General features: G+C 42.9%; 1 non-coding gene across 1 annotated transcript; it reads right to left on the bottom strand.

Moving 5' to 3' along the window:
- Positions 1–46,474: 46,474 nt before the first annotated feature.
- Positions 46,475–46,549, bottom strand: Trnas-cga (transfer RNA serine (anticodon CGA)). The gene has a single exon. It is a non-coding gene; the product is annotated as a tRNA-Ser (tRNA).
- Positions 46,550–72,089: the final 25,540 nt, after the last annotated feature.

The raw sequence follows: 72,089 nt of genomic DNA, 5'->3' as shown, positions 1-72,089 counted from the left end.
TCGATGTTGTCGCCAGTGGTCGGCGGAAGGTGCACGTGCCCGTCGACCTGGGACCGGACCGCAACGACGCACGGATGCACGCCAAGACCGTAGGATCCTAGTCAGTGCCGTAGGGGACCGCACCGCCACTTCCCAGCAAATTAGGGGCACTGTTGCTCCTGGGGTATCGGCGAGGACCATTCGCAACCGTCTCCATGAAGCTGGGCTACGGTCCCGCACACCGTTAGGCCGTCTTCCGCGCACGCCACAACATCGTGCAGGCCGCCTCCAGTGGTTTCGCGACAGGCGTGAATGGAGGGACGAATGGAGACGTGTCGTCTTCAGCGATGAGAGTCGCTTCTGCCTTGGTGCCAATGATGATCGTATGCGTGTTTGGCGCCGTGCAGGTGAGCGCCACAATCAGGACTGCATACGACCGAGGCACACAGGGCCAACACCTGGCATCATGGTGTGGGGAGCGATCTTCTACACTGGCCGTACACCTCTGGTGATCGTCGAGGGGACACTGAATAGTGCACGATACATACAAACCGTCATCGAACCCATCGTTCTACCATTCCTAGACCGGCAAGGGAACTTGCTGTTCCAACAGGACAATGCACGTCCGCAAGTATCCCGTGCCACCCAACGTGCTCTAGAAGGTGTAAGTCAACTACCCTGGCCAGCTAGATCTCCGGATCTGTCCCCAATTGAGCATGTTTGGAACTGGATGAAGCGTCGTCTTACGCGGTCTGCACCTCCAGCACGAACGCTGGTCGAACTGAGGTGCCAGGTGGAAATGGCATGGCAAGCCGTTCCACAGGACTACATCCAGCATCTCTACGATCGTCTCCATGGGAGAATAGCAGCCTGCATTGCTGCGAAAGGTAGATACACACTGTACTAGTTCCGACATTGTGCATGCTCTTTTGCCTGTGTCTATGTGCCTGTGGTTCTGTCAGTGTGATCATGTGATGTATCTGACCCCAGGAATGTGTCAATAAAGTTTCCCCTTCCTGGGACAATGAATTCACGGTGTTCTTATTTCAATTTCCAGGAGTGTATTTGAAGCTGTAATTTCTCGCGAACATCCTTTTGTGTCTCATTGGCTTTCTGATTTGTCGACATCTTTTTATATTCTAATCAGAGGTTTGTCCTAGGTACAGTGTCTATACATCTTGTCCAGCTTCTTATCAATTACATCAGTCTTTACACTGCAGTCATTTACTTTCTTTTCAATTCCGTTAACCGTGTCTTTTAATGTGTTGATCACACTCAGAAGAGCCCAATTATACGTCTCTAGTTTCTTGTGTACAACTTTTTATTACTTTTCATTGGACAATCTAAATCTTCGCATCCATGTACATGCCAATGTTCAGTCTTTGTACACCCATCTCATCATGCCAAGTACATGCGAATTTGTTCATGGTGTGTTGTATTCTGATGTACTCACTCCTTTTCGTAATATATATATATATATATATATATATATATATATATATATATATATATATATATATATATATATATATAGAGAGAGAGAGAGAGAGAGAGAGAGAGAGAGAGAGAGATTCTTATAAGCTCAGTCTATATCAACCATCATTCTGTTTCCTTATTTCATCAATAACGAGAAACCCATACTGCCATACTGTGTGTGATTCCAGCAATCTTCACATATCTTTTCAAATTCATTGAAAGATATATCAGTTCATACATGTACGGTACAGTCCCGCTAATCCGAATCCCGATAATCCGAACGTTCGGTTAATCCGAACATGAAAAATGTTAGTCTAAGTATAAAAAACTGTGCGGTAAACTGCTGTACATACACATTATTTTAATTTACACAGTGTAGTAAACATGTATTGAAAAACTGGCAAGAAAATATTAGGTTTAAACAATGCATAACAATGAACGAAAAGCTGTCAAACATACTAAAATAGAGCAAACATTTTATCCCTAATTTTTAGATAACAAAAACTTAGTCATTGTTTTTCGGCGTAATGAAGACAGTCTGTTACAGTTGCGCCATCGTCTTATAAACATCAAATCAGCAGGTGTAGCAGTGGACTGTTGCTCCAGATAACGTAACGCGAGGTCAAGGGCTTCTGCTGCGTCATTGTGTGGCACCAGCTCTCCTTGGTCGCTTTCAGGCTCATTGTCACTTCCGTCACAGCAGTCCACTTGTTCCCGGTCTTGAGCTATAGCAGCAACTAAATCAGCATCAGTAAGTTCTACACACGTGCCCCATCCGCTGCCATCAACTCATCTACCCCTCCTTCACTAGCTTCTTCACATCCAGGGATTGTCTGTATCATTTTTAGTAGATTTTCCTCTTCATTTTCAACTAGTGTGTCCTGAAATTCAAGATATGTCCACAGTTTTCTCTACGATTTTCTCAGAGTATTTTCTGAAATATTCTGTCATACCTAAACGGCCCAATAAACAACATCCTTCATATTGGTCTTTTTTATTTTGTCCACTAAAGGAATGCCATAATCTTGGATCAGCACTGTTTTCTGTAAGTCGGTTTCAATCTTTTCAGTACGCCCTGGCTCCATCGGCTGTAGAAGTGGTGTGACATTCTTCGGTAGAAACTTCGCCACAATTTCTCCATCACATAATTCCTCAGTGTTGGGTTGAGATGGCGCCATTTGAGTCAAAAGGATTGCACGAGGAGATAAATTATTTTCCTTAGAAAACCTTTGAACAGACGGAACAAACTGGCCATGAAACCATTCCTTAAACAGCTTACCATCCATCCATGCTTCTTTCTGGTTGCGATAATATACGGGCAGGGTCTTCATGTTGCAGTTTTTAAAAGCTCTGGACCTAGCAGATTTGCCGATCAGCATTAATGGCTGCTTGTGATCACCAGCAGCGTTGCTGCACGCTAATAAAGTCAAACGATCTTTGCACATTTTTAAACCAGGAGCATGATCTTCTGATTTTGATGCCAGGCTTTTTGTTGTCAATGCCCTAAAATTAAGGCCAATCTTGTCATCGTTATAAATCTGTTGGGGAGAATACTTTCCCTCTCTTATCATTTTTTCAATCCGACCCAAGTATTCCTTCGCTTCATCACGGTCAGAAGAAAGCTCCTCTCCATTAACTGTTAGCTGACGGATTCCATGAGGTTTTTTGAATCTGTCCAACAAACCTGTACTCGTACTAAAAGACTCATCATCATTCATTAACTGGTTCAAGTAAACAGCCTTCTCCTGAACCAGCGTTCCACTCAAAGGACTTCCCCTTTCTCTTTCCTGCATAAATCAAAGGAAAAGCGCTTCATCCACTTTATCTTACAGGGACTGTTTCAAAGTCTGCCGAATTTCGAGTGTTTTTCCAGAAGAAGTTGCACAGGACTGTTCAATCTTCACTCGGTTCTTCTTCAAGTCACAAATGGTTGCTTTACAAACAACCAGTTCAGTTGCCAGTTTAGATACACTCTCACCATTGTCTATCAGCTTCAAAGCATTCAGTTTTTCTTTGAGAGTTAACGTTGTATGTTTTCCTTTACTCATGAAGAAAATACGTACACCACTACACCTGAATTAATACAATAAAACTACCAGCGATCGATAACTAACATAACCAAGCGCTTTGCGAGCCAACTGCTCTGACTTTAGGTCTCAACAATGCACAACAACAAGAGCAGGACGTTAGTGCAAGCCATTTTACCGACACTTGTTCCTATTTGTTACCATGGTGTACCTACATATCTGCTTGGTATACTTTCTTCTAGAAACTAGTCACCGCAATTCCGGCTTATCCGAACAAATAGGTAATCGGAACAAGGTTTGGTCCCGATTAGTTCGGATTAACGGGACTGTAAATGTGCTTTAAAATCAAGTTATTTTGTTGATGCTATAATGAGATTTTGATTACCCCTGACTAACTGTTTTGTTATTCTGAAATCTGACTCAAATCAAATATCTCAACGCCTAAACGGTGACCAAAACAGAAATGTCCTTGAATTCGATAGTGGTTTTCCACAGCAACATTGTTACATATGAACACACTTTTTCCTGTCGAACGATGTCACTTCTTTCTCTGAATGCCATGTATATCGTAGTACTGACACTACGCAATTTCTTCTTTAAAAGTTTGTATTTAGGCAGAAACCACATTTTTGAAAATACACATACATGCTCAGATTTGACTTCATAGAGGTGTGTTACAAGCGGCATACCTTTGTCAGCAGGCAGCTGAATGAACCCACAATTATCGCGCATGTATTATCAGTAAGGAGTATCGCAGTCCACTTGTTGTGGTCTTCTATTCCGTCACAGGACTAGTCCTTGTGATGAGGATGCATTACCTACCCTGCCATAATGGCAACTACATTAGGTATTGAAGTGCATTTATAGAAAAAACTTTTAATAATATGATAATATGTGTAGCCACTATAGCACAATCAGTAACTAGCAGCATACCGACTCAGCAACAATGGTTACACATCTTTGCATTGTAATGAGAGGGTTATGAAGTAAAAGAAAGAAAACTTATGATAATATGTTATTTCTTTATTCACACATGAGCAACGGTGGAAAGGCTGCAGTACATCATCAAAATCCACTGGTTCATTTTTCGCAGCAGCACAATACTTCTCAAACAACTGTTTCTTGCTCACACTAAATTCTGTTCATATTTTATCAGACTGAGAGGAGCATCACAAAACTTGTTTACACTGTCCGAAGATCTAGTGCGGACGGCCTCCATGCCTACTGGAGCAATACTAACTGATATTGGCACTACAATAGTACATAAAGTGAAGCACTGCTCTAAATTATACACACAAAAAGGTAAATAACAATGGCTATTTATACATCTTGAATGCAAAGTAGGCAGCTTTCCAGTCTCTGTGATCTAAGGGATAGTTCAAACAAGTTTGTAACAGTAGAATGCTGTAAATAAACGGATAGGACCCAGACTTCATCCAGACCGCTCCTTCATCGTACATTGATGTGCTAGATATCATCAGACCAGAACAGTAAATGTCCAGTAGAGAAAGAGATAGGTAGTTACTTTAGAATTGATGTAAGTCATTGCGTGACATATCCCATTCTGACTGTGTAAAGAACAGTCTTTATTATACTCTCAATCTCCATCACCACATGGCAATCACTTTCCGCTTCTGTTCCTATATTGACATTCTTTGATCCACTAGCATCTAAATTATTTGCAGCTACATTATACATAGAAGTGAATAGCAATAGTGCACTGGGAGCAATTGTTATCTTGTCATCCACTACATCCACACTCTGTCCTTGCAGTATCACTAGAACATTCCATGATCCAATGGAGAGTGCATTTTTTGGAATCCAGTACTGCTCTGTGAAATGCTGTTTGAGACCCCTGTTGCGCTTTTGCCAGTCATGGACAATTATATGTATGCTCTTCTATTGTGTGTAACAGATGCTTGTCCTACACCAACATGTTGACCCATTCTGCTATAAGATCCCATGAGCTGGAGGCCTCATTCGATGCTGCAGTCCCAACATGCTGAGCTGTTGTGCTGCTGCATGTCCTGACAAACCAAAAGTCACCTCTGCAGGACTCAGCAAGTTAGAGAGCCCCACAACAGGTCTCACTAAGTAGGAGATGGCCGCTATCGCTGAACGAAGAAGAACCATTACGTGTGATTATAACAGTAACAACTACACACAGACATGTAACATTATGAAGCAAAGGGTACTCATTCTTCCACGTTTTGCTAAACTGTTGTGTAGTACTGAATGATCTCTGCTGCTGTTGTTGAAACTTCATGGACATTGCTCTGACTGACAGCAGCTGAGACCAGTTAGCTATCATGTTCGCCTTACATCCGTGATGTCAGAATCATGTGACCAGATGTGGTGCTGCCAGATAACATTTCTGATGCTATGGTGTTAATATTGTGAACTAGACCAGTCAGTCCCACACACCAACTTGAAGCAGCAAGAAAATTTTAAGAATTATTTTCCAGCAAGATAACACCACCATGTCCCAAAAAGGTTGAAATCCCACGCAGATCTTCCAGGAATCCCTTCACTCTTCCTTGGTGTCTTTTAAATGGGCACGTGTTTCTGAAATCCCTTCACTCTTTGTCAGTATTTCAGAAAGCACTGATGAGGGAGGGCATTATAAGCAGCCAATCAACACTGTAAGCAGCTGACAAAGCCAGTCCTGGGTAAAATTTAATTATGGAGGCTCACATGCATGTGGAATTAGCAGGTTTGCAGGCAGACATTTTGCTACTGTTCACATCAGACAGGAACCACTTTGGCGTTTCCCATAAGTTCTGGAGCCCACTGATGGAGCAAGTTGCCACCGGCACACATTTCCTTGTGACTACATGACACGCAGCAGGTGTTTGAGGAGGTTCGCATGAAAAATGGGCGACTAGACTCGGCAGGTAGCCAATGCAAGTCCTTACAGATTTTTATGGCACTCATCAGGCTGGAAGGTTAGCCTGTGGTACGATAGGATACACACCACTACACAGGCCTTCCAAGGTCGCAACTGCTGGTACAGAGGCCTCAGTTGACAAGGCAGCTGCTAGATGTCTCTGGAAGGCAGTCTCAGTCTGCCCATTACCGGCGAGAGATGGTCACATGGTGCACTAGATGTCCACACACGCCCTGCATAGTGCTGTAGCCCCATTCAGTTGCTGGCTGTAGGAATGAGTTGATGGGAGGGCTGCATGCTCTGCTGTGTCCCACAGAAAGTGCAATTATTAGGCATGATCTTTAAACTTTATTTGCAGTATGTAGGAGTGTCTATGTAATGTTTCTTACGATCGATAACTGTGTTGGTGCTCATTTTTTTTCCATTTTGTTTTACACTGTGTGTTGAATCTGTAGCTGTGTACTTAGATGTTAAACGATTTTTTAAAAGGCGTTAGTATTGACGATTTGTGCAGTGTAATTACATAATCACGATATGTAGTTGTCGATATCCCATGAGGGTAATATTTGAATCTTCTAAGAACGATGAAGCAAAGAGATCATTCCACACAAACATATTTGTAAACTGAATTTTTGTAAATGTAGAATATTTAATTGTTGTTGGGGTGTCCTCTGTAATGTAACTGACATTTCTGTTTTGAGTAAAAATTTGAATTTAGCGCTAAAAGTTTAATTTCCTGACCAAATTTGAAATTTTCTTCATTTGTGTGGGGAAGGTGGAGGGAGATTTCCCAGTGGAAGGGGGGAGTTTACCAAGGGATGGAGAAGGAGATTAATTAATCAATCTAATTATGTAAGTATCAATTTTATGTCAAAATTACACTGGTATTTGCTTTGCTCCACTACTTTCATATTTATGCCTGGGGGTGCTAAAGAAATCCTTGATTGCAATTCTTACTTGAAGCTGGTTTTAACTCAATAATTGCCTTAAGTAATGTGGTGTTATCTTCCTATAATATGTTTTGCTGCTTCTGTTAAATAAAATCTTCAGCCTCTGCGTAATTCTATATTACAATGTACTAGTGTTTCGGTGGGGTCATTTGCAAAACGTTTTATTGGCTATTACTCAAATGGTTTTGAGAATTTGCTTAACCCATAAATCGCTAATTGTAATATTCGTGTGAATTGGGTCTGCAGTAGCGATACCTCATCTCTATTGGTATAGGCATGTCAGTCTTTTCTGCACTTCAGTCTGTTGAACGTGTGTATTTGTGTACTTTTTATGTGGTACAGTCTACGTTTTTACATAAAATGACGAAAGTTTTTTGGCTTACCGCTTTCTGATTGTCCCATAATTACACTGGCTCAGTCTCATAGAAAAAATGTTTGTCCTGATGTATGTGAATGTGTCATTTTTTCGTAACTGATTCGTGGTTGAATTATTTCTTAAGTTTGATGCACTTCATATGGCAAGATGCCTGTGTCTTATCTTTCTGTAGGTTTTGAAGCTCGCTGTTGTAACTTGTAATTAATGACCTTGTGTGAAATATCCGTAACTGAAGTAAATTTAAAAATATCTTTGGTTGGAACTGATCTTTGGAATCAGTTAAATACTAGAAAATGGGCCTATAATGCAAAACGTGGGCTGTACAGCAATAATAAAAAATTTTAAACAAGTTTAAAAAATGTGTTTGTTTAGTTAAGGCACTATACAACGTTTCACCAAGAACCCACAGTTGAATCAAGTAAAATTAATAAAAGTAATTATTTAAGTAAATATAAAAAGTGTCAAAGGGTATCTTCCAGCCCTGTACAGATTCCTAACTCCATATAGATATACTTGATAATTGTGCTTGTGAATTTTTGTAGCTATGACAATACTTAGAAAATTTAACAGCCAGGAACATGCAATAGATAACTAATGCATGAATAGTTCACCTGAGTTAGTAATTGGTTAATTGCACTGCAAATGATATGAAATGTTATTTCATATTTATCAGTGACAGCTACTTTCTACACTCTTTTATCCAGTGCATTAACCCCTTAATTTTCGTCTTATTCTCATAGCCATTAAGTATTCAGAAGCGCAATTTTTCAATACTATCTGTACAAGCTTAATAGTCTCTATGAGGCTAGGAGATATTTTAAACTTTTAACTATGTTTTAAAAATTGTATTATACTAAAAAGTTTCTTTTAATTTAGAAAACTGTTTTCTGCGTTTTACTGTAGCACGTGCGAAGTTAGTTAACCTATTTTAAATATTAAAGATTACAGCAGACATGCGGTAAATTATATGTTTATTTCAGTCCCTCTTCACCTGAATCACCAACATATTGCTTGAGCCATTGTATGTCTCGTTCAAAATTTGTGAAGGAAAAATTTAGAAATAATCAAATGGCTCTGAGCACTATGAGACTTCACATCTAAGGTCATCAGTCCCCTAGAACTTAGAACTACTTAAACCTAACTAACCTAACGACATCACACACATCCAAGGCCGAGGCAGGATTCGAACCTGCAACCATAGCGGTCGCGTGGTTAAAGACTGAAGCGCCTGGAACCGCTCGGCCACACCGGCCGGCTAGAAAGAATCGAGCTAGCACGGATACATAAACTGTGTTGGCTTTGGCTGAGCCTGGCGGAATCAGTAACCAAACTACTAGATTTTGAGGGGAATATTGTGCGAACTGTTAAACAAAATACTCTGAATGGTGCTTATAGGTCACAGTAAGATATGTTACAAAAATTGGCACAAATTGGTTCCAGCTGCTGGGGATACGAAAGCGTGATACCGCTGCCTGTACTACTTAGCATCATTAGCCTAACTATAACTCAAGAAGCGTGTGAGTGGTCGGTTTATAAGTCCGATAACTGCAATTAGTCTAATGTGTAGATTCGAATTCACCAACGATTGCATATGTAGTGGAATTATCATTTACGATTTCCTGTTAATGTCATTAGATTCAGTGATATCAGCTTCAAAAACATCAAGCTGAGACCATACCGTACAAAACGATGGAGTTGTGACAATTATAAAGTTAACACTAGAATACAGAGGTTAATTATACTACCAACAACTATTAGCATTGTACCACCAGCAAACTTAAGTATCTAGATATCTCATTCCGATTAACGTATGCAACTCGAAACATCCCCACCAGCGATCTGGCTTAGTTGTTACATGTGGTACCAACTTCCACAACTCTGGTTAAATGAATAGATATGGAAGTCAAGATCTAACAGAAATAATTATGTAAGATTTGTAGCTGGTATGTCCCGCATACCTTCTTGCGATTGTAATTGAGTTATACCTCCCGACAGAGGCAAAGCGAGAGCCATTCTTTAATCGTTGTGAACGTAAATGAGCTTCCAACTGGTAGCCTATATGGCCAGCCTGATTCAGGCATTTGGAAGGGCGCCGAATGGCGTAAGAAAACTCATCTCTGCGGGCTACATAACCGGGTGGCGAATCACGTGGCTGGTCTCTTTCTTTTATATCGCTTCACAAAGGGGGGCTCGCTTAGTTTACATTTACAATGTATGGGGGGAATGGAAACTTCAAAGAACAGATGTTACTTACGCTCCGAGGGATTTGCAGGGAACGGACACTGTGTCACGTACCAATGCAAGACACGTATACCTCTCGTGTGCTTGGAAAGTTGTCGGTTACAAATCTGTGAATTGTTTGTATTTGGATTCATCGCGATGGAACGGCGCTGAGTCACAAGCTTCTCCTATTCTTTATAGAAACACTGTCTTGGTTATGTCTTCAGCAGTTTGAAGTGGGTAATGCGATCCTCACCCTGACAAAGCCAATTCTCAAAACTAGAAGGTGGCGTCCGCGAAGCGTCATGAAGCAGGTTTCTGAATCACTTTGACTCTGATATCAGACTCCAAGGAGCTCAGACAGTTCATCTCTGGTATCAGGTCTAATGGAGGCTAATATTTCTGCTCTGGAGGCGACGGGCGCTGATGTTCTGATTCTGAGTTGAGATGCCAACCAGGTCAGAAGCTGCCTGGACAATGGTAACAGACTGCGAGAGATGCGGGTAATGTCTTCAGGGTTCGAATTTGGATATGGTAAGCGCTGCTCCACTAGATAGGGTGTAATTTTGAGTAGGCGTTCGTAATACTAGATAGATTTAATGGAGACGCGTGATTTATTCAGTTCCGTGACAATGATTCCATTAGTCCCCTTGCTAGATTCGTGTCTGGATGTCACGTTAGTGAAACGTGTCTACACGTTTCCGCAAGATTTCTCACGTGGTGTGAAGAGAATGCCGTAAATTTCTTGCATATCTGATTAACGTCCGATTCAGATAAAGTGATCCACGACATTATTTCTGCATCATAGGTGAATGCGAACGTGACCGATATACCCAGAGCTAACTTTCATTCTTGTCTTAAGCGTTTCCGTGTGATCTGCCCATAACAATTTAATGTATAATCCAACTAGTCACTTCCCATGTTCATAAATGGTTTTGTTTCTCTGACATATGTGAATACTCCGTAGGTTTCTTTTCCATTCATGTGTTCAGATTCTCTATAGTCCAAACGGGATCAGGCATTCAACCGACCAGTTAAGTCTAAGCCCACATCGGCCTCTTGCATAATATTGCAGCCCCAGTCAGGATCCACGTACTTGGGGCCTTCTGGTGTCCAGAAAGAATTTGCATGATACGTCGAAATATTCTGAAAACAAGGAGCAGTTTGTATTGGGGCAAATAGCACCAAAATTATCAACCTTTTTTTCTCCTTGCACTGCATATATCCATGTGTTTCATTTGCTCAGATTCCTTATGTTCTGCTGTTTCCTGTTTAGTTTGTTGTTTTAGGGCGTTGCTAAATCAGTCTTGAAACTTTTATTACGGTATCTGTATAAACGTGTGGTGAATTTATATGGGTACGAACTGTTGGGCAAATACAGCATTTTATCAGCTGTAGTATTTCGTACTGTGGCAGTTTTATTCATTCTTCTGGCACTACGAGTTGTCCTTGTAAATCTAAAATGGGGGGCTACTCAGCGGGTGCGTGGTTCTCAAAATTATTGCCTTAGGACATAATTGCAGAAGAATCGTAGGCAGTTAAGAGCAAGAGTGAATGTTGAAGAGCTGTTGGAAATGCATAAATTCGGCTTCGCGACTAGAATAGCGCCAGAAAAGCTTTCCGAACTGCGAAGAGCTGTTGGTAACGAATGGAAGAAGTTTCGTGAAAAGTGTAAGGAAAATACCGGTTTAACTTTACCGGAGAATGAAACTGATGTTGAAGTAGAAACGTACATGGGGTGGTAACTATGCCCAAAGAACTTTCCGGTCAAGCAATCATGAAAAACGTCAGAAAAGGCTTGACGCCAGAGAAACAGTACAAACTGACAAATTTTGAAAATAGTGGGCATCTTTGTAATTAACTGGTAAAAATAAATTGAAAATCTATATAGCAGGAAAGTAGGGTGTTGGAAATATGGCAGAAAGTAAGGGTGGTGCTAATTTCTCAGGTAAGAAAAGTGTTCAGAATAAAATTGACCGAGAGGTACGCCGCTCTGAGAGTGTCATAATATCCGAGCACACGAATTCCACTGTTGCTCATTCTAGGTCAAAGTAACTTAGCAGGTTATCTGTGGTTCGGAGACGCGATATCAATACTCAGCGCAGCTGATCGCCTAGTGCTTCGACGACAGAATTTTCTTGTGGTCAAGGCAAGATCGAAGGCCTAGTGTAGGGCATGAACAAGAGAATGGATCTGATGTTAATAACGTAACAGGAAGTATTGCAGAGGGCAGCGTGAGCAAGAACATTTGCATTGAGGAAGGAGAGTGGACCCACTTGCACAAGAATAGCGAAAATGCAAAAAGATAATGGCCTAAATTGAGACATTCAGTCGTTAACATTATAGATCAGAGGAGAGGATTTCATTTGCTACTAGTGCAAGCGATATCCATTGAAACTAGAGAAAAAATGAAACAAGTGAATTTTAAATCTACTTTTACATCATGCCTGATGCAGAAAAGAACGAATTGATATTCCAGCCGAGACAGCTAGTAGTTGTTAGGAACATACTGCACATTCTTGCTCTTAAATAATATCCCTGACAGTTGGTAAGATATGCTGCGAATTGGTGAAAATTAATCACAATGTTAGTTACACGAGTATGTTAAATAAGTTTCATCACTCACCAAAAATAAGCTTGGAGGACAACAGAAAGTTATTAAAAACTAAGTAAATGACCAGATACTACTGCTGTAATAAAAGAGTATCAGTAGGCTACTGTGGCTGCTATAGAAGAACTGCGCAACACTAATGTTTGTTGGCACCAGCATGTTCTATGGCAGAAACCAAGCAAATATAGAGAACGTGACACTCGACGAATCAGAAAGACTGATTTACATTCTATAGGTACGTAGAGTATTTAACAGAGTCACAAGTAGCCAAAGAAGTACACAAGCTGCTCTATGCCACAAGAAACTCAAACCAGTCTACTGTGCCTGTCAAAAAGACGAATCACGCAGTAGGGGAGGAAGAAACGAAATACAACTTCACGGCTTGAGAGGGAATGTCGTATTTGTCCAGTGATTCCAAAATCGAGTCAAATTTATAATGGTCTTCACAGAATAAGACCACTTTTCGGTACTGGGAAGGTTATATCTTCTCCTGAAGAAGGCTGGCTCCAGTTGTTGTAACTGATCCTTGATATCCTGGTTACTGGCACTTTAACAGGGTTGACATCCAAACTGGTCTCACACATGTTCTGTTGGGAACATATCTGGATGTCTTTCTGATCATGGGAGTACCTCAACATCACACACCTAGTTCACAGAGGCACGTGACGCGTGTGAAGAATGGTACCAGGAGACTGCCGCATGAGAGGTAGCGTATGACGTAAAATTGTGCCGGCAGAGTGCCATCAATCAGTGCCAGGCGTCACCTGAGATCCTACTCGACGGCTCCCAAAACCATGTGGCCAAGAGTAGCGCTACTGTGCCTTTTCGAAACATTGGAAGAACGAGGCCTGTCAGCAGATTGCTTCCATTTCGCCGACGGTGCTCTTCTGCGGTAGTGTAGAACCACAACTTATACCTGAACACACAGCTATGTTATTCATCAGAAGCCCATGCTTCCCTGTCACGGCACCAGTCCAAACGCAGCCGTTTGTGCTGTTTTAACGGCAACGGTCACTCACCCTGCTGCTGGTCTACAACCAATAGCGCGGTAAGAACCAGAATTTCGCAGGAATGCATTACTTGTTCTGTGATGACAGGAGTTACAATGAGCTTGATGCACAAAATGTGCTGACCAGACTGTTTCGACTGAAAACATGACGACGAGTATGCGTGTCGACACGTTCGTGTGCATTGACCTCCGGGGCACTTTTACATTCGGTCACTGCACATATTGTAACGTGGGCAAGTCATTTTGATTTTTGTAAGTTATCGACGTTCACGTAACAGAGAGAGCAAGTTGTGCTACTGTTAAACAATCTTTGGTCTTGTTGTGACACAGCTTTTGCCTCTGCGGAGTCAACCATACTTGGCTGAAATATGGTAGCCGATGGACGTATTCAGCTTCGCTGTTTTGAGTTGGGATTGTACCTGTTAGATGAAGAAAGATTTATTGTAAAGAATAGCAAGAACGAATATGATGAATATACTGGAAGGCGAAATGAATATAAATTTTGAACAGTATTATTATTTTTTTGAGAAGACCTTGTGGTAAGGCTGGAGCTCTGCACAGCTACCCTGTGGGAATAATTATTGTCAGTTAGTTAACTTGCTCAGAACCGAGAAAAAGAACATCCCACTTCCCTGAGTCATGCACTAAGAATTCAACTGATCAGGGATTTTTGGTTTTATAAAAATTCTCTATTAACATTGTACTCTGTTCAAATCATTGTTCACTTTCTTAAGCATAGAATTGTTGAGACCAATATTGTGTGCGAAGTCCAACTGACGTTTTACTGTCTCTCTGAATAATATTTAATTCTAAAAATGGTTGATTTGGGGTATCATTTTATAAGAATAGTTACTCTCCTCATTCACGTTTAAAGAAGTGCACCATGTGGCATGCAACACTTCGACTATTGTTTGAAAATTCTGTTTACAAAAATAGAAATCTGCCATAAAAAAATGAAACGGCCGTTTGGCGTCATTGGCCGGGAGGCCCCTTGCGGGGCAGATCCCGCCGCCTTGGTGCAGGTCTTATTACATTCGATGCCACATTGTAGGACCTGCGAGCCGGATGGGGATGAAATGATGATGAAGACAACACAACACCCAATATCTGAGCGGAGAAAATCTCCGAGCCAGCCGGGAATCTAACCCGGGCTCGTAGGAAGGCAATCCATCAGGCTGACCACTTTTTATCTCATTTTGTTCTATATTGTTCGTTGAATTTGTTAGTTAAGGACGTCCGATGACACCCGGTCAGGTTGATCGTTGATCCGTTCACTCAGTATTGTCAGCTAAACCGTCTGACCGAACACGTTGAGCTACCGTACCGGCCACCACTCAGCTATCGGGGCGGACAATCTGCCACAGCCGCTGTCTGTTGGATGTTTGCTGTTGTGCTTTCGAGAAATCTGCAACAATGTTGTCAAGACGCGAGTTAACAGGAAATTTTGATTAGGGCCTGATATTGTTTTACTTCGGCTGCTCATTTAATTTGCAAAAAGTTGTTTTCAGAACTGTTACAGTCCAATTCAAATTAGGTTCTGTTTAGACCAAGATTAGCATACGAGTTTATATTGGATAACAGGTTGTGAATACAAAGTTTCGGTAGCACGTGGTTTTTTTATACAGTTGGACATACACATGGGCTAAATTTCATACAGAAGTATACAGCGGGGAGCTTACAATATGAGAGTACCGAACGGCCAAATGGAGACCCTTAATGAGGCCCCTTTCAAGCTCTATCAGTTGTCGATAAAACTGTCTCCGACGAGTATGCGGCATCTCCGAATCCTTCACTCGACATCTGACGCTGTTCACACTCTTTAAGCAGTCTACCGGGCATCGTAATAACACTAAATACTGACAACAAATGCACGATGATTACCGTTTTACTTGTCACAAAGAATTACAACTCCAATCGTTTATTTACCCTCTGATAGTGTTTCGTAGTTGTTACATTGACATCCGGCCATGTCTTACGGGTGATTCAGTTTTTTTTTAATCAGCTTGTGTCTTTCCTAGAATACTTTGCATCAAGATACCAGTAATGTCGGCATTTACTGGATTAAAACGAGATTTCGTAACACAAGAAGGACTGGCACGTGCCTCACAGCATATCAAGCAATATTTCAAATCGATTTATATTTTATGAATAAGCGGAAATTGCCGTAAACTGTCAACAAGAAAGTGACCGAAGTACTTCAAAATGAATTACTGATTATTAAGTACAGCTGTGACCAATCTACATTACCTAATTCTTGGAAGAGCCTCCGTTCAACAACACAGCATAGCGTGATAACGTCGATAACTTGTACGTTGCGACAGTCGATTGTTATCGTACAGACGAAAGTAACCTGAGATACGCAACTGGCTGTGTTACTTATTCTTACATGCAGGTAACTGCATGTTACTAAGACAAAATGGAAAACCAACCGACTTTCAAAGTGAGACAAGTCACTGGAATGTGGTCATCTCAAGAAACAGAGTCAAAGTGTCTTAGTATACGATAGCAATAGTGTTCAAAGCAGAAACAGCCCACACGATTTGTGGTAAGAGGGCTTCACATGTTACTAATAACATATTCAATTACTTTTCACTTTTCCAAGTGAACAGAGCCACCCGACCTTAAATGGGACTGTAAGAAGTTATAATAGAGAAAATACGACATTAGTAGTATAAAAATCTAGTCATCATCCCAGTTTTTAAATCCACACACATATTCTCAATAGGAACAATGCCAACCCACTATTATGACAAGAGTTGGCATGAAATAGTGACGTTGGATAACATTTGACCTTGACGTTCCCATCTTCTGTCCTTCACGATCTCCTCTCCACCAGACTTTTAATTTTACATATTTCCCACTCGCTCCTCTGTCCTTATCGATCATACGCCAAGCCCTTTTTTTGGAAATCGATCAGTCAGAGGGCGTCTAAGCAACCATAGATTTGAGCTGTCCCAATAACAGACCAGTATTTAAATACCCAAAATCGCTTATAAGAGTATCTCAACCCACGCTCATTTCTTGAAAAAAGGACAATCAGAGAGCTTCCCAGCCAATTCTATTACAAATATTTAGATCACCCAAACACATCTGTGTATTTTTCTGCAGTCAAAATGAGATCGCCAGTCTAAGAACATTCTGCGGCGAGGATGGGAGATGCATGGCATGATTTTCGCACAGCGTTACTAGTAATTTCATAAATGTGCGACGTGCAGGTACAAACAGAAATATACTTCGCTTGTCTCACACAGAAACACTCTCTGAAAGCTATAAGGTGATGTAATCTAGGCATCCATAAAAATACCCATGAAGAAGAAGATGGAATAATCAGTCTGCCATACAAGCAGGCAAGATAGATATACATCACCACAAAACACTAAGACACATAGGTCATTACATTTTGAAACTTTTTCTTTACATTTCCATAACACATCAACTGCATCTCTTCTACATCTGTAGCCAATACATTCCCGTTTAACTTTCATTATCATAGAATGTCTGTGACACATAGGCTGCAATGTCAGTTATAGCCACCAATACGTTTGTTCTATATCTACAACGTATAGGCTTAAATTTCTGTATGTTATGTTATCATCACATGTAGCTTACGAGATATGTTCACACCTTTTCTATGCCTGAGACTCGTAGGTTGCAATTTCAGTGTCATTCACAACCAGTATTTTACCGCTAAATGAATTTTAAACCACCTCCTGTTGCATATACATATGCTAATTAGCCCTACCTTCTCGAAAATGTCCCCACACTATTGAACTGATAATATCATCATGTAAGAAAAGTTTATCGTAGTTTCCCGGTAATGCCTATTTAAGTTACTTTGTAGTGGAAACTGTAGATAAGTGGAATCGAATAGTATACTGATATTTTAACATTATTAAATATACATTCTCGGTAATCAACTGTGCATAATCCCCTCTTTCAGCTCAATGCTCAGATGTTGTCTATTAGTTCTGAGATCGCCCATATATGTTATCAGTCCCATAAATTGTGTACTAATTTCCCCTGTAAATTCATCAATCATTAAATCCATTTTCTTTCGTTACATGTATGGTGCTAGGGTCCACGTCTGTGAAACTCTTGTGATGCAGTAACGGTTGACAGGTTCTCCCTGGTTACTCACATCAGTAGTTAACAGTAACTTTACTGAAGGGGCAACACAAAAACTTGCAGAGAAAAAACTATCTAATCTCCACCCTTTATACAACGACTCACTCTCATTGCGTTTTACCAGCAAGGTGTTAACCTGGACATATTGTAGCGGAACCACTGTTTAAGACAGGAATGTTACACTCGATGAAACATTTCTGAGCACACAAGTTACAGCCAGATGTGGGCCAGTTGATGGTAAGTTACGCTGACCAGCAGTTTCAAAATAGAATGGAGACCACAGGGCGATCGAAGTGCTGAAAAGTGTAAACGCAGTGGTTTGAATGTCTCAAGTTACAGGAAGAAGGGGCTCACTAGCGCAATCCAGTTGTTGTGCGTACGTGACTCGGAGCAGTGTGTTAGCAAAAGAGAGGCGCACAGACTTACAGAACCTGTATTTCTTAGTTCCATCAATAGATTTTGAGGTACAACAACAATGCCGGCTCCACAGAAACTATGACCATGTTCTATAATACAGTCTGCGAGCTGCTGATCAATGAAATCCTCCACAATCGGCTGCAAATACCTTGGTAATCTGTATTATTTACGGTAAACAGGTGCGTCATTCCCCATTGGTATCCTATGTATAACTAATGGAGTTGCTGGTAACGGCCCTCGTGGAAGAAACAAATCCTTAAATTCCCATAATAATTCTTCCATATGCTCTCTTTTTCCTCCTTTCAAATGCTTAATTTTGTCACGCAATGCACTTCTATCGGCAGTTAGGGGTTGATAACTTCGCCTACCTCCAGTACACCAATCTTCGTCATCTGGCACATCCAAATTTGTTACTAAAACTCCTTTCCTCAAATTCGCATCTACAGCGGGAAAATTATCCACGTTCACGAGAAATACTCGCCCGTCGTTCCCCTCCTGTACGTGTACAACACTATGTTTAACAAAACAACCCAGTGAACCCAAAACTTCATTATACTCCAATGGATCAATAACACATATCGCACCCACAGGTTGTTCTGTCTCTACACTTACCCAAAGCAACTTCGCGGTGACACTAGACAAACACTTACGCTAATTAAGCCTTAATGCTAATGTACGCAGTTCAATTGGTTTGTTCATTACGTCCCTCACGACAATTCTGCATTGACAACAGTTTCCCTAGCGGAAATAACATTCCACCAAGTCCCACTGTCCGTTTTCCAAGGTCAATTTTGGCATGATGCTGGTGCAACAAATCTACTCCTACGATCATGTCATAGCCATGGTACTACCTCCACGCATGCATTAAATCGGACTTTCTCTATTCGAAAGTCAGCTGTCACCGACCACAAAGGTGTGACCACCTTATCCCCCACTCCACGCAACCTATAATGTGGTAGGTCTAACTTCCTTCATCCTATTATTTTCTTAGAAGCCACTGACACTTGCGCTCCTCTGTCGTTTAACGCTTGTCCACCTCTCCACTTCTCCGTCCTCCACGCTGCTGATATCCACCCCTTCCTTTATTCCTCCGTAAATGGGTACATTGCCTCTGCACATATCCTGTACGACCACACTTACAACATTTCACATCCAGTGTAAACACTGTTTACCTCTCGCATGCCCCTGTTGCCACTTCTGTTTCGTCACATTGAATTGCCAGCTAAATTCCGTGACATAAAGGGTGTTTCAAAAATTACCGGTATATTTGAAACGGCAATAAAAACTAAACGAGTAGCGATAGAAATACACCGTTTGTTGCAATATGCTTGGGACAACAGTACATTTTCAGGCGGACAAACTTTCGAAATTACAGTAGTTACAATTTTCAACAACAGATGGCGCTGCAAGAGATGTGAAAGATATAGAAGACAATGCAGTCTGTGGGTGCGCCATTCTGTACGTCGTCTTTCTGCTGTAAGCGTGTGCTGTTCACAACGTGCAAGTGTGCTGTGGACAACATGGTTTATTCCTTAGGACAGAGGATTTTTCTGGTGTTGGAATTCCACCGCCTAGAACACAGTGTTGTTGCAACAAGACACAGTTTTCAACGGAGGTTTAATGTAACCAAAGGACCGAGAAGTGATACAATAAAGGATCTGTTTGAAAAATTTCAACAGACTGGGAACGTGACGGATGAACGTTCTGGAAAGGTAGGGCGACCGCGTACGGCAACTACAGAGGGTAATGCGCAGCTAGTGCAGTAGGTGATCCAACAGCGGCCTCAGGTTTCCGTTCGCCTTGTTGCAGCTGCGGTCCAAATGACGCCTACGTCCACGTATCGTCTCATGCGCCAGAGTTTACACCTCTGTCCATACAAAATTCAAACGCGGCAACCCCTCAGCGCCGCTACCATTGCTGCACGAGAGACATTCGCTAACGATATAGTGCACAGGATTGATGACGCCGATATGCTTGTGGGCAGCATTTGGTTTACTGACGAAGCTTATTTTTACCTGGACGGCTTCGTCAATAAACAGAACTGGCGCATATGGGGAACCGAAAAGCCCCATGTTGCAGTCCCATCGTCCCTGCATCCTCAAAAAGTACTGGTCTGGGCCGAAACGATTACTGGATCACGCTATCTGGACATTCTTCGTGAATTTGTGGCGGTACAAACTGCCTTAGACGACACTGCGAACACCTCGTGGTTTATGCAAGATGATGCCCAGCCACATCGCACGGCCGACGTCTTTAATTTCCTGAATGAATATTTCGATGATCGTGTGATTGCTTTCGGCTATCCGAAATATACAGGAGGCGGCGTGGATTGGCCTCCCTATTCACCAGACATGAACCCCTGTGACTTCTTTCTGTGGGGACACTTGAAAGACGAGGTGTACCGCCAGAATCGAGAAACAATTGAACAGCTGAAGCAGTACATCTCATCTGCATGTGAAGCCATTCCGCCAGACACGTTGTCAAAGGTTTCGGGTAATTTCATTCAGAGACTACGCCAAATTATTGCTACGCATGGTGGATATGTGGAAAATATCGTACTATAGAGTTTCCCAGACCGCAGCGCCATCTGTTGTTAACAAACGGTGTATTTCTATCGTTGCTCGTTTAGTTTGTATTGCCGTTTCAAATATACTGGTCATTTTTGAAACACCCTGTATATGCCGGTAACCCTCTCAAATATACATCAAGTGCCCTTTGCTCAGCCCCCTGCAACAGAACACTATTCGCTTCATCGCTCTGACCCAACACGTAAGCATACTCGTTAATTTATCTTATTCTGTCCACAAATTTCTCTACCGTCTCCCCCTGTCTCTTTCACATTGTGCTTAACCTCTCTCTAAAGTACTGAGCGCTATTCTGTTTCTTGTACCTTTGTAAAGGCTACTCTTTCAACTGCTTAATCTGCCCTGCCTTCCGTAAGTCCTCAGAACACCTTACATATGCCTTCACTTCACCCATTAATCTAATCTTGGCTACATGTAACGACTGTTCATCAGACCAACCATTCATCACAGCTGAAATTTCCCAAGTCCTCCACAAACGAATGAACATCCTCAGATGCCTTGCCAGAAAACGGAATAATCAAACTTGTGGCAGCTGGATCAATCTCCTGCACCCTAGGCAACAACAACTGATCCGATGAGGTTTCCTGCTTACTTCTAGATATTAATTCATTTCTCAACTGCATATTGTCCACTATAAACTATGCTACCTTTTCCATATAAGTACACACCGCTTCTGGTTCCAACACTCCTTACGTTCCCGACTCTGCCATTGTGTTGCTTTCGTTCCCAGTCAGTCCTGAATCAAAACATTTAAGTACAAGGACTATTGACTTCCTACAGCTCCATATCATCACACTCAGTATCTCATCTTACATTTTAGGAGGAGATAAATAAAACAAAAGTAATTAAATGCCACATAAACAATGTTACTCCCTAAGCATACTAACACTTACTTTGACAAGAAAATAATATGCCCCACCGAAACATCTAAAAATGTGCCTAATGACAGGCCATACTCCAAACACAAACAAGAAAGAAAACGTCCCGTACACAACAGAAAACTGGTCAAAACTCACCACGTCTTGTGACCGTAATGCAGGCGGTGGGCTCGAACGTCGTACTGTACAGATGACGTCTGCTTTTCTGACACCAAATGTAGTGAAAGGGTACCAGGATGTGCCGTATTAAAACTCAGCGAGAACCTTCCAAGTGATTTATTGTTTCCAACTAGAATGCCCCGTTCACCTCAGTCTGCGTCACAGGTAAGACAGTAACGGACGCATACCCATTCCAAACACATCGGAGACTTTGGATCACTTAGGACAGTGCCAGTAATTTTCGGCGACGAATTTCACAAGTGGTTATCATCAGTTAGAGATGGCTCCAGAGGATCGTCCAAAAACTGATTTCTCTACACCTGACGGCCATTACCAGTACATTAGAATTCCATTCGGTTTGAAAAATGCTCTGGCAACGTTTCGGCGGTTGCTAGACAGTGTCTTGAGGGATTTGAAAGTATGGCAGTATCTGCTCTATTTGGATGACATTATAGTGTTTTCAAGTAGTATGGTGCAACATAGACAATGGTTAAGGGATGTCGTTATGAGATTAAGACCAGCTCGTTTGGCGTTAAAGATGGAAAAGTGTTATTTTGCATTGGCAGAAGTAAAATGTTTGGGTCATATTATCTGTAAGGACGGAGTGCAAACAGATCCGAGGTTGGTACAGGCTGTAAGGGATTTTCAGGAACCGAAAACAGTTAAGGAAGTGCAGTCATTCATCGGAATTTGCAATTTCTATCGAAACTTCTTGAAGTGTTTGCAGATTTAGCACAGCCATTGACACGGTTGTTATGGAAGGGTGTGTGCAATGGTACTTAAGATAGGTAAATAAATTAGTGAAATCAATGTGAAGTTAAGTAGAAATTAGATTATAAATTACATTCCAAGAGCCAATGACCGACGTTAAGAAGATTCTTTGAGAAGCTTTTCAAAGTGACAGAAGAGGCACTGACCGTGAAGTCGTTCACCTTCAGTGAACTGAAGTGAATAAATACGCGAGACGCAGTGGGCCTTACAGTAGTTTTCAGTTCAGTTTCGGCTCCAGTTCAGTTCCAGTACAGTTCAGTCGGTGCTGAAGACCGTCATGAAGGAAGGGACTACATCGTACACAGAAGCACCAAGTCCGCCGCTGTAATGGAATAGCAAGCAGCAGCCTCGCTGCCAGAAGACAGAAGTTAGAAGGTATTCGAAGACTGATTTTTATGTACCCGGGTGACTCGTGAGGACGGGAAGGAGACGGCCTCACATCAGCAGTCACCTGTGAGCTGGTGATGAAGATATGACAGCCGAAGACTGGCAAGCTGGAGTCCGTTGTTCGAGTCCGGGACACTGGCCTTCTCCCGCCGCTCCGTTCTGCTGGCCGACACACAACACTGACACACGCGGCCGCATAGAGAAGAGAAACACTAGGACGCTACATCCAAGGTATTACCATCTGATTCCCGACTTTGTTCTCAATAATTAAACGGGCCACCTCACGATGCACAACCCCAGTCAATTGGGCGAAACAGCGACACGAGATACACACCGCCAGGCGTAATCAGACGCCGGCGCTCACGCAGCAGAAGACTTTGCAAACGACACAGTTGCCGCTCTCCCAGCCAGAACAATCCAGTAAGGAAACTGTTGTACAAATCTTTCCATATAAGTTATCTTATGTAAAAATGCTGTTTTATTCTACCTCATACCTGAGCCAAGGAAGAATATACCCAACCCATATGTTGTTAAGAGAGAAAAAGTAATTTATTTAGTGTTTTTCAACCTGACATAATGCTTTAGAATCAAATGCCCTTTGCAGTAATGCTCATCCTGACAACTGACTAGCATCAAAAGAGGTTACCCAGTTACAGGTGTGAAATTTGAGTGGACAGAAGAGTTTCAGAAAGGGTCTGACAAACTGAAAGAAGTGTTAACATCAAGTCCGGTTCTTGTATTTCCAGAGTTTGAAAATGAGCTTATACTAGCATGCGATGCATCGAATCAAGCATTAGGGTGTGTTCTTAGTCAAGAAATTGATGGGAAAGAACATCCTGTAGCCTATGCGTCTAGGCAATTAAAGGCAGTAGAGAGGAATTACTCAATAACTGAGAGGGAGATGCTAAGCACAATCATCTATTTTAAATGTTATTTATGTGGGAGAAGATTTAGGGCAGTAACAGATCTTGCAGCATTGAAGTTGTTGTTGGGGTTGAAGGATCCGTCCACTAGACTCGCTAGATGGGCTGTGAGGCTTTGTGAAATCGACTGCGAGGTAGTGCACAAGCCTGGGAAGAAGCACGGTAATGTGGATACACTAAGTAGGAAGGTGGAGAAAGTAGAAGTCGTAGATTATGACCTAGTAGTATGGCAAAAATTATAGCATGCGGACAACGATTGTAAATCGTATCGGACACAGCCACAGTTTAAAATGTACGACTGTCTTCTGTGCAGGGAAACGAAGTAAGGGCCAAGGGTAGTAGTGCCAGCGAAACTGAGAGATGAGGTTTTAAAGGAAGCACATGATCACGTGTTATCCGTTCATGGAGGGTATAGAGCAACGGATGGGAGAGTGGCGGAGAGGTATCGGTGGACAAGTAGGAAAGTAGATGTGGATCAGTATGTCAAGAATTGTATACCATGTGCGCAGAGAGCAGTTTTGAATCGGAAACAGATACAGCTACAATGATTATCGGAAGCAACGTGTCTATTCGTTTTGCTGGGGATCGATGTCTTAAGACCTTGTAGGAGAACACCGTACGGGAACAGATTCGTTCTGACAATAATAGATGATTTTTCGAGGTATATGGAGATGGTGGCTATACCAAATCAATAGCAGCAATGTTCATGCAAGTGTTAGTAAACAAATTGATTTTGAAATTTGGTGTACTAGAGACAATAATTACTGACCAAGAGACCAACTTCATGTCGGATTTAATGAAGGAACTCTTTAAATTGTTGAACGTAAAGAAGTTGTGGACGAGCAAGTTGTATCCACAGTCCAATGGAAGGAAAGAACGGGTACACAGAACGATCGGAAGATGCTGAGTTTTTATGTGGATTGTCATCACCATCAGTGAGACGAGTATTTGAAGCATATTTAATGTGCATACAATGCAAAAGTCCATACAAATACCGGTTTATCTCCATATGAGCTAGTGTACGTGTGAAAAATGCCATCACCATTTCATCTGATGCTACAGAAAGGAAGGACCGGTAAATCAGTACGACAATTCGAGAAAACCATTTGGGATGTTTGGAAACGGGTACAAAATGCTAATACGAATGTTTTGTAAACGCAGGAAGATGCAGTGAAGCGGAAAGGAAGTTTACCTCAGTATAGAGTGGGGCAATGGGTAATGCTGTCCAGCCTATATACGCAAAAAGGGAGAACGAAGAAGTTTCTCACGAGGTATCAAGGGCCATAACAAGTTGTTGAAACCACATCCCATATTAATGTTAAGCTTCAGTTGCCAACTAGAACAACGATAGTGCACATTCAGCTGTTACGGTCATTTAATGATTTCCCGTATGTGATTCCAGGCGTGTAACAGGAAGGAAAGAAGAAGAAAGAGAGAGTGAAGAGGGTTTCTAAGCACAGAGAAAACCAGGAAGGTAGAGTACAGCATGAAGTACGGTACGCTTTGCGATCCAGGCAGTAATAATGTATTTGTAGATTTTTTTTGTTTGCGTGTCATGTACCACTGGGTTTGCGTAGAGTAATTAGGCATTGTATTCCCATATGTTGAATGTACTGTCGAAATAGCCTGCTGCAGACAGCAGTCCTGTTAAAGAGGGACGCATTGTGATGGTGATCCCTCAGCTTAGGTCAAAAAAAAAAAAAAAAAGGGAAGTCTATCGTCTGACGTATGTGGAGTGTTGGATGAGAAATCAAACGCAGTTCTAGAGAAATAAATGCGTCGGAGTAAATTTTGTGGCAAAGCCGTAATAAATATGTATTCAACGATGTCAGAGTCGTACGATTTCCTGTTTAAATCCGCGTTACCGCTACGGTCGCAGGTTCGAATCCTGCCTCGGGCACAGATGTGTGTGATGTCCTTAGGTTAGTTAGGTTGAAGTAGTTCTAAGTTCTAGGGGACTGATGACCTCAGAAGTTAAGTTCCATAGTGTTCAGAGCCTGTTTAAACTTTTAGTTATCGACAGTGCTGGGTCAGGAAAGTCGTGTTTATTGCACCAGTTCATATAATGTAAATTTAAGGATGAAAGTAGTCACACAATCGCTGTTGGATTGGGATCCGAAATACTGAATGTTGCGTAAAAATTTGGTAAGCTACAGATATGGGACATGCGCACGGTGCAGCTATTTTTAGCCATGGGGAAAGGAATAGACTGTCCAAGGGACATGGTGGAGCCAAAATTGAGCTTGCAGCGGGTCGGGTTGCATTGAATCTTTTCCACCTATGAGAATTTGATAGTAATAGCAAATTGATTTGAGCGGGCAGTATTTGCAGAACAGAAATGTGCAGGGCTCGAAGGGAGCGAAATTTTAATCAATGGAACTAAGTGGAACATAATAGGACTAACCTTCCATCGGCCAGCATCAATTTCAGAAGTCACGCAATTGAATGTAACGCAGCCACAGCTGTACTGGCCAGAAGCCACTTTAGAGTTTTTGCCAAGGCAGAATCTGACCTTGTTAAATCAAACTCTGGAGCCAGGTCTGTTAAGATCCGTAAACCAGTCCATTTTAGAGCAAGAGGGGCGCTTATCAGCTGAACAGCTAGTGGAACGTGTCGCTCAGTATAGGGAAAGGTAACAGCAAATAATGATCATTTTGAGCACCTCTATGCCAAGTGTCATCGCTGCCTTAACTTTGTTATGTGTTGTTTTCTTTCTGATCAGGTGGAGAGGTAATTCCAAAAGGAAACCAAGGGTAGTCCAAGTCCCACTGAATTGGATACCGAGGGCGCGAAACGAGTAGGTAAGGGGATGATCAAGCTTCATGTCACGGTTTTAAGCGACACTAGACCACATTTAAGTTTTCTGGTAGTAAGGCAATATGCCATAGGTGCCGACCCAAACAAATTCAGAGATAGTTAAGGGTCGACCCGGGGACCGGGTCTTTCTGAAGAGGGGAATAATGTTGCGGCACCACAGTTTAAGATAGGAAAGTTAGATTCGACGCAACATTTCTGAGCGCACAAGTTACAGCCAGGCGCGGGATGGTTGACAGTAAGTTACATTGACCAGAGGCTGTGAAGTAGAGAGGAGGCCACAGGGCCGTCGAACCGCTGAAAAGAGTAAATGCAGAAGTTCGCATGTCGCAAGTTACAGGAAGAAGGGGCCCACTGGCGCAACCCAGGTGTTGAGCGTATGTGACTCAAAGCATATTAACAAAAGAGAGGTGCACAGCCGTATATAAATAGGTGCCGTTTTCTTATGAGAATCATTCAAGTGTGACAGCTGTCCTGAGCGGTGGGGAGTGTCAAAACACTGGCTACGCGCAGCAGCAGATGGGGTGCCAGCATTCCACTCCACGGAGGGTCACTTTATGGACCCTCTGAGGTCGATATGGGGTCCGTAGTGAGCCAGTCAGCCAGCGGCGGGCCACCCCATGGCTCGCTGCCACGGGCAGTCGTCCTGGCTTCCAACACACACTGGAGGCATCTCGAGGCGAGGGCTGCAGATTCGGACGCCGGATCGCAGGCACTTGTGGGAGCAGCAATCTCAGCTACGCCAGAGAGGAAGGAAGCCAGCTCCCAGCAGAGCAGCGCTCAGTCAAAGGGGAAGAAGACCTCTGAGCCAGCTGACGGAGCAGCCCTGACAACGCAGTCCTACAAGGCTGACACACTGCAGTGCATTGCACTGGGTCACTGGGGCACTGTAGTTGGAAACAATAAATCACTTGGAAAGTTCCTCGCGGAGTCTTAATACAGCACCCCCTGGCACCCATTCACTCCAATGCAAAGAAGCCTTGCCCATCGGACGTTCGGGTCATCGGTATTCCTTGCAACAGTGTACAATGCAGACTTCTGCCTGCAACACTTGTGGGTGGCGTCAGGCACAGCTCTACCAAACTCGACACCACACGAAGCCCAAAAGGGATACCTCATTCAAACGGACCACAACAACAACAAAGCGTAATCTAAAGAAACTCTGATCCCAAACAGGGATAACTTTAATCCTCTAGGCCCTCTTGTCACTAACGCAAGACTTTTCACATTTGTTTATTTACATGCTGCTACAATATGTGATTTACCCACCAGCCCACTACATCAGTCAGAATGACTTACAAATTATGGAAATCGTCAAACCCTCGCTGCTGCCACCAGTCATAAATGAACAAGATTCGAAAGAACTATCCTAGTAAAATGAACTGATATAGAACACTTTTCTTTTACCTAGCAAAGAACTTTCTCTCTTAAGCTTAAGTGTTTTCCTTACGTCAACAACCTCATACTTCTGTTCTCACAATCTGATTGTACCAAATTACCCAGTCGTCATAATATACTCATGGAGGAGCGATATGAAACAATGTATGATTTGGTCCATCTTAAGTCAGTATCTACATCTACATCTACAGCCATACTCCGCAAGCCACCTGACGGTGTATGGCGGAGAGTACCCTGAGTACCTCTATCGGTTCTCCCTTCTGTTCCAGTCTCGTACTGTTCGTGGAAAGAAGGATTGTCGGTATGCTTCTGTGTGGGCTCTAATCTCTCTGATTTTATCCCCATGGTCTCTTCGCGAGATATACGTAGGAGGGAGCAATATACTGCTTGACACTTCGGTGAAGGTATGTTCTCGAAACTTTAACAAAAGCCGAGCTACTGACCGTCTCTCGTGCAGAGTCTTCCACTGGAGTTTATCTATCATCTCCGTAACGCTTTCGCGATTACTAAGTGATCATGTAACGAAGCGCGCTGCTCTCCGTTGGTTCTTCTCTATCTCTTCTATCAACCCTATCTGGTACGGATGCCACACTGCTGAGCAGTATTCGAGCAGTGGGCGAACAAGCGTACTGTAACCTACTTCCTTTATTTTCGGATTGCATTTCCTTAGGATTCTTCCTATGAATCTCAGTCTGGCATCTGCTTTACCGACGATCAACTTTATATGATCATTCCATTTTAAATCACTCCTAATCCATACTCCCAGATAATTTATCGAATTAACTGCTTCCGGAATGAGATTTTCACTCTGCAGCAGAGTGTGCACTGATATGAAACTTCCTGGCAGATTAAAACTGTGTGCCCGACCGAGACTCGAACTCGGGAACTTTGCCTATCGCGGGCAAGTACTCTACCATCTGAGCTACCGAAGCACGGCTCACGCCCGGTACTCACAGCTTTACTTCTGCCAGTATCTCGTCTCCTACCTTCCAAACTTTACAGAAGCTTTTCTGCGAAACTTGCAGAACTAGCACTCCTGAAAGAAAGGATATAGCGGAGACATGGCTTAGCCACAGCCTGGGAGATGTTTCCAGAATGAGATTTTCACTCTGCAGCGGAGTGTGCGCTGATATGAAACATCCTGGCAGATTAAAACTGTGTGTCCGACCGAAGCTCGAACTCGGGACCTTTGCCTTTCGTGGGCAAGTGCTCTACCATCTGAGCTACCGAAGCACGACTCACGCCCGGTACAGCAGAAGAGCTTCTGTAAAGTTTATAAGGTAGGAGACGAGATACTGGCAAAAGTAAAGCTGTGAGTACCGGGCGTGAGTCGTGCTTCGGTAGTTCAGATGGTAGAGCACTTGCCCGCGAAAGACAAAGGTCCCGAGTTCGAGTCTCGGTCGGGCACACAGTTTTAATCTGCCAAGAAGTTTCAACTGCTTCCAGGTGCTGACCTGCTATTTTGTAGCTAAATGATAAGGGATCTATCTTTCTATGTATTCGCAGCACGTTACACTTGTCTACATTGAGATTCAATTGCCATTCCCAGCACCTTGCGTCAATTTGCTGCAGATCCTCCTGCATTTCAGTACAATTTTCCATTGTTACAACCTCTCGATACACCACAGCATCATCTGCAAAAAGCCTCAGTGAACTTCCGATGTCATCCATCAGGTCATTTATGTATATTGTGAATAGAAACGGTCCTATGACACTCCCCTGCGGCACACCTGAAATCATTCTTACTTCGGAAGACTTCTTTCCATTGAGAATGACATGCTGCGTTCTGTTATCTAGTAACTCCTCAATCCAATCACACAATTGGTGTGATAGTCCATATGCTCTTACTTTGTTCATTAAACGACTTTGGGGAACTGTATCGGACGCCTTGCGCAAGTCAAGAAACACAGCATCTTCTTGTGAACCCGTGTCTATGGCCCTCTGAGTCTCGTGGACGAATAGCGCGAGCTGGGTTTCACACGACCGTCTTTTTCGAAACCCATGCTGATTCCTACAGACCAGATTTCTAGTCTCCAGAAAAGTCATTTTACTCGAACATAATACGTGTTCCAAAATTCTACAACTGATCGACGTTAGAGATATAGGTCTATAGTTCTGCACATCTTTTCGACGTCCCTTCTTGAAAACGGGTATGACCTGCGCCCTTTTCCAATCCTTGGGAGCGCTTCGCTCTTCTAGAGACCTACGGTACACCGCTGCAAGAAGGGGGGCAAGTTCCTTCGCGTACTCTGTGTAAAATAGGACTGGTATCCCATCAGGTCCAGCGGCCTTTCCTCTTTTGAGCGACTTTAATTGTTTTTCTATCCCTCTGTCGTCTATTTCGATATCTACCATTTTGTCATCTGTGCGACAATCTAGAGAAGGAACTACAGTACAGTCTTCCTCTGTGAAACAGCTTTGGAAGAAGACATTTAGTATTTCGGCCTTTAGTCTGTCATCCTCTGTTTCAGTATCATTTTGGTCACAGAGTGTCTGGATATTTTGTTTTGATCCACCAACCGCTTTGACATAAGACCAAAATTTCTTAGGGTTTTCTGCCAGCTCAGTACATAGAACTTTACTTTCGAATTCATTGAACGCCTCTCGCATAGCCCTCCTCACGCTACATTTCGCTTCACTCCAGTGATATGAGTTTAACACCGCTGGACCCAACTCATCACACGCCACACAGCCACACACTCGTAGACATAATAGCAACAAAGCGACCAGATAAAATGATCCGAGCCAATCAGACATCCGCTCCAGGACTCTCTGCTCATGACGTGATATTATTAAGTTACTCAATGCATACTACCAAAGAAAAATCTCATCTGGTAACCTACAAAAACTTAAAAAATGTTAACCATGACGCTCTTCAAAAGGATTGCTCAGACATCCCTTGGCATGGTAAAAGCAATGAACCAACTTTAAACGGAAAAATTCGGCAATTATGTAGCAAAATTATTGCACTGTATTATAAACATGCTCCTCAACGCACTGTCAAGGTAAAGAGAGCTCCCGTTCCGTGGCTCACCACTGCATTACGCCAGTCAATGAATAAACGTGATGCTGCACATAGGGCCTTCAAGCGTAACCCAACTCCCGAGGCGTACGAAGCTTATAGGAAACTCCGAAACAGAACCAAGCAAAGCGTGAGGAATGCCAAAATCAGGCATGGCCGCTCTGTCGTGTGCGGCATATCAAAACCTGCTGCACTGTGGAAAAAGCTGCGCAGTTTCGGTATAGGGAAGCGAAGATATGACGCTGTTTATCAAGCGTCTGCAGAAGAGTTAAACGATTTCTTCTCAACAGCTGTAAACTGCCACGCAGCGACAAATTACCAGCCCCAAGATATCAATCTCTCGAGAGACAAGTTTTTCCTAAAAACATGTCACTACCGGCACAGTACACAAGGCAATTATGAGAATCTCTTCCGAGGCAGTAGGAAACGATGGAGTGAGCATTGGCATGATTAAGAACGTCGTAGACATTATTATTCCAGTTATCACAGACATCTTCAACCTGTCTCTTGTCAGTAGTACATATCCTACTGAGTGGAAGCAAAGTTTAATTCAACCTATACCCAAGACTGACAACCCTAAGTCGCCAGGTGACTACAGGCCGATCAGCCTACTACCTGCAATATCTAAAGCCCTAGAATACATCGTCCATGAACAGCTGACGGATTATCTCAAAACTCATAACATCCATGACGAATATCAGTCAGGCTTTCGGAAGCACCATAGTACAGCAACTCCATTAATCAAAGTAACTGATGACATTGAACATGCTAGGGACAGAAGTGAAGCTACTATCCTAACACTGCTTGACTTTAGCAAGGCTTAAGACACAGTTGACTTCGATATATTACTAATTAAAATGAAACAGCTGAATATCTCAAACAGCGCAACACACTGGTTCGGCAGCTACCTCAAAAACAGAAGTCAACAAGTCATTTGTGGGTCGGAAAAGTCATCATGGAAAAACGTGCGCTCTGGAGTTCCCCAAGGCTCCATCCTTGGTCCACTACTCTTCTCACTGTACATTAATGATATTTCTTCAGTGATTCACTCCTGCAACTACCATCTATATGCCGACGACATCCGACTGTACATAAGCGCAAGCCCCAAAAACATTGCTGACACAGTAGCGAATTAATACGCAGATCTTTGCTCTGTTTCTCGATGGGCACAGAACCTAGGTCTGAAAATAAACCCCAAGATATCCCAGGTCATACTTATATCTCATCCAAAGTTAATCAGCCGGTACTTTTGCGAAACAGTCCCTCAAATACTCCTCAATGGTACCCAACTACCATACCAAAAATCCAGTAAAAGACCTTGGAATAATCTTGAATGAACACCTAAACTGGGAAGAACAAACAGTCACAGCTCGCCGGAAATCGCTCTCCTCCCTACATGTAACTCAAAAATTTAGAAAAATATTTCCAACCCATGTTAAACAAAATTTAGTCCAAACACTAGTCTTTCCTAATCTTTACTACTGTGATGTAGTTCAACACGGCACAAATAGTGAAAATTCTAGATGCCTCGAGCAAGTGATGAATGCTTGCGTTAGATACGTGTGCAATATTCGGTTGTATGATCATATCAGTGCTTCATACTCCCAGCTAGGTTGGATACGCCCACATAAGGCACGCGATCTCCACACGATGTGCTTACTTCATCGATTTCTTAGCCACTGGTGCCCCCAATACTTATCTTCTCACATTAAACACCTATCATCATTCCACAATCGCAACACCAGATCGGATACGTTTATCATCTTGACTGTACCTTTACATAATACAAAATCTTTCTCCGTGTCATTCTCCATCTCAGCCATACGACTATGGAACCCGCTCCCCTGTGATCTGCGTCTTATCCAGAGCTACTCAACATTCAAGAAGGAACTCAAAACTTACATATTAGGGACGGTATAGCCTCCATTGTTGTGCCCCTCTCATCTCTTTCTTTCTCCTCTCCATCACAGCTTCGAATTTTACCATTCTATTTCTCTTCCTCTAACCTATCTACCTCTTATATATCTCTTTTACCCAATTCTATCGTCTTATGTCCCTGATCGATGAGAATAACTCACAAGCTGCAAGAACATAACGAGAAAATTCCCAACTTACAATAGCACTGACATTCACAAAAGAAAAGTATGTTTACTTTCATATACATAGTCATTACTATTATTATTATTATTATTATTATTATTATCATCATTATTATTCTTAATTGTTATAATTATTTTTTATTGTTATAGTTATCATTGTACTACTGTTATAATCTCTATTTTTTTTCTTTAACATCAATACTGCATAATACGTTATATGTCCTTAATGTTCTGTAGAAACTGTAACTCGTTCAATCTGAGTATGCCTGGTTAGGTGTAAGAGAGGGCCTGAAGGCCCTAATCTTGAAAGGTAAAATAAGTGCATAAATAAATTAAATAAATAAATACTCTTCAAAACTGTTCCATGATTTGCCAGTGAGGTATTTTCTATTTAAAGAGACAGAGAAAGCATGAAACGCTTATCTTCCATAGGCAAGAACAGAAAAAATAAAACCCTCCCCGGGTATAGCCCATCAATTAAAATATCCTTTATAGAAATTTTCGTAGTAACGTACACAACACGACAAAGTTACGCGCAAATTTTTCCCCTTGGTGTGTCATCCATAGCTTGCGGACACACTTCAAGGAAACAGGTCAGTACACAGGGCGAATTGGATTGGTTGCCGGCGCATTATAACACAACGTTAAGACCGCTATTTGGCCATTTCTGTTTGGCGGCGCCGTCCGGATACCGCCATGGTACTGAAAAGTGATCTCAGAAGGAAGATCACTGGAGTCGCTTCTCCGACCAGACTCTAATAATAAGGTTACTAGAAACGACCCTACCACCCAGATGTCCACATCAAGGAACTCCCGCTTGACACGACATCTTAAGGCTAGCCTTCAGTTCTGACGTTCTCATGTCAGCTAGCAACTTCGTATTCAGGCTAGATACCATCTAACGCCAGACCATGGCCGTGTTTCTGTTTGGGGCCTGTAGTGAGTGGTACCTACAACCTGTTGTCCTAGAAATAGACAGATTTCCAAGGTTACATAAAGTTATGGGGACGTGTCTGTGTGGAATGTGATACAGATCTTATCGTAGTCCATGGTCGCCTTAACGTCAGGCAGTAAATGGAATAGATCTTGTCGGACCACTTGGTGGCTGTTGAAAACGGTGGTGGCATTTAACTCCTTCTGATGCGAGGCTCTGTGTGGCAGGATGTCTTGCGAAGTTGGACAGTGTGGTTATGGAATGAGCGGCGGTGAGCTCCGACCTAAACCCCATTCCGCGAATGTGGGACATGCTTGAAAAACAAGTTAGTTGTCATCTTGTTCCACCACAGGCGATCCAAGAACTGTCGGGATCTCGCTGAAGACTGTGAGCAGGTATCACAGGCTGACCCTGGCAGAGCTACATGAAGTATGTCACGTAGGTCTCAGGCAGTGATAAATACTCTCGTAGTACACAGGCGTTATTGAGGCGCTCAAAGTGCAAATAAAAGCTAAGTTCTTTGTATGCAAATGATAGAGGATTTAATGACTGTTGGTTATGTACTTATTATGTGAAAGATAAATATATAATAAAATAACATTCTCAGTTCTCAGTTATTGCTCAATGCAATATAGCAGACCCCCAAAGATATGTCCCCTAATTGTTCTGAGTATATGCTTTCGACCATTGTGGCCTCTGTTGTAACGTCTAAGTGTGGTGCTGCGGAGGTTGTTGTTGTAGTATTGCTGCTTACTTGTCACCTTTTATATTGTCTATAAATGGTGCATCCATGTTCCAAATTTTCTGATAAAATATTAATTTTACCCCAGTCTTTTCCTAAAATATTGTCTCTTATCCTCGATGGGAAGTGGCTTATAAGCACTTCTAACAAATGTTCCTCCATTATGGAGGTCGTCTAAGTACTTTGCTTTATTGGTATCCCACAGTAAAAAGTCTCTGTTACCGTTCCAAGAATAGTTTTCGTATGATTTTAAACGTAAAAGTATTAGACGGAGCTTCTTTTGCGCTTCACTGAACCAATATTTTTATTTAAAAGTTGTTCCGAAATCGTAAGTTTTAAAAGCATGTAACAGTAGTAATTCCCATTGTGCCGAGTCTCCAACCACGTGGCTTCTTACAAATCTTATTTGATTGCTATCGGTCAACGTCACAGTTAACATACCTCTAAAATATCTCAAAAAATAAAACAGAATGCATATCTCATGATGTGAAGTCTGGAAATTATGATTTAACACGGCAGGAAATCATGCTGCTACTTATTATCTTTCTTTGGGCTAATAAATCTTGAGCCTATCCCCTTACTCACTGTTTCGAATTATCTTGGTTTATTAGCATTATGGTGTGATGCCTCTTTTGTATTATCTATGTCATTTCCCTTGTTACTAGCTGTTAATGTATCACTTATGACTGTAGTAACTGGTGACATATGTTCAGTCACAGAAGGGTACTTAGGTTTAGTGTGTACTTCATTGTCTCGTAGTTCCCATTCTAATTCAAGTTTCAGTGATTACTGAAATTGCGTTTCTATTCTTGTTTGCCAACTCGCGTAAAATGTCTTTAGTTTCAAATAATTCTTTCTCTCAAATCGGAATCCCTTAAATTAAGTCCTCTTGCTCAGATTTTATTGTTATGTACATGTTCTGTCTTGCCGTCTGGCTTTTCTTCAACAATTTCTACTCGTTCATCTGTCTGTGCCATATGACTACTTCCTAGATCTAGTAGCTTTTCCAGTATTTTCATTCTACCACTCTCTGAATCAGGATATGCAGCGATCTGTGGCAGATCTGACGACAGAGTACAGTGCTGGCGCAGGCAAAAGTGTTTTGGAACTCACCGTTCAGCGCACAGTGTTGAACATGGTGTTCCGCAGCAGAGCACACGTACGTATTCCCATGTTGACCATACAACATCATCAATTATGATTACTGTGGGCACAGCATCATCGAGATTGGCCCGTGGATCAATGGAATCGCGTTGCCTTGGCAGATAAGTGCCGTTTCTTGTTTAACCAGATCGATGGTGGTGGACAGATATGTCGTCATAAAGAAGAATAACTGCTCGAAACATTCAGCGCGCTACGGACGCAGGCCGGTGGGAGCAGTATTATGTTAGGGCGGACATTCACCTGGGCTTCCATGGGACCTGCCGTAGTAATCGAAGGCAACAATACAACTGTGGACTGCGTAAACATTATTAGGGACTATATGTAAGCCCTTATGCCAGATGTTTTCTTCAACAGCGATGTCATCTTCCAGCAGCATAACTGTTGGTGACACGAGGTCACAATCGTGCTGCAACGGTTTGAGGAGCACGATAGTGCACGCATGTTGATGTCTTGACCACCAAATCCGGCTTACCTCAATCCCATGAAATCCAACTCGGACGCTATCTGGCTCCAGGTCCGCGGTCACAAGCAAACCGCCCGCAAATTACGGTAAGTGTTCGACCTGAGCATAGCATCTGGTGCCACAAACATCTGAAATTTTATCAAGTACTTGTTTAACCCATGGCATGCAGAACCACTGCTTAGTTGGGTTCCAGTGGTGGACCAATACACCCTTAAGTCGGTGGTCATAACGTTGTGACTCATCAATGTATGTCATGGAATCTAAGAACACAGTTTAAACTGTTGCGAGTGAAATTTCTAGTCCAGAATATCGATATGAAACCGTTCAGCCGATAGCAACATCACCTGGCTAGGAAGGGTTTCCTATAAGACACATGCACAATGCATAGTGAGCGTGCTGTCCATACGTAGAATGCGGAGGGCGGGTTCTCTCTTTCACCGAGGGCAGGTTGTGATGTCCCGGAAGATCGAGACGGGCATTGCGGAAACTGAAATAATTGTCCGGTGTTCTGGAAGAGCTGTGGTCAGTGTCTTCAACACGTGGCGAAACCAAGGTGATACCGTATCCAGCCGTGGTAGGTTTCATCGGCCATCCATTGCAGATGTTGGAGGTCAGGCAGAGTGATAAAACAGGACAGGTGGTGAACTGTGGGGGAACTAATATCAGAACTGGGCAAAGTACAAGTATGCTGAACACACAGTGTATCGAAAACTCCTACATTGATTTCCGCAGCCGACGAGCTACGCATGTGCCAATGTTAACGCCCCAACATCGGCAACTACTACTGGAACGGGCAGGTGACCATCGACACTGGACGTTGGCTTAGTGGCAGAGCATTTCACGGTATGATGAATCATACAGATGGAAGGGTGCGAATCCGCCGCCTTCCAGGGGAACAGCTCCTTTACACCTGTATGGCGGGATGGAGACAAGCTGGCAGAGGGTCCATTATGCTCTGGGGAATATTACGTGGGTATTGGTGGGTCTAGCGGAGCTCGTGAAAGGCACCATGACGACCACGGAGTATCGTACACTGGTTGAAGACCACACCACCTACACCCCTTCATGAGGATCATGTTTCCCGACAGACGTGGCATTTTTCATCAAAATAGTGCTCCATGTCACAAGGTCAGGAGTGTGATGGAATGGTTCAGGGAACACAGCGGCGAGTTCCTATTAACGTGCTGGTCCCCTCTACTCACCAGATGTGAGTGAACCCGATCGAACACCTCTGGGAAGTGACTGAACGTGACGTCAGAACACATCACCCAGCTCCCCGGAATTTACGGCAATTAGAAGACGTCTGTGTGCAGACGCCGTGCCAACCCCCTCCAGAGGCCTATCAAGGCATCATTGCTTCCACACCACGACTTGTCGCCGCTGTTATCCGTTCCATACCGGCTATTAGGTAGGTGGTAATAATGTTCTGGTTCTTAAGTGAATAGTTATAATATCGCTTCTTACAGTTATCTGGATGTGTTTGTAATGTGGCATATTCGTTAAGAGATAGGTTAGGCAGGAAACTACGTGCATAGCTCAAATGGTTACAAGTGGAATGAGTAGTAATATTATTTATAATCCAGAATGAGATTTTCACTGTGCAGCGGAGTGTGCGCTGATATGATATTTTCCTGGCAGATTAAAACTGTGTGCCGGACCGAGACTCGTATAGAGAGCTCCTGTGAAGTTTGGAAAGCAGGAGAGGAGGTAGTGGCGGAAGCAACGCTGTGAGGACGGGGCGTGAGTCGTGCTTGGGTAGCTCAGTTGGTTAAAAAAAATAGTTGGTAGAGCACTTGCCCGCGAAATGGAAAGCTACCGAGTTCGAGACTCGGTCCGGCACACAGTTTTAATCTGCCAGAAAAGTTTCTTATTTATAATCTTCATTGATACAAATATTTCGGTGGGTTTCCTAATGTTATGCAGTGGAGGTGCGATGTATTTGGAAATAATTGCTCCTTTGGGGTCATGTTGTTGTTAATGGTGGGCCACTCTTGTGGTGGGTTTCTGTGTTTATGATGTGGTTTGTGATAATGCTTCAGATGATTGGCATCGGGTCTTTGGTAGTTCTTGGTTATTTATTTGGTTTTCGTATTTGAGCTGTTAGTCTCCGTTTGCATTTGTCTAGTTTTCTTGTTGAGTGTTCGTGTTTGTTGTTTGCTTCGGAGGTGTGTTTTAATATTTTGTTGTTTGCAGTTTTGTTTGTTTGTTTGTGGTGTGTTTGTGTGTCTGTGTATGTATGTTTGCAGCATGTTTTGCACCCATCCTTGATTAATTGATAGTTGTCAATGACTTGTAAATTGTTTTATGCGGTCTTTCATCAATCGTGGGGCTGTACTTTGTTTGTGAGGCCGAAATCGCTTTCAAATAAGGGTTTTAAAATTTGTGTTTCATTAATTGTTTTTTCTTTTGGCGGGAGAGGAGCTCGTTTTATCAAACTCTGCCATTACGTTATATAGGTCTACTTAAAATTGCGTTACGAGATTGTATGATTGTGTATGGTATCTTTGGTACCACTGTCTGCGTTTTAATTACATAGGACAAGCGAATATTTGATTCCGACTGTGCGTTTCCAGAATTTTTGGTTTCATTAATTCTGAAGGAGATTCTGTGCGTAATTTTTTGCCTATGTAATTGTTTTGTACGAGGGTGTCTGGTATAGCTGTTTTCTTTTAATGTATATAGATCAAGTGAAATATTACACTCTTTGTCTTAATAACTGGTGTAGAGTATGACGTCATGGGTCAAAGCACACCGATGGAATCGGACCTTGCGTTATCCCCATATTGTAGGATTCACATGAAGGTGAACTTAGATACCCTAATCACAACTTGAGATACAGTTAAAGCGTATTTTCAGATAATAGCTCTAATTTCTTTATAATTACTATTTTTTAGTTTTTGCAGTGTAGCATGGTCTGCTCCACAACTGAGGAGCCCTTTCTACGGTACTCGATTCAACATCTTTCCAAGACATCTTTCTCTTATTAACATGCGACTGGTCACAATAACCGTAATTCGGACTATTCTTTCCGATATAGAATCATCCTTGTAACCAAAATTGTCTTTCTCATTTATGTTTCAGAATATCGACAGTCAGGTGACGTCATAAACGCCATGTTGTTTATCATTGGTCACGTCACTAGTCAAAGCCGACGACTAGTATCGCATTTTCCTCTTTAACCAAGTCTGGCTATCTAAGGATAATTTGTAGATAAAGGAAGACAGAGATAAACGTTCCAGTCATACGTGTTCCAGACACGTTTCAGACTCATTTTACGTTTGCCAGAAATGATCATAGCAATGCTAACGACTAAACGTGTGTTATCTGACGCGGGAAACTTAATATCCATGCACTGTCGCACATACGCTGTCCAATTGTTCAAATGTGTGTGAAATCTTATGGGACTTACCTGCTAAGGTCATCAGTATGTAAGCCTACCCACTACTTAACCTAAATTATCCTAAGGACAAACACAAACACCCATGCACGAGGGAGGACTCGAACCTCCGCCGAGACCAGCCTCACAGTCCATAACTGCAGCGCCATAAACCGCTCGGCTAATCCCGCGCGGCATACGCTGTCCGCCAGCATGTTCCGAGATTGATTATTTTCCTGGAATGACAATCGAAGTCAGTGGAGTAATTATGTGTCAGCTTAAACTAACAACAGTAGACAACAAATGTGCATTTGAACAGTTAGTTATGAGCAGGCAGTGTGAAGTAATGGACGTGCGGCCGTAGTTTCTCAACATTACTGCGTCACATATCGCAGTGGAGCAACATTTCTAAATTAAATGTTCATGACATTTCACTCCCACACAAAAACAACGACACGTGGACGTCTGCCACGACTTGACTGAAATGCAAAACTTGAACATTTCTTACCTGAATAACATCTTAATGGATAACGACACTTGCTGTTATCAATACGAACCTACCACAAAACGACAAAGTGCAAAAATTCACGTTTTGATGACATAACTTATATTCGAAGCCCTCTGCCGTGCCAGTAGAACAACATTCCAAAGAACGGCTTTTTTGACACTTTCATATCGTTATACGAACGCTCCGTGCATTTTACCCAAATGGAGAGAGACATCTGTTGCATTACAACAGCGCCAGCCGGAGTGGCCGAGCGGTTCTAGGCGCTGCAGTCTGGAACCGCTCGACCGCTACGGTCGCAGGTTCGACTCCTGCCTCGGGCATGGATGGGTGTGATGTCCTTAGGTTATTTAGGTTTAAGTAGTCTTAATTTCTAGGGGACTAATGACCTCAGATGTTATGTCCCACAGTACTCAGAGCCATTTGAATCATTACAACAGCCATCTTAACTTTTCTCAGTTCTTAATTAAGGGAGCCTCGAAACTGCTTGGACACTTGGGGTACACAATTATTGCGTGAGCTCTCTTAACGGAAACATCCTTCTGACGCACTCTTATCTACTCCAGCAAAAGGATCCACAATACTGCTACAGACCTCGTGGGGTAACAGCCACTGTTCATCACATTTTAACTTCTCCAGTTATTCATGGTAACAAGACGAAAAAACTAGTTTGCTGTGAGATTTGACCTCAAATTTAGGCGACAATAAGACTGACTTAATAAATCTGTTATATTTTTATCTTGCCTCAGAATCTTCGCAGTTTCACTGGTCTAAGATTTTAATGTGTTTCAGAGCCACTGACTCATCAGGTTCATTTGAGCCATCAGTCAATGATTACACATCTGCCATCGCTTGTTCTACTGCAGTCAGGCAACAGCCGCTGACTGAGCAGCAGTAGCAACAAGGGAGTAACGGACTTTGTGACGGTTTACGAGTTCCTAACCAGGGACGAATTATATAGTTTCATCTGTGTTCTTTGGTAGTTAAGTTTTTGAACTTCTTGGTGTTAATTTAGTATGTACGAGACGTAATTCTCGTGTCTTCTTTTGTGTTGTCTCTTCCCCGGGCAGCAGCAGCGCCTGGCGGGCGCGCGCCGCGAACGGAACGCCCGACAGAGGACAGGCCTTAGAGAGCTGCCACAGATGGCGTCCAAGTCGGGATCACCGGGGAAGAGACAACACATTACAAGCCGCGCCAGGCGGGCGCGGACGGCAAAGAGAGCACCCAGCGCCCTCTCGGCATAAATACTGAACAAGATCCTCCAACACGACAGTCTCAGGTAGCACCTGAAGAAGGCAACGAGTTACGTGACCGAAATATTGTACCAGAGCGACACAAACATCCGGCTGTAGACCCGCTTTTTCCACATGTCAAGATCTCGCCGGGAAAGCCCGAAGAGTTACATCATCAGATTTTGTTGTAAACGTTTTGTCTAACAATTATTTCCAGCAATTATTTCATGAGCAAACTAGAATACGATTGTGAAACACAACAAATAATCCTGAGCTAGTAACGAGCTTCAAAACGGATACAGGAATTAATGGACACATGCTTATCGTAGCGAGACCGAATACTGTTACACCCAAATCCTCCAAAAGGAAACAAAAATTATATCTATTCAGAGAAGCAGATAAAACTTTGCTTGGCGCTTTCCTAAGAGGCAATCTCCACTCTTTTCAGGTTAACAATGTAAGTGGAGACCATATGTGGCTTGAATTCAGACAAATAGTATCGACAGCGGTTGAGAGATTTATATCAAATAAATTAACAGACGACGGATTTCAGGATACACAAATCAGGTCAGGAAATTGATACAAGCACAATGAAAGAAGCATGTCACGTTTATAAGAACGCAAAATCCCTAAAATTGACGATCTTTTACGGAAGTTCGAAAATTAGAGCGGACTTTAATGTGAGATGCTTGTAATAGTTCCCTCAACGAAACTCTGTCTCAAAATCTGGTAGAAAATCTAAAGAGATTCTCGTCATACGTAAAATATGCTAGCAGCAGTACACAGCCAGTGCCTTTTTTTCTGCGCCATAGCAATGGAAATAATATCGAGGACAGCGCTGCCAAAGCAGAATTACTAAACGCAGCCTCTCGAAATTTCTTCATCAAAGAAGATGAAGTAAATATTACAGAAATGGAATCAAGAACAGTTGTTAATGCAAGTAGCTTAAAAGTAAATATCGTCGGTGAAGTCAAACAACTTAAATCACATAACAAAAGCAAGTCTTCTGTTCTAGATTTCATACCTATTAGGATTCTGTCAGAGTATTCTGATGCAATTAAGAGTCCTTTTCAACCGCTCCCCGATCAAATTTCCATGTCCAAAGACTGAAATGTTGTAGAGGTCACACCAGTACCCAAGGTAGGCAATAGAATAATCCACTAAATCACAGGCTCATATCATTAACGTCGATATGCGGCAGGATTCTGCACATGCATTGTGCTCGAACATATGGATTATGTGATCTGAGGCTTTCCCGGCGAATGGATACAGTATGGATTATCTCGAACAGGTCTACTGACACACAAAGTGATTTATGGCGTTCTCCAAGGTAGTGTTAGAGGCCCTCTGCTGTTCCTTATCATAGCGAACGATTTAGGGCGATTCTGGCGTTCCTAGAGATAGTTTTGTAGACCCTCTGTTATTTCTAATCTATGTAAACGATTTACGAGACAATCTGAGCAGACGTCTCAGGTTGTATGCGGATGGGACTGCCGTTTATTTTCTTCTAAAGGCATCAGAAAATTAAAACCATTTTCAAAACGATTTAGATACGGTAAATGTGAAAACTGGAAACTGACCCTAAATAAAGAAAAGTGTGAGGTCATTCACATGAGTGGTGAAAGAAATCCTTTCTACTTCGCTTACACGACAAATCGAATCTAAAGGCTGTAAATTCAACTAAATACCATGGTATTAAAATAACGAATAACTTACGTTGGAACGGACACACATAAAATGTTGTGGGGAAGGCGAACTGAAGGCTGCATTTTATTGGCAAAACACTTAGAAGGTGCAACAGGTATACTAAAGTCTTCGTTGATCCATTATGGGTCGTGCGACGACGACTGGCATGAACTTCTTCATTTACCAACAGCAGTATGATTTGTAGAAGTTTATAAAATAAAAGTTCATAAAATAAAATAAACTTCTACAAATCATACGGCTGTTGGTATATTATTGCATCAAGAAGATCTACTAAAGAGATAGCCTGCACTAGGAATGTCCGTCCTCTTTTGGAATACTGCTGCGCTGTGTGATATTCTTACCAGATAGGATTAACGGAGCACGTCGAGAAAGTTCAAAGAAGAACAACAAATTTTTATAGACAAGTAGAGGAGAGTGTGTCACGACATGATAGAGTATTTGGGATGGACATAATTAAAACAAAGGCTTTTCTTGTTGCGGCGGGATCTTCTCACGAAATTCCAATCACCAACATTGTTCTCCGAATGTGAAAATATTTTGTTGATGCCAATCTAAATAGGGAGACACTATAATCATAATAAAATAAGGTAAATCAGAGCTCACACGGAAAGACATAGCTGTGATCTGCAGAGTAGCCACGTAGACGTAGACGTAGACGTAGACGTACTAATACTGTAAAGCTATGTATTCAAAGTGAGAGACGTAAGCTCAGAGGCACTAATGAAGACGTATACAATTTTCAATTAGTATTATTGCTAATTAGTCTATTTTTATGACTGTCATGCGTCTGTGGCGGATTATCACGTTGTTTTCCGCCCATAATTAAATTTATCCAACTCAGTGAACGGCTGATTCTCCCGTTATATTGCAGTGGAGTTCACAGTACTGCGTACGCGTAGAATGTAGAATATGCATAAACTTCGTAACTATGGTCTTTGAGGGCGACTGAGTTTCAATGCTGGTCGTCATTGACTGCAATAATTACAATAACAATATTTTCTGCTTTCAACTGCAATTATTTTTTTCCGTTATTGCAGTGGGTTGACTATCACGTGGTCTTCAGGGCTTGACCGTAGCGTTTCCTAATGTCACTGGTAAATTTCAACTATTATTCCGTTTATCTCCACACAGCTGTCCGTAAATACAAACAACATTGTCAAAAGGAAAAATAATAAATAAAAAATACTACAGATTTCCAAGACGTTAGGTTAAGGCTGTGAAGTGAACTGTTAAAAAAATACTTAACCTACATTAACTCTATAATGATTTATAGTCTAGCCCAGCTAGAAACATACAACGAAGAGAGACTCTTCTTCTGTCGCTTCTGACTGGACAGGAATGGTATAATCGAGGACCTAGTAGGACTCTGTGAATGTGTCAGATGCAGTTCTTCGAACTGTTTTCCTGGGTTGTTCTCGAGTTATTTTGTCGTGTACAGTGATTTATGTAACCAACTGGTAGGATTCAGGTTTCTTGATGCGACACACACGTACTCACAGTTTTGGAAAACGTACTTTTTTGGTGGGGGTACTTGCACAACCGAGTGAGATGTAACTGCTCCTCATTTACATATGGCCAGCCAGATTTAGGGTTTTGTGAGTTCTTAAATCGAGTAAGGCGTGTGACTGGTTAGTCCTGTTGTGAAGGTCAAAGTGCACTCACTTTCCCGTCGTTTCGTCTTGGAAGCGCTGTCACAAATGCACTGAAGAGCCAAAGAAACTGGTAAACCTGTCTAACATTCTGTAGGGCCCGCGAACACGCGGAATTGCGCAGCATGACGTGGCATGGACGCGACTAATGTCCGAAAAATTGCTATAGGAAAATCATTAATCCGTCCATATATCAATAAGAGAACGAGGGGATGGAGATCTCTTCTGAAAAACACGCTGTATGGCATCCAAGACATGCTCAATAATGTTCATGTCTGGAGAGTTTCGCGGTCAGCGGAAGTGTTTAAACCCACAAGAGTGTTCCTGGAGCCTCTCTGTAGCAATTCTGGACGTGTGAGGTGTCGCTTTGTTCTGCTGGAATTTCCGAAGTCCGTCGGAATGCACAACGGACATAAATGGATGCAAGTGATCAGACCGGATGCGTACCCACATGTCACCTGTCAGAGTCGTATCTAGACGTATCACGGGTCCCATTTCACTCCCACTGCACACGCCCCTCACCGTTACACAGCCTCCACCAGCCTGAACAGTCCACTGCTGACATGCAATGTCCATGGATTCATGAGGTTGTCTCCATACCCGTACGCTCCATCCGCTCGTTAAACGCGACTCGTCCACCCAGGAACATGTTTCTAGCAGTCAACAGTCTAATGTCGGTGTTGACGGGCCCAGGCGAGACGTAAGGCTTTGTGTCGCGCAGCCATCAAGGTTACACGAGTGGGCCTTTGGTTCCGAAAGACTTTATCGATGATGCTGCGTTGAATGATTCGCACGCTTACACTTGCTGATGGCCCAGCACTGCAATCTACAGCAGTTTGCTGAAGGGTTGAACTTCTGTCACGTTGAACGATTGTCTTCAGTTCTCGTTGGCCCCGTTCTTGCAGGATCTTTCTCCGGCCGCAGAGGTGTTGGAGATTTTATGCTATACCGGATTCCTGATATTCACGGTACACTCGTGAAATGGCCGTGCAAGAAAATCCCCCATCATCGCTACCTCAGATATGCTGTGTCCCATCGCTCGTCTGCCGACAATAACGCCACGTTCCAATTCACTTACATCTCGAAAACCTGCCATTGTAGCAGCAATAACCGATCTAACAACTGTACCAGACCCTTTTTAACTTATATAGACGTTACCAAGCGCAGCGCCGTATTCTGTCAGTTTAAATATGTCTGCGTTTGAATACGCATTTCTATACCAGTTTCTTTGGCGCCTCAGTGTACCAAGTGTCTGGTGCAGTTGTTAGATCAGTTACTGCTGCTGCAATGGAAGGTTATGAAGACTTGCGTGAGTCTGAACGTGGTGCTATAGTCGGTGTACGAGCGATGGGAGACAGCAACTCAGAGGTAACGATGAAGTGGGGATTTTTCCGTGCGACCATTTTACGGTACACCGTGAATATCAGTAATCCGTAAGACATCAAATGTCCGACATCGCTGCGGCGGGAAAAGGATCCTGCAAGAACGGGGCCAACGATGACAAAACATCCCACAAAATTCCAGAATGAGATTTTCACTCTGCAGCGGAGTGTGAGCTGATATGAAACTTCCTGGCAGATTAAAACTGTGTGCCCGACCGAGACTCGAACTCGGGACCTTTGCCTTTCGCGGGCAAGTGCTCTACCAACTGAGCTACCGAAGCACGTCTCGGTCGGGCACACAGTTTTAATCTGCCAGGAAGTTTCATCCCACAAAATTGCTACAAAGTAGCTCCAAGTCGGGATCACCGGGGAAGAGACAACACATTACAAGCCGCTGACTGAGCAGCAGTAGCAACAAGGGAGTAACGGACTTTGTGACGGTTTACGAGTTCCTAACCAGGGACGAATTATATAGTTTCATCTGTGTTCTTTGGTAGTTAAGTTTTTGAACTTCTTGGTGTTAATTTAGTATGTACGAGACGTAATTCTCGTGTCTTCTTTTGTGTTGTCTCTTCCCCGGGCAGCAGCAGCGCCTGGCGGGCGCGCACCGCGAACGGAACGCCCGACAGAGGACAGGCCTTAGAGAGCTGCCACAGATGGCACGCAGAAGTGCAGCAACATGGCGTGGCATGGACTCGTCTGATGTCGGAAATAGTGCTGGAGTGAACTGACTCAATGAATCCGTCCATAAATTCGTAATAGTACGAGGGGGTAGAGATCTCTTTTGAACAACACGTTGCCAGGCATCCCAAATATGCTCAATAATGTTCATGTCTGGGGGATTTGGTGGCCAGCGGAAAGGTTTAAATTCAAAAGAGTGTTCCTGGGTGCTCTCTTTGCTCGCGGGGAGTCTACACGATAGTGGGCAGGTGTACCAGTTTCTTTGGCTATTCAATGTACGTCTGACCAGGCCGCGCATAGAATCGCTGTTTACTCATTGGGCGTGGGGCGTGTGAGGAGGGGGGGGGGTCTTGATGCTCGGTTCCTATTTGAGCTAAAAAACTCCGTAAAACGTTTTAGATCAGCGGCATTTGTATAGCTCTTTCTATCATGTGTCTTACTGTAACTATAGCTATGTTAGAGTAAATTATGCAAGGCTTTGACGACGAACCGAAGCCGGCGCCCAGGAAAGTTGTGAGAATCGATTAATTCCTTTTGGAAAAGATTTTAATTAGGCTTAAATCAGTTTCCAGCTACCGACACCATTTGTATGTGTACCGTTCGGATTTTAAGTGCTGAATCAGTTACATCGTTCGGATTGTACATGCAAAAACAGTTACCATTAAATAATTCCTGATTGGAGCAATACTGATGGTTCAAATTTGGTTAACGTGATGGTCTAAAATAAGCTTTAACCATATGAAAAAGACTTGCTTCGTTTGCAATTTACATGACGAGAACATGTTATTCTCGCTGGTTTTTAAGCGCTCCACTTCTACATTTTAAACTTTTACGGCCCATTTCAACTTTCCACGAAGGTAGATAAAGTTAAAACGAACCATTTTTAACCAATAATCTCTATCCGTTGTCGAACTACAATGTTTTTAAGTCCAGATAGATATAGCAAGTAAATGCGTTCTTAAGTAAATTGAATGAGTGAAAACCGTTAAAAGTGAATCAAGTAAATAAAAATTGAGAACTGCTTCGAAAAATTTGGCTTCTTTCTATGTTTCAGCCTTGCACGAATAGGTTCAAATTTTCTAAGAAAGTGGAGAAATATATGTAACTCATGGTTGTCCTGTGGTTTGGCGAAAACTTTATCCATATCGACGTTATAAACAACATGGTTGAAAAGAAAGTAAAAGGAATCTATACCTGATGAGTCGTCGCCCGAGGCAACAAAAACATGCATCGACTGCAAAGCTAGAGAAATGCTGGGAACCAGAATTAAAAATTCTTCTGTAGTACCACAAAAAAAAGCGAATACGTCCTGGTCAGAGTTAGGGATGTAAAAGATGGGAACTATCTGTTCGAATCGATTAATCTTGACGTATTTGTGCTTTTTATACGAGTTAACATTGCTTGGCCAGTGCAGTAAGCTCTCGTAGGCTCAACTACTCTTACGTCTATGGTGAAGGGTGTAAGAATAAGTAGACACAAATGTATGTGTTTCTAGAGAGTGATGTGCATCTGTAATAGTAAATATCCTAGAGTGGGGTGCATCTGTGATGGGAGGTATTAATGAGTGGGGACGCATGCTTTCTAATCTGTAATGACACGTGACAAAGGAGATTGGCATGTTATACGACATGACATAATGTATCATGTAGCTCTTTCGACACGATACATTGTATTACATAACAGGGATATTAATACTAACAAGTATAAAAGAGCGAATATTTTAAGATGATTTGACTTAAATGTCGTTAAAGCTGACAGATAAGGGGAAAAACTAATTCCCTTCTGTCACGTGCCTAACTCTGCCCAGGTCCTAATCGCCGCCTTTTGTGTTACAAGAATTTCTCATTCTAGTCCATTTATTGTTCGCTCTTGTCTTCTGTCTCTCATGCCCCTCTCGACCGCGAGGCGAGAAATGCGTCCTCCTTGCATTTTTAGCCCCCTAGCACTGAGAGATTTTATAATATTATCTATGGTCGATAATAAATACAAAAACTAAAAGCATGAACACAGATAATATAGCAGTTTACATTCAGGCCAAAGCAAGTGATTTTAGTTCTTCTGTTCGTTGTCAGTTTGGATTAAGCCGGCAGCCTATATAACCGAATATTGAATGAAAACACAGTTCTGCGTTTAGAAGAGAAAATAAAGATGTACAGCAGCGGTATTTTCATTTCCAACGCAGAAAAATATTTTTCCCTGATTACGATAACAAATAAAAGAATCGAACAGTAGAAACAACATACAGAACAAAGCTACAACGTCTGTTGTTATTTCTAAACGTAGGGATTTGCAAATAATTTTCCGCTTGTGGATAGAAAAATATTAAGTTTTATGCATAAAGGAATAGAATAAATAAAGTCTCTCCCTCTCCCTTCCTCATTCTCTCTCTCTCTCTCTCTCTCTCTCTCTCTCTCTCTCTCTCTCTCTCTCTATTCGTTTTGTTGATTCCGACTCTGGGTGAGTCCTAGAACTAAAGCACGGCAGTTTCTTCTCTCCAGCACTTTTTCCCACAAAGATCCCAGATTGGAATCCATTACTTCTGCTATTCCATCTATCCAGCTCATCCTTGGCCGCCCCCGTCTACTTAAGGACTTTCCCAACATTAGCACATTTTCCTGCGAATCATGTTTTCTCATGATGTGCTCAAAGTACCTTAGTTATTGTTTCAGTATCAGATTTTTCAAGGAGCAGTCGATTTTAACTGCTGTAATTCCGACCTATTCGTTCCCTTTTCGCTCCACGGAATTCTTAAGGAGTTTCTTTCGACGTCATAATTAGAAGGTGCCTTTCCTACGCTGTTCAGCCCTTCTATTGGTCAATGTCTCAAATCCGCACACTACAACTGGAAAGAGGATAGCCCTCACTATGGATCTTCGCTGTTGAAGTCACTTCTCCATTGCTTAAAACATTGTAAAGGATGGACATTCTGCCTGGTAACAAGCGTCTCTAGATTTCGTGGCTGCAGTCTCGAGCAGCAGAAATCTGGAAGCCGAGATAACTGAACATAGAAATTGTCTCCATTGCTTTTCCCTTTGTACGCCGTCAAGTGATAGGTTTAGTTACCATAATTTTCATTTTCTTGACATTCAATGTTAAACTAGCCTTTGCACTTCCTTCTTTCACCTTCAGTAAGAGGATCTTAACTCTTTTCCATTGTATGCCATCAGTATGGTATCATCTGCATGTCTAAGGTTACTTATATTTATCTCAGTTGTTTTAATTCCGATTTCTTCTTCATCTACTGAATAAATATGCAGCATTGACATAGTCCTTCCTCAATACTGACGTATTTAGTTGCTCCATATATGGTTCTCAACGTGGTTACTAGGTCTGAATATAAGAGTAGGTGAATGAGATGATCTGGCAATCCCATGTTTTTTAATACTTTCCACAACTCTTATAAAACATACACTAAGAAAGTAAAGACGCCACATAAAGAATTAAAGACAAATTTAAATGAAGTGTCAGAATACATAAATTTCATCAGAAATTCTGTCTTAACATAACCAATGCCTTCGAATTTAGGCTTTTGAACGCCACCTTCTGACAATTTTTTTTTTCTTTCTACTTACCAAAACATATCCCGATACCTATACGTCATCTTCTCTCGATCTCAGATTTTGTATGTAATAAAGTGTACGAAGTTCATTCTTGTTTTTCTGTGTCAAGTCTAAAAGCTATGCTGCGCACTTTTTATTTTGTTTCCTTGCTAACCTGATATTAACAGTCTGGAACAGCGAGAACGTAGCGGTCGCAGGTTCGAATCCTGCCTCGGCATGGATATGTGTGATGTCCCTAGGTTAGTTACGTTTAAGTAGTTCTAAGTTCTAGGGGACTGATGACCTCAGAAATTGAGTTCCATATTGCTCAGAGCCATTTGAACCATTTAACCTGAAATTACATTGTCTCTGACAGTGAATTTGTAGAGATTTTTTATGTTATGACAGCAAGTCATTTTGTAAATAAGTTAGAAGAAATTTTCTCATTCCATCGTGGCAGTCTGCTACAGAAACCGGTTTAAACACGCTTCAGAACAAAAACAGACTCGGTTGTGAAATTATTTAACGTCAATGACGCGTTTCATCCTTTTGGGGCACCATTACATTGTGTAAAAGTAGCTAGTTACCGATGGGTGACTAATGGGTCACGTATGAAACTACTTTACACAATCTGAAGATGCCCCAAAAGGGTGAAACGCGTCATTGATTTAAATAATGTCTCAACTGAAACATTTTTTGATCTGAAATACGTTGGAAAAATTTGTCTTAAAAGTTATTACCTCTTCAATATTTTTCGAGAAAATAGTTCTGGTCTGTGCCCTGTATTCAAGTTTTCCATCCTGCTGTGCATGCTTAGTATATCTTCTTTTTTGGTAGTCATTACATACTCTGTCTCTCACACCCTTCGCGATACACTCTCACTTTGCATAAACGACAAGGGTGGAGACGATTGGGTGGTAGTTACTTAGGGAGAATGGGAGGGAATGGTCTTTTGATGAAATGTTGCCTCGCATGTCAAACGAAGTCACATGGGATCGACGATGATTACCTAATTTATCTCTTGCACAAGCAAGTCGGACTTTTTTTCCCCACTTGCATGAAAGGTATGTAGAATATTGTTGACAGCAGACATCCTGTTTACCGCGAATTGCATCGGATAAGGTATCTCCTTCCACGACAGTTACTCAGTCCTACAAAAAATTACATTTATCAGAGAAAAATAAGTAAAGGGCGTTTATTAACACCTTAAGCAGCAAGAGTATCGTTGCTACTGGCCTATCTAAACCGCGTTCATTATAGATAACTTTGCACCTGACAGTGTGCAAAGGTTGCATTACAATTAAACATAACACTATTAGAGATTTCTCTCTCTCTTCTCTCTCTCTCTCTCTCTCTCTCTCTCTCTCTCTGTCACACACACACACACACACACACACATAACAAACTCCCACCCACCCGCCCACCCACACCCACCCACCCACCCACCCACCCACCCCCCCCCCCCCACACACACACACACACATACACACACACACACACACACACAAAGCCATAAACAGAGAGATAGGATGGAGTATGCACCAAGGGAAAGTAAGGATGAGACGGGCTTACCTAACGGAGAAACTACTCACATTTTAGCTCAGCGGCGTTGATGGAGTCGAACCGAGGAAAATTGCATAATTTATGAGTGAACAACAGGACATTGGTGGATTCATAGCATCACTGTTCAAATTTTTCCATTCCGTAGGTCCCCCACGACCTGGCTCCGGATTCAAACTCAAACCAGGGTGACCTGAAAGGATCATCCCCGTCTTTTACCTTGCTGGAGCCAAGGACAATCACAGAACACGCACAGTACACTGTTTGCTATATTCTCGGGGTCAAGCTGTCGGCTGTTTTGGTATCCCTCCACCTAACGGCAAAAACTGGCCTCATTTTTGGCGCATTGAGACTTTCAGAACATATTTCCTGTTCTTATTTGCTATATTACTCTTACCTTAAATACATGTGCCATCGATTTTGCTCTTAATGGGACGAAAGTAGAAGTTGGAGATAGTTTAGTTTTTCTGACAATTTACAATTATTGCGTTTCATTGGCCGATTAAAGACGTACTCGAAGGATGAGCTATTTACAATTAATGATTTGTATATCCACATCCGAACTCCAGAACCACTGTAAGGTGCATGGCGAAGGGTAGTGTGTACCACTACTAATTTTTTTCCTTAACTGTTCTACTCGCAAAAACAGCCAGGGGAAAACGAGTTCCTATACGCCTCCATACAACCCATAATTTCTCTTAGCTACGTTGTGGTTACGCGAAATGTACGTTGGCAGCAGCAGAATCATTCTGCAGGCAGCTTGAAGTGCTGGGCCTCTTAATTCTCTGACTAGTGTTTCTCGAAAAGAAATTGACGCCTTTCAACCAGGGATTCTCATTTGAGTTTCTGAAGCATGTCCGTAATATTTGTTCGAACCTACCAGTTACAATTCTAGCAGCCTCTGAAGTGCAACGATCTCTTCCTTCAATGCCAGCTGCTGTGGATCCTGAACACTCGAGCGGTACTCAAGAATGAGTGCACTGATGTTCTTTAAGGGGTCTCCCTTACAGATGCAGCACACTTTCGTAAAAATTCTCCACGTAAAGCGAAGTCGGTCTGTCACCTTCGCTATTGCCACGTTATGCCTGTATATTTAATAGTCGTGACCACGTCAGGCATCACACTACTAACGCTGCACTTTAATGTTATTGCTCTGTTTTTTCCTACTGAAATGCATGAACTTGCTTTATTATTATTATTACATCATTTAGAGCTAGCTGCCGTTCATCACAGCAATTAGAAATTTTGTCTATGTCATATCATCCGACAGTCACTTAGCGACAACACCCTCCCGTATTCGACAGTGCGATCATCAAACAGCCGCTGATTGCTGCTAACCCTGTCAGTTGGATAATTAATGAACATAGAAAATAACAGCGGTCCTACCAAAAACTTTCGTGGGGGAAACCTAACGATACCCCTATCTGTGTTTAACTGTCGCCGTCGAGAATAACGTACTGGGTTCTGTTACTTAAGAAGTCTTCAAGCTACTCACATATCTTGGAACCTATTCCGTATGCTCTTACCTTCGTTAACAGTGTGGAATGCGGCAGAGGTCGATAGCTTCTCGGGAATCTATTGCCCTTCATCCGTCGTTAGCAGCATATCGTGTGCGAAAAGGGCAAACTGAGTTTCCACGAGCGACGCTATCTAAAACCGTGCCGATTCGTCTGAAATTTTCTGGGCTCGTAGATATTTCCTCCTCGTACACAGGAGTCACCTGCGCTTTTCTCCCAGAAACTTCGGATTTCGCTCTGGGCGAGAGGGTTGCAATAAATGCAAGGTATGTAAAGGGCCAATGCCGTAGATTACCCTTTGTAAAATCGAAGTGAGGCTCCATCCGGACCTGGCGACTTATTTGTTTTAAACTCTTTCAGTTGCTTCTCCTCGGTAATTGCATGTTATTATATACAAAACGATATTTGCCATAAAATTAAATCACCACCAACTTGTTATTTTTTTTTTATTTTTATTTTTTTTTTTTTTTTTTTTTTTTTTTTTTTTGCTGTAGTATGGCAATACTTTGAATGCCTAGCGGAAATTTTTCTGGAGCATCTGCGAGATAGGTGGGAAAGGGTCGAAGGAAACTTGTTTCGATAGTGTGTGCACTAAAAATACCTATTTCAAAAGCCTATGTTTATTTTTGCCAAGAGATTCAGCACATTAGCGGAGAGCTCTTCATTTAAACAAATTCCCTATTGAGCCCCTGCGACTCCTAGCTCTAAGGTAGCCGCTATGTATGGTTTCCCTTCTGCTTCGCACCACAGTTGCAAGTGTACCAATTTTCTCAACTGAAAGTGTTGTCGGTAGCAAGCAACGCTTAATTTCAGTCTTGAAATTGTCTATACAATCAATTCTTGTGCAATTCTTCGATTATTGGATTCGTTTCTAACCACGACTGTGACTCAGAGCACGCCGATAAGACCGCCAGGAGAAACGTATTTTTTTTTACTACCCCATTCCTGAGTGCCTGTTTTGCCAATTTACTGGTACTCTCATGGCGAGACATTTCGGTTTCCCCTTGGACCAAGCAGTTGAAACGTTTGAATCATTTCCGCGTGGTCCTGATATGATATATGCTGTGTGATAAATAGGAAATACGTCTGTCTTAACCTAGAGATTACAGTTTTAGCAATGCTGCGAGGGAATCAATTATTATTTTCATAAGGGTCTTCTGAATCGCCTTCTTTGAAGTGCCACACCAAGTTCACCCGTGTTTTCGAATTTCATTATCATCATCTATAAAGCTTCTCATGAGATCGAGCCTCTGTTCAGACATTCCACTTGGCGATATCTCTCAATGCAGCGCTGTAATTGCTGCTGTTCACATAAAAAAGTTACACTAGTAGCGCACGGTCTCTCATCTCGGCAGCCATACTGCTCTCTCACGTTATGGTGAGACAAATGACAGCGCGATTGTCATGCTCTCACACAAACAGTGAATAGCGCCAGATTTACATCTGGTGGCCGAAATTTGAACTAATTTTTCATCCCACTTCACGTCGTTTGACGTGTTAGCATATCTACCAAGTTTCATTGCCATACGATCATCACACTCCGCACTGGACCTTTTTGTGAGTAGCTGTACTTTAATTATTACCGTCCGATATACTCGCCAGTCACAACGTATAATACTTATTGAAAAAACTAGTAACATTTGCTAAAGTTCATTTTTTAAATGCTTCTAACTTCTTCCAACATTACCAGTCAGCTCCGAATAACAATTTCATACAATACGGGCCATTAAAATTGCTACACCACGAAGATGACGTGCTACAGACGCGAAATTTAGCCGACAGGAAGACGACGCTGTGATATGCAAATGATTAACTTTTCAGAACATTCACACAAAGTTGGTGTCGGTGGTGACACCTACAACGTGCTGACATGAGGGAAGTTTCCAACCGATTTCTCATAAACAAACAGCAGTTGACCGGCGTTCCCTGGTGAAACGTCGTTTTGATGCCTCGTGTAAGGAGGAGAAATTCGTACCATCGCGTTTCCGACTTTGATAAAGGTCGGATTGTAGCTTATCGCGATTACGGTTTATCGTATCGCGACATTGCTGCTCGCGGTGGTCGAGATCAAATAACTGTTAGCAGAATTTGGAATGGGTGGGTTCAGGAGGGTAATACGGAAAGCCGTGCTGGATGCCATTGGCCTCGTGTCACTAGCAGTCGAGATGACAGGCATCTTATCTGCATAGCTGAAACAGATCGTGCAGCCACGTCTCGATCCCTGAGTCAACAGATTGCGACGTTTGTAAGACAACAACCATCTGCACGAACAGTTGGACACGTTTGTAGCAGCATAGACTATCAGCTCGGAGATCATGGCTGCGGTTATCCTTGACGCTGCATCACAGACAGGACCGCCTGCGATGGTGTACTCAACGATGAACCTGGGTGCACGAATGGTAAAACGTCATTTTTTCCGATGAATCCAGGTTCCGTTTACAGCATCATGATGGTCGCATCTGTGTTTGGCAACATCACGGTGAACGCACATTAGAAGCGTGTATTCGTCATCGCCATACTGGCGTATCACCCGGCTTGATGGTATGGGGTGCCATTGGTTACACGTCTCGGTCACCTATTGTTCGCATTGACGGCATTTGGAACAGTGGACGTTACATTTCAGATGTGTTACGACCCGTAGCTCTACCCTTCATTCGATCCCTGCGAAACCCTACATTTCAGCTGGATAACGCATGACCGCATGTTGCAGGTCCTGTACGGGCCTTTCTGCACACAGAAAATGTTCGACTGCTGCCCTGGCCAGCATAATCTCCAGATCTCTCGCCAACTGAAAACGTCTGATCAATTGTGGCCCAGCAACTGGGTCGTCACAATACTCCAGTCACTACTCTTGACGAACTGTGGTATCGTGTTGAAGCTGCATGGGCAGATGTACCAGTACACGCCATCCAAGCTCTGTTTGACTCAGTGTCCAAGCGTATCAAGGCCGTTATTACGGCCAGAGATGGTTGTTCTGGGTACTGCTTACTCAGGATTTATGCACTCAAACTGCGTTAAAATATAATCACATATCAGTTCTAGTATAATATATTTGTCCAATGAATACCCGTTAAACATCTGCATTTCTTCTTGGTGGAGCAATTTTAATGTCCAGTAGCGTAATTGTCTCAATGTTAAAATTCTTTTGGTACCAAGGTCCGTAATATAGTTCGACTTACAGATTTCAGTTTAATTCACTTCACTTGATCTGAGGGAACACCGTTGCTCCTCGTAAATGTCCTCTAGGCCTCTTCAGATGGAAACAGTAGCTACCTGCTCGCATTCGCTATCAGAAAATGTCTTGTATTTCATGACCTTGTCTATTTTCCCCAATTTTATCATGGGCTATAGGAAGAAAATGTATAATATACTGGCGTTAGGAACCTTCACACTTATGTATTTCTGTGGGAATATGTAATCTACACTCCTGGAAATGGAAAAAAGAACACATTGACACCGGTGTGTCAGACCCACCATACTTGCTCCGGACACTGCGAGAGGGTTGTACAAGCAATGATCACACGCACGGCACAGCGGACACACCAGGAACCGCGGTGTTGGCCGTCGAATGGCGCTAGCCGCGAAGCATATGTGCACCGCCGCCGTCAGTGTCAGCCAGTTTGCCGTGGCATACGGAGCTCCATCGCAGTCTTTAACACTGGTAGCATGCCGCGACAGCATGGACGTGAACCGTATGTGCAGTTGACGGACTTTGAGCGAGAGCGTATAGTGGGCATGCGGGAGGCCGGGTGGACGTACCGCCGAATTGCTCAACACGTGGGGCGTGAGGTCTCCACAGTACATCGATGTTGTCGCCAGTGGTCGGCGGAAGGGGCACGTGTCCGTCGACCTGGGACCGGACCGCAGCGACGCACGGATGCACGCCAAGACCGTAGGATCCTAGTCAGTGCCGTAGGGGACCGCACCGCCACTTCCCAGCAAATTAGGGACACTGTTGCTCCTGGGGTATCGGCGAGGACCATTCGCAACCGTCTCCATGAAGCTGGGCTACGGTGCAGCACACCGTTAGGCCGTCTTCCGCTCACGCCCCAACATCGTGCAGTCCGCCTCCAGTGGTGTCGCGACAGGCGTGAATGGAGGGACGAATGGAGACGTGTCGTCTTCAGCGATGAGAGTCGCTTCTGCCTTGGTGCCAATGATGGTCGTATGCGCGTTTGGCGCCGTGCAGGTGAGCGCCACAATCAGGACTGCATACGACCGAGGCACAAAGGGCCAACACCCGGCATCATGGTGTGGGGAGCGATCTCCTACACTGGCCGTACACCTCTGGTGATCGTCGAGGGGACACTGAATAGTGCACGGTACATCCAAACCGTCGTCGAACCCATCGTTCTACCATTCCTAGACCGGCAAGGGAACTTGCTGTTCCTACAGGACAATGCACGTCCGCATGTATCCCGTGCCACCCAACGTGCTCTAGAAGGTGTAAGTCAACTACCCTGGCCAGCAAGATCTCCGGATCTGTCCCCCATAGAACATGTTTGGGACTGGATGAAGCGTCGTCTCACGCGGTCTGCACGTCCAGCACGAACGCTGTTCCAACTGAGGCGCCAGGTGGAAATGGCATGGCAAGCCGTTCCACAGGACTACATCCAGCATCTCTACGATCGTCCCCATGGGAGAATAGCAGCCTGCATTGCTGCGAAAGGTGGATATACACTGTACTAGTGCCGACATTGTGCATGCTCTGTTACCTGTGTCTATGTGTCTGTGGTTCTGTCAGTGTGATCATGTGATGTATCTGACCGCAGGAATGTGTCAATAAAGTTTCCCCTTCCTGGGACAATGAATTCACGGTGTTCTTACTTCAATTTCCAGGAGTGTATTTGTACCAGTGTGAGATGCTGGAGCTGCGTGTATTGGTATGAAAGACTAACGACACTGACGCAGCCATTGGCCTGTATTTTCAATGTGCAAGCTGCTGAAGAAATGAAACTGATCTGTGATGAAGTGCATTATGGTTGCAGAAGGCACGAAACTACGAATTAGGTGATTCGTACGACAATGCAATACTGTTTACTTTACGCTAGTGGTGTTAGTAATATAGATGTGGAGCCATTATTAATTTCAAAAATTAATGAATGAACTGAATTCCTACACTACGTATAGGAATCATGCACAGACAAAGCAGATTAATTATACCAATGAAGCCATGCATTCACGAAACGACCAGTAGAAAATCTATTAGGCACAATGAAATACACATAAGGAAGATTACATGACATAAGGTGTTTCAGTGTAAGAGTCAAATTCTTTTTCCCACGCCCCACACACCCAGATGAAACTATTAAATCCTAGATATTATATGCCAAAGTGTAACGAAGTGCCGCAGTTCGATGTGCACCTAAAGCACAGTAGACCCCACATAGTATTAAGAACGGAGGGCTCCCTTAAACTTGAAAATAACAGCACAGACATTTCTGGAATAAATGTAAGCTTATATAAAATGATTAGGCCAATGACAAATAGTGGTAGCATATTCAGAGCAGTAGACAGTAAAGTCAAAACAACTGAGATAGAGATTACAGCTGCGGGGCAGATTGTTTGGCCAAGACTGAGCTTTAGGGAAGGGTATCACCTTATAAATGGATATTTCTGTCTACCGCCAGACTGACACCCAAGTGGAACCGAAAACGTAAGAGAAAACCTCAGCTAATTAATTCACATATTTTCTAAATATACTCTCATTATTAGAGGAGACTCTAAACACCCAGCAATCCACAGGGTGGGTCACTAAGTATTGCCACCTAGAATAAGCCCGAAAGAATGGTAGGAGCTGAAATGTTTGTGTGACAAATGTTGCATGGGATAACGGGGGCCATAATAGGACCTTCGTGTTTTGTTACTAGGTGGAGTCGCTTCAGAGATATGAAACTCAACTTTTTTTTTTTCAAATTGGTTTCTATACGTTGGTATATATTTTCTGATAGCGGCTGTAGAGACGAATCCAATGATGTGTGACAGTAAAATCTTTAAACGTCAACGAAGGTCAAAAAGGAGGCATGAACGTCCATTTCGAAGTGATGACCAATGGTATCAATGCAGTGCTGCAACGTTCTTATCATGGATTGAATGGTATTCCTTAACACATCGGCACTTATCGAAGCACATGCTCTGACAATTTTCTCTCTCTTCTCTTCAGGTGTAGTTGCAACGTCTTTATAGACAATGTCTTACGAATTCCCACAAGAAAAAATCCAGAGACGTCAAGTGTGGCGAACGACCTGTCCACGACACATCTCCTCCACGTCCAGTCAAACGATCTGGGAATTATCTCTGCAAATCATTTCTAGCCATCAGCGAAAAATGTGCCAGACACCCATCATGTTGGATACCACATTCGGTTCCTTGTTCCTGAAGGTATTTCTTCCAGTAACAGACCTAATGTTTCTTGCAGGAATATGGTGTACTTCCTACCATTGAGATTTTCTTCGATGAAGTAGGGGCCTATTATTCTTTCCTCCAGAATCCCATACTATACGTTCACCGATCACGGTTTTTGGTGTGCATCTTGCCGCAGTTGTCCTGTAATACATGTTATGCAAATTAATGTGAATGTGTTCGTGAATGTAGCGTCGCCAGTAAATAAAATCAAATTAATAAATGTGTCATCCCTCTGAATCTGAAGTTGAGCCCATGGGCAGAATTTAATACAGCGCATCCAATGCGTACCAGTTACTTCTTGGTGGACACTTATATAGTAAGAATGATATTTATGACGATGCAGAACACGAACAACACTACTCTGGCTCATGCGAGATTCCCTTGCGATCTGGCGCAAATTATCACACGGACCTTGAACCACAGTGGCAAGAGTACCAATTTCCGTTTCCTCGTTAGTAACTTTCCTTTGCCGGATATGTTTCCGATGGCTTAAATATCCAGTTGTTCGCAATTTATCATACACATATTTAAATGTATGACGTGTAGGGTGGGTACGTTGAGGATATCTTTCAGTGTATAAGTCTCTATCTCTCACCAAATTTCGTTGGTATTCCCTGTAGATAAAAAGCATATCGACTTGTTCTTCGAAGGAATATACCATTCACATTGGCCTGTTTCGGTGATACTGGTCTTAACGTTCCGATTAGTGTTGTATTGCGAAACCGTCGAATGGTGGTAACATGTCAATGGCACGTCACATGGATACGCCGTATTCAGCGAATATTTAGTATTTGCACGATATACGAGAGAGAACTGTCAGTGTGTGTGTTTCGATGAGTGCCGAAGTGATAAGGAATACCACTCAATCCATGGTAACAAGATTGCAGCACTGCACTGATACCAATGATCATCACTTCGAACACCTCCTGTAAATGGACGTTAATGTCTCCTTTTTGACCCTCGTTGACTGTTAAAGACCTTACTGTTACACATCATTGGATTCGTCTGGATAGCCGCTATCAGAAAATAAGTGCCAAACTATAGCGTCCCACTGAAAAAAAAAACGAGGTTGCCCTTCATATCTCTGACACGACCCCACCTACCATCAAAAAGCCAACGTCATATTATGGCCGCCGTTCTTCGATGCGACTTCTGTCGCACAAACAACTCACCATGTATAATTACAATTCTCTGAGTGAAGGGCGCGACAAGATATCTTGCGAAACAGTATTGAATGCTTTCTCTCAAGATTACATAGAAGAAACAGTTCGGAAACCCACTCATGACGGAATTATAATAAAGCTAGTGGTGAAAACAGAGCTGACCTGTTTGAGAATGTCTGCACTGCAACTGCTATCATGGGGCAGTTGTGGCAACAGTAGTTACCAAATAAAGGAGGGAACTACCATAAAACAAGTATATAGATTTGGATATTCAGTAAACTAGACACACAGACAGTAACTGCATACCTCAAGGAGAAACTCGAAACATTTATCTCTGTGCAGCAAGATGAACAGAAATTGGCGCTTAGATTAGAAGAACCGTTAACCAATCACTGAATATGATTCTTCAGTTTCTCCCGGCGTATTTGTTGCTCGAACAGTCCACGGGTATATTGCCAGGCCATAGTGCCTAAACGGTACAATATTTCGGTGATCAGACATGTCGCCATCGTCAGGTGCGCTGACGAACTGAGCTTCTGACGCTGACGCTGACGCTGTGAAGACGAGCCGATCCTTGGCTCGAGAATGGTGCAGTCTAGACAGATTTGTCATTCTTGCGGTTCCTGTGGAAGAGAAAAGAAAAATATATTAACACACTTGTCGAATTTTCCATGCTGGTGTGACCTGTAAGAGAAAAAGTAACACACTCCGCTGGGGGATTAGTAAAACTTAATCCCTCAGCAGGTCAGGCCAGCGCGTGGTTGGCCTGTGATGTGGTTGTTGGCCCAGTCCACGGATGAGCCGGTTGCGGGAGTGTTCCGTCCTCTCGTAGAATTTCCTGGCGATGGCGCGGAACCTTTCTCGAAGAGGCAGGATTCCGGTGTCCTCGCGGAGTTGGCGCGTCGAAAAGCGCCTTGGAAGATGCATAGCAGTCTTCAGGGCGCGGTTCTGTATCCGTTGCAGAGTCACAATGTGAGCATCTGCGGCTTTCCCCCAGACCACGGCCGCATACTCTAACAGTGGGCGAACCAATGTTAGGTAAAGCGTGATGCCGTGTTGCGGTGGCAAAGTCGACTGCGGGTTTAGCAGTGGATACAGGGCGCGGAGGCGTCCAACTGCTCTCCCTTTCACATCACGGATATGATGCTTCCAGGTGAGCCTGCGGTCTAGGGTAGCCCCTAGGTATTTTGCCGTCCCACTCCATGGGATGGGTTCTCCCAGGATTTCGAGCGGCGTAAGCCCTGGCGGTAGAAGTCTTCGAGTGAAGACGACTGCCTGGCTCTTTGTGGCGTTGAATTTCAACCGCCGCTTTGTTGCCCATGAGCCCAAGGCGTCGCACCCGCGTTGGAGGCGGTTTCTCAGCACCTGGGCATTCATGCTGCATGTCAACAGGGCTGTATCATCAGCATACAGCGCCAGTTCGACTCCTGCCACTTTCGGCGCGTCTGCAGTGTACAGGGAGTACAGCGAGGGGCCGAGAACCGACCCCTGCGGCACCCCTGCACGTAACTGAGCTTCTGAGGGCGGGCGGCCCGTTTTATATCCCCCCCCCCCCCCCCCCCACCGACCGCACCATCTTCCGTCCACGCCCGCTCGCCGGCAGTCGCGAAGACTTGGGCGTCGGAAACTGTCGTAGCGTCGATGTGCTTGCTATGTACGCCCTGGTCACCAGTTCGTACTTCTTGCTGAGAGCGGCCCGCGCGGGGGGAGGGGATTTTAATCGGCTCCTCGCCCTCGGGAGCTCAGTTCGTCAGCGCACCTGACGAGGCGACATGTCTGATCGCCGAAATATTGTACAATTTAGGCACTATGGCCTGGCAATATACCTGTGGACTGTTCGAGCAATCACTGAATAGTCATGAACGTATTAGAACAGCTTGTGATAAGAGGCATCCTCCAAGTCTCTACAAACAGCCACTATTATGCAGTAGGTATAAAAACTAACATCGGGTCTATAGATACAGAAATGTTAAACACAATGCGTTTGGCTGTGAAAAGGATACCACCTGAAGACTTCAACGGCTGTCGGCTACTGTAAGAGAATGTAATAGGCAGACCTCTCACAATACCCAAAGCCTGTCAGTTGTACCAAAGGTAACGTCTAGATACACATAGATGTCACTGGAAGTGAAACTGGGAGTACCAGAACAAAACTAGAAACGTTCAACTCCGTTTTCAACAGTTGCTTTTAATAGGAGGATCCTGAAGTGTTGCCGCAGTACAATTTTAGCAACCACTGTAAAGACGAATAATGCAAATGTTGTAAGTAGGCTGTTTAGGTTTTTATATTGGTAACGCCAAGTCGCGCTCTGAAAATCACTGGCTGTGCTGTGTGCAGTCTGTGGCTAGTTTGCATTGTTGTCTGCCATTGTAGTGTTGGGCTGTTGGTTGTTAACAGCGTGTAGCGTTGCGCAGCTGGAGGTGAGCCACCAGCAGTGGTGGATGTGGGGAGAGAAATGGAGGAGTTTTGAAATTTGCAAGACTGGATGTCATGAACTGCTATATATATTATGACTTTTGACACTATTAAGGTAAATACATTGTTTGTTATCCATCAAAATATTTCATTTGCTAACGATGCCTATTAGTAGTTAGTGCCTTTAGTAGTTTGAATATTTTATTTAGCTGGCAGTAGTGGCACTCACTGTATTGCAGTAGTTCGAGTAACGAAGATTTTTGTAAGGTAAGTGATTTGTGAAAGGTACAGGTTATTGTTAATCAGGGCCATTCTTTTGTAGGGATTTTTTCAAAGTCAGATCACGTTGCGCTAAAAAAATATTGTGTGTCAGTTTAGTGTTGATCAGAATAAGTAAAGAGAATAATGTCTAAGTGTGTTCAGTTTTGCTCAGCTGTATGAAAACCAAATAACATAAGAGGTTTATCAGTACAGTAATTCAATAATTTTTCTAAGGGGATGTTACATATGGCGAACCTGCCAGGATTCGAACCTGCAATCTTCAGAGTTTTTTTCTTGTAGTTTGTGTAATTAGAGTAGCTTTTGTTTATTGCTAGCGCGTAATTATAGAGAGAATTTCCTTTGTAGTTGTAGTTTTTCATTGTTGTACAGTAAAACAGTTGTGGCGTGCATGTAGATTTGCACCAAGTATTGCGTAGCTGCACTAGCAATTAACGAGATTTTATTTTCAGTGCTATATTAATGTGTTTTTTTTTTATTTTGCTCTTCAAATTGTGCTTTTCTGTGTTGTCGTGTGAAATATTGTGACAATAATGGCGTGTGAAAAACGTAATACTAGGCTCCAAAGTAAACTGAGAAATGTCAGTGAAGACGAAAGCAGTGTGCTAGCGCCACCGTGTAGTGAATTAACTAATGTTCAAACCAGTAATTTGATAACTGTGCATAGGGAAATGGTGTAGACAGTGTAACAATTAGTGAACAGGGAAGCATTATCGATCGATCGGTCGGCAACAGTTCGCCTCAGGAATCCGAAATGAAAGGACACAATCTTGCAAATACTGTAGATTCAGGTACTGCGTCTTTACCATTTTCTCAAATAAGTCAAGACACATTTTCTGCTCGTCAAAATGTGAATTTTGCCGGTGCAAATGCACTGCCAAAAAGCATAGAGGAACAGATTCCAGACTCTAATACATTATTATTGCAATTAATGCAACAAATGAAACAAAATCAGAGACAAACACAGCAACAGGTAGACACAATGGAACAAAATCTTCAAAAGTTAGACACAATGGAACAACACCAGAGCCTAACACAGCAACAGTTAGACGCAATGGAACAAAATTTTCACACCACGCTTGAACAAACACGTGAAGATTTAACTACTGAGTTACATAAAATCGAATCGAAATGTCAAAAAGTCTGTAATGACGTAAAAACACAAATTTGTAACCATTTCCAACCCATTTTATCGCAGCATGAAAATACATTACAGAATCACGAAACAGCCATAAAAGAACTGCAAACTATTGTTCATGGCAATCATGACACCTTGCAAGCTAAAATTGACTCAGTTGCATCTACCGATTCGGTTACGCAACTTGCAAAAACTCAGGAAAACTTAAAGGACACAGTAGATACGATTTCAACACAAATGGACACTCTAAAACATGGTTCACAAAAACACATTGAGGAAATAAGTTCACTATCTGAGAAAGTAGCCGAGCTTTCGGATCAGTTCACTAACTTACCTACAAAGGTGGATGATGATCTGAGTGACACAAGATCTGTAGCCTTCACTGACACAGAAGAATATGAACAAATTAAGAAATTCAAACAAAATCAGAATCAAATTAATACGCAACACAAAAGAGAAATCCGAGAAGTACAAGATCAGTTGGCACAATTAATACAAGAATTACATATTTCAAAGGACACTCATGCTCCAATACGGGAAGACGGACACAGAAATACGGAACAGCCGCAAAATAACAACACAGCACATTTCGGAAATTATGAAAGAAATTGGCAAGGTACACCGAATTTTGAAATGGAACCGCCGAACCGACGTAACAACGAACGACATGCGACTCGCCGACACGACGATTTTGACTATATGCTGTTCATTACTATACGTAAATTCAAAACATTTAAGAATTCTGACAACGACATTTCATCCACAATCGTGGCTTCATCAATTCTCTCATTGTTTTCCTCCCAACTGGTCATTAGAGCACAGATTAGAATTTATGTGCGGCTATTTAGAGAATGAACCAGCTGTAAGAATGCGATCGGTCATTCACGATTTTCACAGTGAAGGACAATTTTATCATGCTTTCCTCTCAGCATATTGGTCTCAAGCTACACAGGACCGAGTAAAACATAGCACTATAATGATGAAATATTTCGACCAATCTGAATTTTCCACTCATGTGAAATATTTTGAAGACATGTTGGACAAGAATCAGTACCTGTCCAACCCATACAGCCCCTCAGAACTCAACCGCATTTGCTTAATCAAATTACCTGAACATTTACGACATATTATTTTGGCAGGACGTTGCAAAGACGACATTGAAGCTTTTCAGGGATTCTTACAAGAATTAGAAATTGACACTGACAATTGCGGAACGCGAAAACAGGAACACAGCAATTACAGGTCACATCCGTCGCAATTCCGCGATGAAATAATTAATAACTGGAAACGACAAGGCTATTCTCACAACACAAATCGTGACCAAAACAGACACCACCCGTATGACAACCGTTGGCAGAGTAGTAATAATTACAGGGAAAGATCACCTCTCCGTGACAGTGACTATCACAGAGACAATCAGAGAAACAGACAATATGGGAACAAAAATAATTATTATCAAGGGAGACAGAATAACTTTAGACGCAACGGTCCAGCGCGCAGTTACGATCCAGGGAGAAATTCTCCACCAAGTGACCGACAAGATAGAAACTATGGAATCTACCGACATGACGACAGACGATATGATCGTAATGACAGGCCTGAATTGCATCAGAACTGGCGGGATTCAAACAAGGCACGACCCTCTGGACAAGGCGAATTTGTAGAAGTTAGGTCTCCAAATCCCAATAACGAAGCGCGCCAACAAAGGGACAATAGGCAATGACTCATACCGCTGGCAGCAACAAAACGTACTTATGAAACTGACGACGCAGCTGCCGTAGCTAGTAATTACGTAAAAATGGAAGACATTACGGACGTCTTACTCCAGGAACACGACGTAAAACATAACAACATTGCATATCCTGTGATTCACGTTACAGTAAATGACGTAAAATTTACGGCAGTACTTGACTCTGGCAGTCCCATTTCAGTTATAAGTGAAACAGCCTTTAGCAAATGCAACAAATCGAACGATTGCCCCACACTTCCGTTACCTAAGATTAAATTACAAGGTGCAATCGTTGGAAGAAGTGTAGATGTACGCCAACAAACCAACTTACAATTCTTTTGTCAAAGCTACATCTTCTCTATGAACTTTCTTATTGTTCCATTATTTTTCGACGGAAATTATATTGGGAGTAGTCTTTTTGAATGAATACAAAGCAATCTTAAACTTTCACGATGCTGAAATAAGTTTAGAGAAAAAAGGTAAGTCAATAGCTTTCAAATTTGAAGATTCGCTCTCGAACCATGACTAGAAATTAATCGGCTTTACCTTCTGTTAGACAACAGTTCGGAAGTTTCTACGGAACTAGACACTAACAATCACTCTGCAAGTACTGAAAGGGATGATATCGACGACATATTTGAAACTAATGAGTTAATTCAGAATAAAATCCAAACAATTGAAAATTGTAATGACACTGATAGGCAGGACCTTTTTGAGATTTTAGAAGCACATTCCACAGTTTGTATTCCCAAAACAGGAACAATCAAGGGATTTGAATACCAATTTCGTGTTCGTGAGCATACTAAATTTAGTATTAAACCATACGTAATTCCAGCACATTATAGGGACCGTGTTAGAACAGAAATACAATCTGTGCTTGACGATGGCATTATTGAGCCTGCAGTTAGCTCATACAAAAATCCATTAAATGTTGCTGAGAAGAAAAATGAATCGATCAGACTTGTCTTAGATTCGAGACAAATCAATACTATCATTATTCCTGAAACAGACAGGCCGCAAACGATGGAAGAACGTCTTCAAAATTTTAATGGTGTGAAAGTGTTGTCTTCTATTGGTCTCAGATCCAGCTTTTATCAGATCAAACTTCATCCAGAATGTAGAAAATACACAGCTTTCCTTTGTTTCGGCGTTTGTAATCAATTTCGGAAACTTCCTTTTGGTTTGAACATTTCTTCGGCAGCGTTCATTCGCGGACTAAATTCAATTCCATATTACCTGATTTCTTAAAACGTCACATCGCCTTACATGTGGATGATATCCTAATAGCAGAAGCCTCATGGGAACAACATAATCGCATTCTCAACAGTTTGTTACGTATTTTTGCAGAATCTGGAATTACAGTTAACTTGGAAAAGTCTGAATTCAATAGGTCAAAAGTGAGGCTTTTGGGACATATTATTTCTTCTGAAGGCATTCAGCCGGATCCTGAAAAGCTAGAAGCAATCAGAGCCATTCCAGCTCCATCCACAAAAAACAGGTCCGCAGTTTTCTAGGTCTGGTAAATTTTTACCGTCGTTTTATGAATATGCAAATTCTAGTTACACCAAAACTTTGTTCTCTCACTGTAAAAAATACTATTTGGAACTGGGACGAACAAGCAGAGTTGGAATTCAATTCTTTGAAAGAATCGCTACTTAACGCGCCAATACTTGCTCATCCAGATCTGTCACAAGATTTCTGCCTTAGCACGGATTCTTCTAAAGTCGGTCTTGGTGCTCATTTATTTCAAGAAGCCATAGAAAATGACACTACTGTTCAGAAAACCATTGTTTTGCTAGCATAGTGCTGACAAAATCTGAAAAAAATTATTCCGTTACTGAATTAGAAGCTTTAGCTATCGTTTGGACATTTAACAAATTCCGTTTCTTTCTTTCTGGCAAGCACGTAAAAGTATACAGTGATCATTTGTAGCCGAGGGTATCTCAGGCACCACTATCTGATCTCCCCCCTCCCTTTTCCATCCGTGAATTGTGCGTTGAAAGAATAACTGTCGATAATCTTCTGTGTTAGTTCTAATTTATCGTATTTCCTCGTTGTGGTCATTTCGCAAGACGTATGTGAGAGGAAGTAATATGTTGTCAGACCCTTCCCAGTGTCAGTAGCAATGCAATCGATGATTCAGGACGCCACTTTTGTAGCGCCTGCTACTGGAGTTTGTTGACGATCTCTCTAAGGCCCTTGCACCCACAAAATGACTCTATTAGTCCTACCTGGGTATAATCGCAGAATTATGAGCAATACTCAAAAGCAGCTGAACGAGGGCCCTACTTCTTTAGTGGATGATTTACATTTCCTTACATTCTTCCCATGAACTTCGATCTAGCATCTGCTTTCTCTACTGTTTGTTTCATGTGGCCATTCCAGATCAGGTTCGTCCTACATGCTTTACAGTACATACTGTTTTCAGCAGTTTGTCATCAATGGTGTGGTTGTACAGTAGCGAAGATCTTCTCTTATGTGTGTGCAGTGTTCTACTTTTATTTACGTTCAGAGCCAAATGCAGTTCCCGCACCAATGTCAATGCTATGCAGGTCCTTTTGAAAATAATTAGCGTTCTGGTGCAGCTACGGTTTCATAGATAATCGCATCGTCTGGTGCCTTATGGAGATCCCGACATTTTCTATTAGATCACCATCATTTTTTTGTTCCTCTGTCCCACTACAACGTGGGGCCGGCCCTGTTACTATGGATTTGGCGATTTCAGTGTCAGAGGGTGACCTGTCGCCATCCCATAGCCCCTGGGACCGGAATTCGTGTACTCCAGCTGTAAGCTGTCCACGTCCAGTGTAAGCCATGAAATAGCGCGAAATGTTCCGAATATGTGCGAGTCGTGTAACTGAGGCGGGACATGGGGACCAGCCCCGTATTCAACTAGTGGGATGTGAGAAACCGCCTGAAAACTACATCCAGGCTGGCTGGCAAACCGGCCCTCGTTGTCAGTCCGCCAGGTGGATTCGATCCGGGGCTGGCGCGCCTACACGAGTCCAGGAAGCAGCACATTAGCGCCCTCCGCTAATCATTTACACGTATTGTAAACAGTAACGATCCTCTCACACTTAGTTGTGATACTTCCAAATTACTTTTACATCTACAGTTTTGTTACGTTAAGTGCGACATATTCAAGAATGCTTAAATGTAGTCGCTAATCAGGTACTGTATCTGGTAAGGTCGTTTTCTTCTAGTAAACGGCAGTGAGGGACATTATTTCGAGTGTTCTCTGTTTGAGGAATACATGTGATTTTTGTGCAGGAGATTGTCATTCCCCAAAACCGTCATAAAATGTGTTCAATAATTCTATAAAAGACTGATGTCAACAACATAGTCGTAGTATTGTGTGCATCTGTTCTACTATCCATTTTGAAAGCTGACTGACCAGCGCCTTTTTACACTCGCTACCCTGCGTTGTTCCTACGACAAACTGCTGCAAATGGGGGAGCAAGCTCTTTGGCATGATCTCTGTTGGAGCTTACAGGTACCTCTTCTGGCCTTAATGCCTTTCCACAACTAAGCATTGTAGCTGCTTTTCTACTTCCGATCACTTATTTAAATGTTCGTTTGATAATTGGAAGGAAGGACATAGTGCTATCTTCCTCGAGGAAACCATTTCCTAAAATCGAATTCAGTATTTCGGCCTTCACTCCTTCGCCTTCCATTTCGGTGCCAGTACGGTCGCTGAGTCACTGAGTAGATGATACCGGTCCGCTTACAGACTATACATTAGACCAAATCCTCTTAGAGTTTTTAGTCAGATTGGATGGCAAAATTTTACTTTCAAAACCATTGAATGCTTCTCCCAGTGAGCTCCTAACGTTTCGCCTGGTACGGCTTTTTTGTTAACTAGATTTTTATTTTCCTTCTACATCTACATGGATACTCTGCGAATCACAGTTGTCTGGGAGAGTATTCATCGACCCATCTTCACAGTGATGCTCTATTACTCCATTCTCGAACAACGCGCAGAAAACCAACAGCTATAGCTCTCCGTGCGAGCTCTGATTTCCCATATTTGATTATGATAATCGTTGAAGGTTGAAGTCAAAAATATTTTCTCATTCAGAGGTGAAAGTTGGTGACTGAAATTTCGCTTCAACGAAAAACGGCTTTGTGTTAGTAGTGTCCTCCCCAAATCTGGAATTAAGTCAGTGACACTCTCTCACCTACACTCCTGGAAATGGAAAAAAGAACACATTGACACCGGTGTGTCAGACCCACCATACTTGCTCCGGACACTGCGAGAGGGCTGTACAAGCAATGATCACATGCACGGCACAGCGAACACACCAGGAACCGCGGTGTTGGCCGTCGAATGGCGCTAGCTGCGCAGCATTTGTACACCGCCGCCGTCAGTGTCAGCCAGTTTGCCGTGGCATACGGAGCTCCATCGCAGTCTTTAACACTGGTAGCATGCCGCGACAGCGTGGACGTGAACCGTATGTGCAGTTGACGGACTTTGAGCGAGGGCGTACAGTGGGCATGCGGGAGGCCGGGTGGACGTACCGCCGAATTGCTCAACACGTGGTGCGTGAGGTCTCCACAGTACATCGATGTTGTCGCCAGTGGTCGGCGGAAGGTGCACGTGCCCGTCGACCTGGGACCGGACCGCAGCGACGCACGGATGCACGCCAAGACCGTAGGATCCTACGCAGTGCCGTAGGGGACCGCACCGCCACTTCCCAGCAAATTAGGGACACTGTTGCTCCTGGGGTATCGGCGAGGACCATTCGCAACCGTCTCCATGAAGCTGGGCTACGGTCCCACACACCGTTAGGCCGTCTTCCGCTCACGCCCCAACATCGTGCAGCCCGCCTCCAGTGGTGTCGCGACAGGCGTGAATGGAGGGACGAATGGAGACATGTCGTCTTCAGCGATGAGAGTCGCTTCTACCTTGGCGCCAATGATGATCGTATGCGTGTTTGGCGCCGTGCAGGTGAGCGCCACAATCAGGACTGCATACGACCGAGGCACACAGGGCCAACATCCGGCATCATGGTGTGGGGAGCGATCTCCTACACTGGCCGTACACCTCTGGTGATCGTTGAAAGGACACTGAATAGTGCACAGTACATCCAAACCGTCATCGAACCCATCGTTCTACCATTCCTAGACCGGCAAGGGAACTTGCTGTTCCAACAGGACAATGCACGTCCGCCTGTATCCCGTGCCACCCAACGTGCTCTAGAAGGTGTAAGTCAACTACCCTGGCCAGCAAGATCTCCGGATCTGTCCCCCATTGAGCATGTTTGGGACTGGATGAAGCGTCGTCTCACGCGGTCTGCACGTCCAGCACGAACGCTGGTCCAACTGAGGCTTCAGGTGGAAATGGCATGGCAAGCCGTTCCACAGGACTACATCCAGCATCTCTACGATCGTCTCC

The sequence above is a fragment of the Schistocerca gregaria genome, chromosome 4 (assembly GCF_023897955.1).
Source record: "Schistocerca gregaria isolate iqSchGreg1 chromosome 4, iqSchGreg1.2, whole genome shotgun sequence".
NCBI classification, from domain to species: domain Eukaryota; kingdom Metazoa; phylum Arthropoda; class Insecta; order Orthoptera; family Acrididae; genus Schistocerca; species Schistocerca gregaria.
This window is presented reverse-complemented; position numbering and strand designations above follow the sequence as displayed.